The sequence below is a fragment of the Chanodichthys erythropterus genome, chromosome 19 (assembly GCF_024489055.1).
Source record: "Chanodichthys erythropterus isolate Z2021 chromosome 19, ASM2448905v1, whole genome shotgun sequence".
In the NCBI taxonomy this organism is placed as follows: Eukaryota; Metazoa; Chordata; class Actinopteri; order Cypriniformes; family Xenocyprididae; genus Chanodichthys; species Chanodichthys erythropterus.
This window is the reverse complement of record NC_090239.1, coordinates 8,569,338-8,641,426: the sequence shown is the minus strand read 5'-3', so window position 1 is coordinate 8,641,426 and position 72,089 is coordinate 8,569,338. Positions and strand designations below refer to the sequence as shown.

Genomic DNA, 72,089 nt, shown 5'->3' with positions numbered 1-72,089 from the left:
AATGGTCTCTGACCTGGCCTTGTAACACAGCAGATAACTGGCCAAGCAGAAAATGAGCTGAGTAAACTCTCTGTCATTGGTCTTGGTGGTCATTTCTCTAAAGTTGGTTGATCACTACAGATTATCCAAATTGAGCTACCCAGAGAACATATCTGGGGGGAAAAAAGCCCCTTTTTTATATTTCCAGATCACAGAAAACTACCAAAAAATATAGGCTGCATTGTGTGATGCAACTGTTTGGTCACTTTAAGTTGCATTAAAGTAAAATTATGTATTGGATTTTACTAATATATAAACTGCAAAGCAAATCAAAAACAATACAAAGCAAAACAAAAACTTGAAATCATTTTAATATCAACACGATCACATGAGAATGCGTATCAATAGTACGAGTTTGTAATCTTGTAGAATATATACGCCAAAATGAGTTTTGTACGTATACGTAAATTGTACGTATACGTATTTTGTACGTAAAATTTCGTACGTATAATCATAAGTGCGTATCATATGCACGCGAAAAACTGCGTACCATAAGCACGCCAAAATGAGTTATATATTCTACGAGATTACAAACTCGTACTATTGATACGCATTTTCGTGTGATCGGGCTCTTTAATATATATATTAGCCTATATGAAAATGATATAATAATGCAAAATGCGTAGGCCTAATACAGTAGCCTAATGCTTTTTAGCCTAACCTATTTTAACCAAAACTAACCACCAATAATCGCAATAAGCTCTGTGTTTTGTTACTTTCGTTAAGAAACAAAGTGTCATCTTTCAAATTCTGTCCATGTTATCAAGAAATTCAAACAATAAATGTCATTTTGACGCTTTTTGATGTGGCGTGATTCGCGCCTGAGCTCAAACGGCAGCGCGGAGCGGGAGTGAACGAGATCATCCCTTCCTCATCACTACTAGTTCAAATGAACATGAACATGAAGGTATGTTGAAAGATACAGTACAACTTAGCTACTGAAACGTATCTCGTGTAATCGCGGAAAGATGTCAGTAAAACAGTTTGTAAATAATATGTCACGTAGTAGCTATTACATTTAGCCTACCTCAGAAAAGCCATTCAGTGTCAACAGCTTGTTCGTTCGCTAGAGAAATTAACTTTTTCGCTAAATATTTGCACTATATTAGCCTATATATTAATTATATTTTGCTTAACCTTTTAGTTAATGTAAGGCCTAAATAAATCCGTCATGAAAACAAGTTATGACAGCCACTAAATGATTAGCTATTTCAACAACAGAAGTTAATGCAAAAACTGCCTTATGTGTAATTTACATGCTTACAATACATACAGTATTATTATTAGTGTTGATGATTGTATCTAAAAAATAAATAGCAACTGAATTTAATAATTTGGGCTCTGTTGTTAATTGTAACCTTTATAGTAATGTGCAAGTAAGGGCTCTGTAATAGTTTACAGAGATAGATTTTTTTTTTTTTTTTCATCTTTAAGAAAAGACACATGGTTCAGTAAAAAATTGTTTTCACACCCTGCTGTACCAATCCCGTACCGAACCGTCATGTTTGTGTACTGTTACACCCCTAATATATATAATTTAGCAAAATATAAAATAAAAAATACAATAAAATGTATTAATATAATTTTAAAAATGCACTTAAATGACAAAATATTTCACTAAAAATGCCCACAAAATAAAAATGCACTAAACACAAACATATTTTGAAATGTAGTATTTTTCCATTGACACTGACACTAATTCCCCAGTACATGACCATTTTATGTGAACAGAGCTCAACTATTGGCCTAATGTTGTCACATTAGCTGTATATCATAACATTTAATAACATCAATAAAACATTTAACCTTCTCTTAAAAGAAAGTCAAGCAGCTTTGTGTGGTCTGAACTTGGAATTCATGTTTTCATAGTGTTATATTGAGGGCCAAAACCCAGCAGAAGGGAATGTTGATTTAATATGTCCTGTCATCCAGAACAACATTCATTATCTCCTATCCTCTTGCTCTATGACACTTCAGCATGTTAGACCTGAAACCTGGCAGAGTTATATTTTCATAAATATTATTCATATTATCATTGTATTCCATAAAAATGTCAATCAATACCTTCACTCAATATGACCACCAACAAGTTTGTTCTGTTTAATTTGATTAAAAAATGAAGTAAAGTTGATCTGAGTGAAAGTCGGCATGAAATAGAACTTGCGTCTTTTCTTTCCCATTGTGGCATATGTTGAACGTGATTTGACCAAGTGGAACATTCCAATCAACCAATCAGATTTGAAGGACAGGGTTAGGGCTTCTCCACTATTCTTATTCACCTATCATTTCCCATGATTTTAGGGATAAGTTATGGGTAGGGTTAGATTTATGGGGTAGGGATAGCGTTAGAACAGAAATGTTGTTCCAGGATCAACAAAAGAGGCTGATCCAGCCAGGAAAACATCTTGGCAAAATCACAGCGAACTGTGACGTACAGTGTTTGGGTAACGCATTACAAGTAATGCGAGTTACATAATCAGATTACTTTTTTCAAGTAACTAGTAAGGTAACGCATTACTTTTCAAGTTACAATAAAATATATGAGTTACTTTTTCAAATAAGTAACACAATTAGTTACTTTTTTAGGGAGTAATACAACATTGTAACGCATTACTTTTAAAAGTAACTGGTGACGTATATCTGAGTGAAACTGCTTTTCGAACAAGAAAAAATGTAGGACAGGAGCTGATTTTGTCTATTAGGAACTGATTGGATTATTGTTCTTTACTATTGCTCATGAGTGACAGGTTGTGTGAAGAGATATCGCTGCAAGAGGGAGAGGAAGTTATTTTGATTAAAGATTAAAAATGCTTATGAATTTTAAAAAATAATGAAGTGCATCATGGAAAAAACACAATAAATACTATATTCCATTAAAAAAAAGATTTTATGCGATGTGCTGTGTATAATTTCAGAAGATGTGTATATTCCACAATAACCTCTTAAGATTCACAAATACTTAATCATAATTGTTTTTATTGATTGTCCCAAAAGAGAACAAGAGGAAGTGGTCAGTCTTTGCATTTGGCCTACAACAATCTCAGCTTCCATAGCACAATGTGTGGGAGTGTTTGGCATTATCCTACACAGGCCTATAAATCCTGTCATTGAATATTTTTTATCCCTGAGGGGTATTTACAGAAGAGTCATTAAAGGCTGCTGTGATGTAGAAAGAGGTTATGTCCACTTTGTCACTTTGCTTTTATCAACTCTTTTGTAGAGTGAAGAAGAAAAACTGCTCAACTCATAGTTAAAGCACTTAAAGTGAAGGGTTCTTTTGTTCCATCTAAACACATTAATTCATAACAGCACGTAATGTGATTGCTGTAAGCGGGGTTCACGGAGGCTAACATTATTAATGTGAATTTAATTACCTGTAATTTCTGAGGCATGCGGGGGAGATAAAGGGAGAGAAACAAGATAAAAGGAAAAACACATGAATAAATGGAGAGAACTGAAGCAAATTAGTAATGAATGGATGGAGATAAAGCGGGGTAAATACAGAGGGCCTTTTTGTGAGGAATTATGGATTATTAATGCTTTCTTTGTCTCGATAACAACAGAAACAGTTTCACAATGCGAATTTTGGTAACACTTTTGCACAAGGTCCCATTAGTTAATACATGAACTAACAACGAGCTATACATTTGTTAGTATTTATTAATATTTGTTAATGTTAGTTAATTAAGATACAACTGTTCATTGTTAGTTCATGTTAGCTCAGGTCCATTGAATAATATTAATGCAACTTTTGATTTTACTTTGGTCCACTTTAGACATTCTACTACTATAAGTGGCTTTGCAACTACATGCCAACTAACTCTCACTGAAGTAGACTGTTAGGTTAGGGTTAGTAGAAAAAAGTTTGCATGAACTTGCAAAGTTACTTATAGTAGAATGTCTGTGGGGAAGCATCAAAATAAAGTGTTAGCACATATTAAGTAGACAGTCTACTTATACTCTGACTGCTACATGTAGTTACAAAATTACTTACAGTTAGAATGTCAAGGGTAGACTATCAAGGTAGTGCTTTAGAAGTAGTTTTCAATGTTAGTTTGTGTTAACTAATGTTAACAAATAGAATCTTTTACAGTATAATGCATTTCTCTGTATTCATGACAGTATTTCATTTGCAACAATACTGCCCTCTAGTGACAATACCATTCAAGTTTAGTAAAATGCATGATTGATCTTTTTGGAGACATTTAGTATGTGTTGTGTTCATGCGTAACATTGTACTACTTTGAAACAGGAAGTCAGAACTGTTGAAATTATATCTTGAATGATGTAATAATGTAATGTGTGAGAACGTAGGCTAAGTAAATTGAGGAAACAAGATGGATGAAGTTTGTAACTTCTGTCTCGTCTGCTTTGTTGTTTAATAACTCCTGACAGATCCCACAGTATGACAACATCATGTTAAACCAAAATAATTTAAAGGAAATTAAAAATGAAACCAATTTATTCATGATGCAGAAACACAATACAGCTGAAATGCAGTAGAGCAGCAGATACAATGAGGTGCCAAGTGGGTCAGATACGGAGCCCCATTACAAGAGAGAGTGAGAGAAATCGAATTAGGCTTGCTGGGTCTTTTGACATTTTCATCACCAGTGATCAATATACCTGCAGGCTACCCAGACCGGCTTTCTTTTTACTGAGTGGTTTAAATGCTGGAGTATAAATTACTTGTATGGCTCTGTGATCACATTTAAATGATGTTGTCAGTTGTCATTGCTCTAAACACATTAATCTAAAAATGTAAAGATTAAAGGTGTGATTTCTGCTGCATACGTACTACTACAGTGTACACATTTTTCAAAGTCTCTCAGAATTCCTTGTTTATTACAATGTGTTACTTGCCGTTTTTTTGGTCATTATTTGTGAAATGTAGCAATTTCTGAGTTAAAATCAGTGTGGACTTGATAATAATATGACCTATATACTGTCAGTGACTACTTCTTTTGCCTGAGGATGAAAGCTTACTGCTTTATTACACTGTCTGTGAGTCACTGCATCACTCATAGTTACTGTTCTAACACTCTACAATAATATTGACCGTTCCTAGGACAGGTCAACAATGAAACAATACAAACATTAAGTAAGGCATAAGGTATAATCAGCTGGTCATTATCAGATGACTGTACATTATCATGCATTATGTGGCTTTGGTGTACCAAATAAATGGACATGAAATATTAATTAGGGGCCAAGCACCAAAAGGTGCATAGGCACCTATTGTCTCCGCTGGCATTCTTCTTCTTCTTCTTCCACTCTGGAAGCCTATGCCGCCCATAGAACCACTTGCGGGAAAGTTATGAAATTTAGCAGGACAGTCCAAACTGTCACTATAGAAAATTTTGAGTCTCTAACCCAATTGCTCTAGCGCCACCAACTGATCAAATTAGCACTCACATTCATGCTAATAACTTCTGAACTGCAAAGTCTAGAAACAAACTAGTTTTTTTCCAAACTAGATGATTTGATTGCACCTTATGACATCATGTTCCGTCATTAAGATTATCACAAAAATTGAACCAGATCATCTTCAGACCATGCTGACAAAAATTTTCGAAAAATGTGCAAATTAATTTCACATATCTCCGTAAGGCTTTATTGTATTCAGACCAAACTTGGTACATGTCCTCACAAGCATGACCTGAGGCTACATGCTGTGTTTCATCTCGTTAGTTTTGGGGCATCGCGCACATTCGAATGATATCCAATTTTCTCATACCCATATCGGCCATTTTTGGCGGCGGCCATTTTGAATTGTGTAGTAAAATGCAAACGCATTAATGTATCATTACGAAACTCTGTAAGGGTCATCAGCACGATGCACTGAAGGAGCCTGAGAAGTTTCGGACCAGTGCCACCTAGTGGTGAAAAAATTAGTTACATGCTTATAACTTTGGATGTGGTTGACTTATTTTCTCAGGACAATTTCGTCATCTCCTTAGATTCCTGAATCCTTGCCGAGTCCAACGATATCATACATGCTAGGTATTGCAACGTTGTGATTTAGCATTTAAACAACATTCGCAAATATCTTTGAAATTGTAAGTCCGATTGAGACGAAACCACCGTAAAATCAGAAACATTGGTCGTTGACTACATGCTCATGGCCAAATTTTGATAGTAAGTGGCAAAAAATGCAATCAAAATCAGGTGTGTGTAATTTTTTTATGTGTTCATACATATAAATGTCTATAACTCCTAAACAAAATGAGATATTTTCACCAAATTTGACACACTTATATATGGGGGCACTATGAGGACACACACAAAAAAAGCGGTGGGACTATAATTGAACAAAACATGAAATTGGTCTGTTGGTCTGATTGACTTCAAAATTGACATGTGTCTTTGTCTCCAAATGTCTTTATTTACTCATTTTTGCAGTTGGTCTGCTGCTAGCTTCCTTGTTTGCTTCTGTTGTGCTTGGCCCCTTAATTGCTGCTTTCAGCTATATTTTAAAGTGAAATTATTGCAATATGTCAGAAGAAATCCAGAATCCTGGACAGCTTGGTAGGAAATTGGTTGCTAGGTACAATGGTCAATTATATAGTTTAGTCATCATTATAGAAAAATATTTTACTGCAGGATGCCACAATTAGCCAATCAGATTAGAGGTATATAATGTTCTAAATTTATAGTTAAGAAATTAAGTTTTATTTAGCAAAGGTGCATTAAACTGTATGAATATTTTAATATAGAATAAGCCTAGAATATATTAAATATATATTATATATTAAGAGCTGAATAGGTATTTGAAATGAAGCACATGGATATAAATGCTCCCTGTATTGAATTGCAGCCTTTTTTATCAGGTCTGTTAAACTTTGACTGTACATTGTCCTAGTTAAAATCAAATCAATTTTTTTTATTCACCCAACCGAATGCTGTATGATGTAGCCTTAAGAGGAATCCATTCATCACTATCAGTTTAGATCAGGGTCACAATCAGCCTGATAGTAGCTTTAGGGTTTCTCCTAAGTAAATGATTTACTCAAATTTTCCTCGGAAGTTCATCTCACACACGCACAGCACACATCCGTACACTTACACAAACACGCACATATCTGTTCCCTCTGTTGCCTTGTCACACAGCCAAGGTTCAGACGCTCTCAGCACATTTCTCCCGCTCCTTTGACTGGCAGTAAACAAGTGACATAACCTCTAACTAGAGGACTAAGGGGTGGATGTCCTTACATACAGAGAGAGAAATAGACTCCAATCCTTCTTTTGATCCTAAGTGTGGACAGCATGTAATAGGACCAACATGTTCAGTCTGGCTGAGTGACTGAAAAATACAGTGTACAAGGGTGTCACATACTTCTGGGTGCCATGTTTAGACAGTCCTGTTACCTCTTTTCATACAAATCCTTAACCCTAAGAATTAAATTTACACATGTAACTTCTTTTTTGTGCTATGAATAATATCTCAAATTGAGCAGTTTGTTGTGCTATTCAAGTTATGCAATTTTAAAGCGAAAGCTCACCAAAAATTTTAAAAATCTGTCATTTACTCACCCTCAAACCTGTCTCTAACCTGTTTGAGTTCCTTTCATCTGCAGAATACAACATTCATTTTAATGAATATTTCAACAGTTTTCCTCCATACAATATGGAAGCTTGTTTCAGCTGCAGAATAAAAAATAAAAAACGTAAACTGTGATTATTTTTTTTTTATGCAAGTGTGAGTTTTTGGACTTTATAACTTGCTATTCTCAATTTATATCTCACAATTTAGAGAAAAAAAGTCAGAATTGTGTGTTTATATTCCGAGTATGTAACACAATTTACTCAGTTGCAAGCTTATATCTCGCAATTCTGACTTCTTGCGATTCTGGGTGTAACTCGCAATTCTGACCTTTTTTTTTTTTGTAGAATTGCGAAAAAAAAAAAATCAATTGCAAGATCAGTAGTGGCCTTTGCTATGTTTCACTTAAAGGTGCCGTAGAACGCGTTTTCAAAAGATGTAATATAAGTCTAAGGTGTCCCCTGAATGTGTCTGTGAAGTTTCAGCTCAAAATACCCCATAGATTTTTTTTAATTCATTTTTTTAACTGCCTATTTTGGGGCATCATTAAATATGCACCGATTCAGGCTATGGCCCCTTTAAATTCTCGTGCTCCCCGTCCCCGAGCTCGAGACAGCCTTAAACAGCATAAACAAAGTTCACACAGCTAATATAACCCTCAAAATTGATCTTTACAAAGTGTTCATCATGCAGCATGTCTAATCGTGTAAGTATGGTATTTATTTGGATGTTTACATTGATTCTGAATGAGTTTGAGGCTGTGCACCATGGCTAACGGCTAATGCTACACTGTTGGAGAGATTTATAAAGAATGAAGTTGTGTTTATGAATTATACAGACTGCAAGTGTTTTAATAATGAAAATAAGGACGGCTCTTGTCTCCGTGAATACAGTAAGAAACGATGGTAACTTTAACCACATTTAACAGTACATTAGCAACATGCTAACAAAACATTTAGAAAGACAATTTACAATATCATGTAAATCTAAAATTATATCATGGATCATGTCAGTTATTATTGCTCCATCTGCCATTTTTCGCTATTGTCCTTGCTTGCTTATCTAGTCTGTTGATCCAGCTGTGCACATCCAGATGTTAATACTGGCTGCCCTTGTGTAATGCCTCGATCATGGGCTGGCATATGTAAATATTGGGGGCGTACATATTAATGATCCCAACTGTTGCGTAACAGTCGGTGTTATGTTGAGATTCGCCTGTTCTTCAGAGGTCTTTTAACCAAATCAAATTTACATAAGAAGGAGGAAACAATGGAGTTTGAGACTCACTGTATGTCATTTCCATGTACTGAACTCTTGTTATTCAACTATGCCAAGGTAAATTCAAAATTTCCATTCTACGGCACCTTTGAAATGGGCCTTGCATCAGAAGGGGCCTAAGTTTGTAAGTTTTGCCCTGCCATCACATAGCACACAGGGTCAGAAATTAATGGGGACTTGGGGCAAAAATGCCACCAAAATTAATAAAAAAACAAAACAAGATATGATGCAAAATTAAGTCTCCATATAAGTTCTTGTTTTTAATATTTATAAGCAATATCACACCAACCTAAGTGCTGTTTTCCCGAATATCAGCACGTTTGCAAATGTGATATTGATTTTATATAGCAATTCAATAAACACGTTTATAGGATATTAGGTGACATACATTTTAGACACAATATTGTCAATATTGTCTGAAATGCATTCATTTATGCATGCAGATTTGCATAAACAGACTTGCAACTCTCAGTTACAATTACAGTTCAAGATTAGAATTCCACGCTTGCTGTGCCTGAACAGCTGAGGCCTCCTCTGGATGTATGTCATACAACATTAAAAAAGAGAAAAGTCAAAATCAAAGCCGTTGTCATGGCAACTGCCGTTCCTGCCCACCAAAACGAACTCCCCACCCCCCACAGGTTCCACTGATCGATAGGATACTGTGAGGGTGGAACTAACCCAAAACAACCAGTAACCTACATACTAGTTATGCACCATAGTCTATATGCCACATAAAGGGGGCCGACAGACTATCCATCATCTACTGAAGAGGAGGAGGAGGAGGAGGAAACAAAAGAAAGACAATTAAATCAAGGAAGAGTAGAGGGTTGAAAAGAGAAAGAAAACTGACGAAAATATAGAATAGAGACAGAAAAGAGAGTAGGAGATCAAATCCACTATCGGACAAGAAAAGATGGCTTATTTGTTGGGAAAAGGGTTGCTTGCCCATGTTTACCTGCTCTTCTTGCTGTTGGCCATCGGTTTGCATGTGCAACCTGTCCGTGGAGGTAAGGTGACTTGGACTTTCTCCCAGATGATAGATGCAATGTTTGGACATAATGTCAGAAATATTGGATTTGTGGATGGAGATATCCAGAACTCTGGGTTTCATCTGCTGGATGAAAAAAAAAAAAAATCTGCACTTTGCAAAGTTGCATGTTAAGAGACATTCTATATGTTAAAATGCAGTTGTGAAAAAGGTGATCTTCAATTTATCAAGATCATGCTTTTTTTAATATGAGAAGGATGAAAACATGTTCTAGCATGAAAAATAATGTCCAATTATTATCTATCAAATACAATGATGTACCTAATCATGTCTGGCTAGTAAGAGACCATTAAAATGTTTTAATTTGATGAAAAACAATTAACCCATCATCAGCAATTAAGACTTTCCTTTGATTTCTGTTGTATTTCATTACGAACCTGTTATATGATTCATAACGGCTTGTACTTTATGTGGTAACAAGTAATAGGAAACCAGGGCGCTATAAGTGGTTTGTTCACGCACACACAACACCAACACAAACAAATGCATGATGGTATTTCTGAGAACTCTGCAATGACACCCGGACCAGCATTCAAGGAAATGCACAACGGAAGTTGGATGATCATTTTGAGGGTGCAGAGCCATGAAAACACATTCTGTTTAAAAACACTTGTTCCCTTATGGAAAAACAAGACGGTTAAGACAGTTCTACTGTATGTGTAATATGAACAATGGAAAAGAGGAAACACTGCAAATAAACATCGAAACATGCAAGTTCAAATTCTTAGGTGAGAAATAATCTAATTTAAACCTGGAAGAAAGTTCTGAAAATCTAAAACATAAAAATTGTGACATAAAATGAAGAAGAAATTTTTAAGATAATCATATATTTATAAGATTATAAATATAAATATATAATAAATTATATTTAGTATGTGATTTTATCTTGTAAATGCTGTTTTTTTGTGTTCTCTATTCATCATAAAATATAAAAAAAATTGTCATGTTTCCAAAAAAATATATTATGTATATAACGGAAAAACGTTTTTTTTTTTTTTTTTTGCGCACAGACGACAACGTTCCCCATTCACACAGATCCGCGTAAACTATTAAAAATGCTGTATTTTGTTGCCAGGCCAGTAGTTGATGATGTCACTTTGTAAAGAAAAACTACGCACCTATAGACTGAACACGTTATGCACATGCACATTGTTAATTGAGTTACACCTGTTCCCTGTTCTGTTAATGATCTCCCTTCTGTATTTAAGCCCTTAATTTGCCTGTGTTCTTTGTCTTGTGATAATGTTATGTTGTAAGTGTGTGGTGCTTCTGTGTTTTTATTCTACATCTCTCTCCCTTGGATTATCTACAAAAGCACATACTGTGACACCCATCACCAGTCACTGGACATGAATAATTACGCCTCTTTCCCCATCACTCTGCAGGTTTGAGGGCAGAGAGACTGGAAGAAGGCACCACAGAAGTTATCAGTCACTCGCAGGGGCTGGTGGCACGGCTGGAGGGCCTTCTAATGCTGGGGAATAACAGTGACATTTCCCTACGTGTGGAAACAGTGAATGCGGATGAGGTCAAGGTGATCCAAGCCCACACGCTGGTGCTTTCACTGCAGAGCCGAGTGTTTGAAGAGATGCTGAGAAACCGCAATAGTAGCACGCTAGTGCTGCGAGAAATAGCAGAATGCACTGCTGTGTTCGATAAATTCATCAGGTGAGAAGCATTGAGTTGGGAAATGTTGACATCTATCTATCTATCTATCTATCTATCTATCTATCTATCTATCTATCTATCTATCTATCTATCTATCTATCTATCTGTCTGTCTGTCTGTCTGTCTGTCTGTCTATACATATACATACCTATATATATATATATATATATATATGTATTTTTGTGTTCAAATAAAATAACAAAAGAAAACAAAATAAAAGAAAAATAAAGCAACGAGCACATTTTATTATTATTATTATTATTATTATTTAGGTCAAACCAAGACTGTAAAGCATCATAAGTAAGTGAAAAGCATGTGAGTTGGGTAGGACTGATGCACTTTATAAAACTGAGTTTATAGAACTGCAAAATTTACATAAAAGGAAAAGTCTGCAGTGTTGTACCATCCCTGCTGTACCATCCCAAAACATGTCATGACAAGTAATGAGAACATTTCCATCCCACACATGTCCAAGACTCTCTCTAATGGCCAATGGTGGAACTGCAACCTTCCTGCTGTCAGCTGCTTGGACCCAACAAGAGATAATATCAATGAAACACAACAGTAATATTTAAAAATGAACTCTCTGGTCTTTTGTAAAGCACCTTTACAATAAGAATGGCCAAACGGGGCAAAGTTACAATGGTTAAGTGAAGCTAGCGTGAGAAGATGTTTTGGTTACAAGAGCACATGCCGCCTACTCATTTATTTTGAATGAGCTGAAGTTTTTTGTTTGGGGTATTATTTCCTTTATAGTGATCCAAAGGATAAGACAACAAAGATACAATCAGCAGCAAAAGAGGAAAACAAGGCAAATTTATGTTGGAGACGGAGTGACAGCATGAAACTACAATGGTAGAGAACAAAAAGTTTACTCAGTCAAGAGAAATGCATTATTATTAAACAGATTTATATTTTTATTGTAGAAAATGATATTATTTTATCAGTTAACAATCCAGTTTGGCTCACAGAACCAATAGACGCCACAAATGACAAAATGTTGGCTCCCTTTCAGTTCATGACATTAAATATGAATTGAATTGGACACACCCCAAAGGAAGCTGTATTGGAATTCAAATAGGAATGACAGGAAGAGGAATTGCAAGTTCAGAGACAAAACATAAATACTTACATCATTAATTTTGAATAATCATGTAGTACACTTTTTTTTTTTTTTTTTTTTTTACAACCAATTCGAAACATTTCTCAAAACTACTTCCAAAACCATTAATACAACCACAATGTTGTCAGCTAGCTTAATAAAAATAAATCTTTAATAAAGGTAATTTATTAAATATGAATGTATTAAATATTCTGCTATGTATATCTCCTTTTGTTTTCTATGAAGGAAATAAAAGCTTTGTAAATGATGACATATATTCCTTAAACCTACAGCCTAAACAACTAATACAGCCAGAATGTTCACTACAATGTAAACAGCTATTATAAAAATAAATCGTTAATAAAGTTAATTTATTAAACATTAATTTACTAAATATTCTGCTATGTATCTCCTCCTGTGTTCTGTGAATAAAAGGATGCTACAGCCAAAACAACTAATACAGCCAAAATGTTCACCACAGCTAAGTTTATAAAATAAATTAGTTATTAAATATGAAATAAAATTAAGGTATAAAAAGTTAGTAATATATATACAAATAGCAAATACTACTACTACTACTAATAATAATAATTATAATCAGTGTTGGGAAAAGTTACTTTTAAAAGTAATGTGTTGCAATATTGTTATTTCCTAAAAAAGTAACTAAATGCATTACTTTAAAAAAAAACGTAACGTGTTGTTACTTTTGCGTTAGTTTTTCTCACATAGGCTAAGCTTGCTTGCTTGTTTTTTAATAACAAAAAATGTTTTATTTTTGGCAAAAATAATATGAAAAGTGAATAATCCTGAGGCTAAAAGAAATGCAAAATCACACCTGCACAGCAGAGGGCGCAGCTCAAAAAAAACCTTTCAGCTGTGCTGCCATTCTGGATCGCAGGAGAAGAAAGTTCAACGCCCATCAGCAATACAAAAAAAAAAAAAAAAAAAATGAAACACAAATGTGATGTTTAACTAAAGTAATTTTTGCTTATTGGTATGGTCACATTTGATCATCGAAGGTCAGCAGCAAAGACACTGTTAATATTGTATTATTTAACATATATAATTATTGCAGGAGAGGCATCAGTCAATAAATGGGAAAACAATGTAACCTGCGTTACTTATATGAAAAAGTAACAAGATATTTTGTAGTAAGTTTAAAAGTAATGTGTTACTTTACTTGTTGCTTTAAAAAAGTAATCTGATTACATAACTCATGTAACTTGTAATGCGTTACCCCAAACACTGATTGTAATATAATAAAATGATAAATTACAATTATTACAAAATGTTTCTTGTTCAGTTCAAGTTCAGACATATGAAGATTATATTTTCAGATGTATCACGATTCTCTCTTGAATCGTTTCTAGTTTTTAAGGCAGGAACACACCAAGCTGATGAACGGCTGTCGGGCAGTTTTTGTTCATCGTCCGACTAAGTTTTCTCAGTGTGTTCCACACCGTCGGCTGAAGTTGGTCCTCATCTGCTTTCTTTTGGGCCGATTCGACATGTTGAATCGGCGTCGGAGCTCATCGGTCCCTCTGGCCATCTGATCATTCTAATTGGCTGTTCAGATACTGCCACCTGCTGGTACGGAAAGGCATTTCATCTTGCACAGGCACAGAACGGACGTGCTACTTGGCCGTCGGCTTTCGAGCGTCAGTTTGGTGTGTCAAGCCAACTTTGGACCCAGACGCTGCCGACGTGAGCCAACCCTGCAGTCTGCTTACATCACCACTAGTTAGTTGGCGTCGGCTTGGTGTGTTCCTGCCTTTAAACAGCAGATGGCACTACTAAACGTTCCTTATTAACACTCGTATGCTGTCTGCTTCCAGTTCTTTTACACACACCACTTAAACCTAAAATAATCATTCATAAAGTTTGAAAAGGTTGAAGCGAATTACAAATCTCGCATCATAAAAGCATTCTGAGCAAGTTTATTTTACCACTTAAATGACTCAACTCTTCGTGAGCGTTTGAGTGTGCGGTTAAAAACTAGCCTAGAGCTCCATCTGCTGTTAAAACTAAGCTCACAATCGATTAGAGAGAGAAAGTATCAGGAGGATTGATCCAGATTCATTGTATCGATCGAGAATCGATGTATCGTCCTAGCCCTAAAAATTCATTTAAGATACACTATTTGATGATCTAATTTTCTTCTGTATTGCAGATATCTGTATTGTGGTGAACTCTCATTGCAGTTGGACCAGGCCACACCACTGCACAGACTGGCAACCAAGTACGGCATCTCCAGCCTCCAGCAAGGACTAACCCAGTACATGAGCCAGAACCTGGCCAGCGATTCTCTAGGCGGTCATGTGGTGAGTTGGTACCAGTACGCCGTGACGGTTGGCGACACGGCACTGAGAGACAGCTGCCTTCAGTTTTTATCGTGGAATCTGTCATCGGTGCTTCAGAGCGCAGAATGGCCGTCGGTTAGTGCTGAATTGCTAATGACCCTCCTGCAGCGCTCTGATTTAGTATTGAAGAGCGAGCTGGAACTGTTTGAGGCGCTTGAAATCTGGATCACCCAGAATGACCCGGACAGCCTGACAGCAGAGAATGCCCTTCGACTGGTGCGCTACGCCATGATCCCTCCACGTGAACTGTTTCGCTTGCAGCGACAGTCGCCGATCATGACGCGCTACCACGAGTCGGTGCGCAATCTTCTCTACCTATCGTATCAGTTCCATTCAGCTTCACCCCTTCAGCTGGCCAAGTTCTTCGACGTGAACTGCAGCCTCTTCGTGCCCCGCAACTATCTCTCATCCATGTGGGGGTCTCAGTGGATCATAAGCAACCCGGCACGGGATGACCGTAGCACCAGTTTCCAGACCCAGTTGGGTCCGAGCGGATTTGACTCCAGTAAGCGGGTGACGTGGAACGCCCTGTTCTCGCCCCGCTGGCTCCCTCTCAGCATGCGGCCCATGTACACCGAGCAGGGCGCCATGCAGCCACCACGGCCCGATGGTGGAAGTGGAATCGCCCGGCCTCGTATCATCATCACACCTGCTACTTCCAGTGCAGATTTTGCAGGTGTAAGCTTCCAAAAGACTTTGCTCATCTTGACAAAGCAGAAGGGCAAGCTTGTGGTGCGGCATATCTTCGGTTTCCACCAAAGCACAGAGGAGGTGGGGGACTTCCTGGCTGAAGTGGACCTGCAGTATCGCACATCCGAGTACCTGGTGGATGGATCGCTGTACTTGCACATCATCGTGAAGCCTATTTACCAGACTCTCATAGCAACCAAGAAATAATGTAACAGGCACATTGAAGTAGGATACACATGCATGATTTAGAAGGTCTATACATTTTTTGATACAGGGAAGAAAACTTTTAGTGCATCCAGTGTGATTAAGACTAATGAAGTGCATCTCCACTGTCCTTATAATGTATTGTAAGTTAGAGGTTTACTCCGGGGAAAAAAAATGTCAAAAAAATGAAACGTCTTACTGTGCGTTCACACCGCCGTCGGCGAGAGTGTCAAAATTCGCCTTGGCTGCCCTGCCAACAATGCTGTACTGTGCGTTCAAACCGCCACCGGCAGGAGGGTCAAAGTAAATGACAAGTTGTGGCAACCAATCAGAATCCTCTCAAGCGAGGACGTCTACATTCCGATTGGACCGCGTCATAGCTCATTACCATAAAGTTGACCTGACTTAAACTTTCCTCGACGCTCTCACCATCCAAGACACGCCTCGCCGCCGGCTCACATTGGAAATGAATGACTTCCTGTCACTTTGACGCTCTCGCTGGCGCATGGTTAGTCCACATGTATGAAATTAAAGGGTTAGTTCACACAAAAAAGAAAATTCTGTCATTATTTACTCACCCTCTTGTCATTCCAAATTTGTATGTCTCTTTCTCCCATGGAATACAAAAGGAAAATTTTTGAAGAATGTTAACACTGCTCTCTTACAATGAAAGTGGAATGGTACCAGGAGCTGTCAAGCTCTAAAAAGGACAAAAACATCATAAAAAGTTGAAAATTGTTAGCTGTGGTCTCCATTCACTGGCATTGTAGAGAGAAGAGCAGCTTGTACATTCTTATAAATATCTTCTTTTGCGTTCCACGTAAGAAAGGAAAGTTTAGTCAATTATGACAGTATTTTGATTTTTGACCAAATTTTTACTTTAATAGGGTGTGACATACACTTTGTGTGCCAAATATTACTCATATCACAGGTATTTTTCAACTCAATTAGGCAGAAGCCCTAAATCATGCATGTATAATCATGTATGTATAATCAACACAACATCATGTCCAAACTGGAGAAAGAGAAAAGACTGTTTTATTCAGCATAACATACTGAAAATCAAAAAATAGAATTTTGCCATAATAACAACATAGTTCTTAACATTTAAAGTTCCATGGTGCTACTGTAAATATGATGAAAATATCACATCTCTTTCAAACCTGTAATGTCTTGAAATGTCACACAGTTGTGCAAGTTATTTAATATATACATTTTTTTTCTTATCTTTATGCCCACACTAATAGTTTTTTCTAGACAAGTTTCCTTGCATGTCGAGAGCACGAGTAGCCTATATTTATTCACTCTCCTTTGAAGACCACACAATAAAATAATGATGCTTACACAAAGTTTGAGTCCATCATTGATTATGAGGGTAAAAGAAAGAAGACGAAGACTTAAGACACTTCAGTTCTTAAGAGGTCACACTTTATATTGAAGTGCCCTTAGCAGAGATGTAGGGAAATTGTCAAGTACCAGCGACCAGTGTTGTTCTATTCAGAATGAAACGGTTCTTTTTACTGAATCAACAATTAAAGCGATAGTTCACCCAAAAATTTTGTTATAATTTGTTCACCCTCAAGTTGTTTCAAACCTGTATAAATGTCTTTGTTCTACTGTACATAGAATGTTTGTAACCAAGAAGATCTCGCCCCCCATTGACTACCATAGTATTTTTTTCCCTTACTATGGTAGTCAATGGTGGGGGAGATCTGTTTGGTTACAAACATTCTTCCAAATACCTTCTTTTGTGTTCAGCAAAACAAAGAAATGTATACAGGGTTCGAACTACTTGAGGGTGAGTAAATGATGACAAAAATTTCATTTTTTGGTGAACTATCCCTTTAATGTAGTTCGATTCACAAAAGAATGACTCTTAATGAGTCGGTTCATTTAAGTGAATCAAAAACACTTACGAATCAAGAAGAGTTATAAATTAATCTGTCAAAAGAACATCATGTCCAACTTGAAATTAACCAATATTTTTCGTTAAATCGCTCAAATCTTATATAGCCAACTTATAAATAAGTTAATACTGACTGGTTGTTCATAGTTTTTGTTTAGTTGTAGCTAATCAGTGATATTTTAATTTATATAAATATGGGATGAATTAATAATTAAAATGTGTAACCTCAATTAATGACAAAAGAAATTGATTTCTAATTGTAACATCCAAGTTTCCCCCAAAAAAAGTGTTTCTTGTAGCGATTCTTCTAGTACAAAAAGTACTAAAATAGTTCAAAACAATGAGAATTGGAACAATAACTTATGATAAGATTCTGAACTAGAACAAATTAGCATAACAAAGTAATTCATCATTCCTCAAGCACTTCACACCCTGTTTATCTGTCTGAAATACCGTATCTGCCTGTTAGCCTGAAAAGAATCACATTAGCATTAGGCCTACTCCTCCTTTTTCCCCGGCGCACAGCAATTACGTGTAAACTACCAGTCCCATGATCCCCGGCGTCGTCAGGCAGGAAGAACGTGTGTTAGCAGGGGCTCACACTGATCCAAGTTAGGAGCTTTCAGCTGCTGGCCTTGGCCCATCATGTAAGTGCCTGCCGAGGTTTCTTTGCAGAGCGGTTGCAGAAATCTCCCCGTTTTCGTTGCGTGCAATTGAAAGGCCAGCCTTTGCACGGAGAACAAGTTACCCGACGCCCAAAGGCTCCGAGTGCATGAAGATCGGGGCTTGTATTTTGCACCTTTGTTGCAAGCAAGCCCGCTTGAAGCCTCACTGCGAGGGATAGATGGAAGGAGGGAGCGACAAGGAAGGCAAAGTCTTTTGTGCTTCCCCTTCCCCCAACCCAAAAGGGGAGATGTCCGTGCCAAATAGAGGTAGGTACTTTTTTTACTCAACCGATCCGTGCAAAACCTCGGAAATGCAGCCAGCGTTGCATGGCTTGCAAAGTGCACGGCTGCAGCTTCATCGTGGCCAATGCATTAAAAGTTTGATCAGTTGCAATGCATGTTTTAATGATCTGCCCTTTTGCAGATTTTCTGGTAAGGCGATGCTCTCTTAGGCACTCGCACAGGCGCTATTTGCATTCTTGTTCTACCACGATTATTAAAAGAAACGCCTTCTTTCCGCGTTGAGGAACTGCCTAGCCAGCAATGCAAAAGTGATTGTGCAATGGCAACACTGTCCGCACCCGATTTATTCACGCGCACGAGGCGATTTTCTCTCGAACAATGTTCGATTGTGACGTCATGACGGCCTCGGCTTCGGTCTGCAGATTAGATTCGTTCGTACAACTTCTGTCGTTGATGCATGCGAGGTGCATTAGGTAACACGAAACTTTGGCCGACGGTTGTTGAGTGTGCAAGTGCAATGGGGAAACAGGGACCTGACAGCCTGCTTGCATGCCATGTTGAGCATGCAACAATTTTTATTAGTTGCGCGCAATGGAAAATTATTCGGACGCTCTGTCATGCAAGCTTTGTTCCAGCAGTAATGCATAGGTAGAGGCTGCAAAAATAAGGAGCTAAATATAGTTTTGTTGCTGCAATCAGTTTAAGGAACAGGGTTCAGATGTGCCACACAAGTCTCCATGCAAAAATAATCACAAACCCTCGAGCAAAAAGCTGCTTCCTTTCTCATATATGCAAGATTACTGTTCATTTGCTTATTACTGATATTCAGTGTTGCAAATAAGTTCACAAAATTGTTTGTATTCTAAAACCACTGTTGTCTTTTTTTTATTGCCATTTGTTAGCACCAGTTCATGCACAACCATTATATTCATTGTATGCATATTTGTTGCCTGCATTTTCATGTTTTCCACTTATAGTGCCATACTTTGCATGTTGCATCAGACTAAGCTCTTAAAATGACCCACCAAGTTTTGTGGCAGTCAGCTGTTGTTAAAGGGGTTAGTTCACCCAAAAATGACATTTCTGTCATTAACTACTCACCCTCATGTCGTTCCAAAACTGTAAGACCTTCGCTTGTCTTCGGAACACCAATTAAGAAGTTTTTTTTTTTTTTAATCCCTCATAGAAAGCAACATAATTACTAGGGGTGGTTAATCTGTCTGATTTCCCGATTCGATTCGATTACGATTATTGAAGTCCCGATTCGTTTACAGTCGATTTTCGATTATTAACGATTCTCGATTAGCGATTATTGATTTTCCATTTCACAACAGTAAACGAAAATACACTACAAAGTGATTGCAGTATTAAAAAAAAAGTCAGCTACTGAATTACTTAACTCTTTCATTGAGTAACAACAACTCAAAGCACTTTCTGTGTCTTGTAGTTATAACTTCAGAATTATTTGTATGTAGCTTATGTTCTGTAGAACACAGAAATGAATACATCACATTGTGTTGTGACTCATCAAGTTGAACTAAACAATAACAAATAAATGAAAGGCTTATTTCCTTTAGGATGTAGATCAGAACCAACATACTGTAGAAATTGGACAATTTTCTTCTAGAAAGACAATGTGTTCAGGTGGAGGAAGACTGCAGGTTGCAGTCGAAACATGTCAAGGTAAAGAAAAAGTTTCGGTGGTTTAAATCGGCGCTTGTGACTTAAAGTCGAGTGCTTTTACTGTAATTTAGGCAAGCGCGCTCATAATAGAAGCGATTGAGAGCGCGGCTCATGGTTGCATAGCAACGACAGACGCCACTGGAGCGAAAGCGCATTGGAAAGGAGAATGCGGCGCGGAAGCGATATGTGAATGCCCCTTAGAACGGCGACTTTTTCTTTGCATATCAGACCGGTAGCAACTAGAGAATAAGAATAATTTAGCGGGCCGGATTATGTTTTATTTTTGAGATCAGTTGCGGGCCGGCAGTTTGAGACCACTGATCTAACGTCTTTGCTGCTTACTTGGCGGCCACGGCCAGTGCAGGCGGCATCCAACTTAAAGGTGCATTGCTGCCCCCTACAGTACTGGAGTGTGAAACAGATTAGTGGGGGAAAAAAACAGATGATGACTGCGTGCGTGGCGGTGGGTGGTGGGCCAGATCTCCAGATCACACAGATGGCCAGTCCGCCCCTGGCTGGGTGGATCGGTTGGTTGCTCATTCCTGGTTCTTCCATTTTACACACCTGCTCTGGCTGCCGTTACATGCGCTTGCTAACTGGAACTGGGTGCGTTCGTGACGTTCAACTCCCGGTATAACATTTTTTACAAAATAAAATAATGCAAAAAAATAAATAAATAAAAAATCGATTTTTGAAAATTTAATAATCGATTCATACTCGTCCATAACATACTCGCGATTAATCAATAATCGATTTTTTTCACCACCCCTAATAATTACCATAATTTAAGGTCCAGAAAGGTAGTAAAGACATCGTTAAATAGTCAACGTGACTACAGTGGTTCAACCTTGATGTTATGAATCGACGAGAATACTTTTTGTGCGCAAAAAACAAACTTTATTCAACAATTTCTTCTCTTCCATGTCAGACTCGTACGCAGTGAATGGAGTGCAGCGCTTCCATGTTCACGTCCAAATGCCAGCTCAGTATAGGTTGTTGCACATGACCTCATTGTAGCGCGAAATGCGGATGGAGGGCAGGGAGTGCCCTCTTTTCTATAGAGGAATCCTATTACAAATTCAAAATTAGTTTTGCGACGTTTATGGTTGCTCAAATCGAGAAACCACATGGAGCTTTTAACGTTTATGTAACTTTTATTGTTTTTGTTTTTTTTACTTTAAAAGTTGAAAGAGTCTGCTGATACTGAAATGAATATGGATACCTGCTTACCCTTTTTTGTTTTTGACCTGGTTAAATATTCACATTCTTCATGGTATCGTTTGCAGGGAAGAGAAGATATTTTATCATGATCATTTGGTGTTTTCACTTGTAGAATTGCGTTCACAATGTTGAACTTGTTACCATGAAAACAGTGTCACGTGCTGCTGCTTCAGCCATCACATGGTATAAAAATAAATAAAAATAAATGTGTTCAACAAGCTGACAGAAGTCGATCAATTTCTTTGTTGGAAGGGTGTAAATGTAGTTTTAATCTTTGCAAATAATAGTCACTTTCCCATATGACCACGGAGGAGAATCAGAGGGTCACATTCAGCGGACAGACACCCTTTTTTACAGTCTATGACAGACACCGACACACTGTATTTTTTTGTATTTCAACAAATGATAACCAAAATCAAACCCATAGAAGCTTGTGAACAGTTTTGAGGTGGCTTTGTACAAGTTATACTCATTTACAAGCCGAGTTAGTGTCATACTCGCAAATAATGTTATTTATTAAACCATGACATTATTAGTTTTGCTATACAGCGTCTTCCCGTCACCTCCTCAACCTGCTTCCCTTAGTGTTTTTACACGTAGAAAAGGCGAACATTGAATTACACAGTCCAGTTTTTTCCCTTAACGATGATGTGAACTCGACATTTTTCACAATCACCACAGAAAATCAAAAATACTGCCCTAAACTCACTTACTTTAGCAGACAGATTCACATTCTTCACATTCTTTAAATCTAGTGCCTCGATGGCAGTCAAGTCTTTCAATTCAGTAGAAAATTCGCTCCTCTTCATAACATAAGGATCACATCCAACATATGTGGTGATTTTCTGTTTATACCTTTCTAAATCAGCACAGTACGGACTTTACTAAATCTCTTCCATTCTAATTTTCACTGCTTGCCCTCCACCTGAATTTCACGTGTCACCAGAACCACGGCTCCTGTGTCGGCATCACACACATGCGTCGTGCTGATACTGAGTCGGCATTCCGATGTGGAACCTGGAAGCTCTTCGATGAAAATAGCATAGGGGAATGACGGGAGACACGAATAAGTTGAATAAAGAAGTTATTTTTGTTTGGTTTTTGTGCACAAAAAATATTCTCGTCGCTTCATAACATTAAGGTTGGACCACTGTAGTCAGTAGTCACGTGGACTATTTTAACAATGTCTATACTACTTTTCTGGACCTTGAATGTGGTAATTTCTACATTTTTCCAAAATATTGTATTCGAATATTTGGGCTCGTAAAAAACGAATATTCGAATATTTGTTTATTTAAATGAGGTTAAACGAGAAAGACGTTATTGTTTTATATTCATCAATATTTTGTAACCATTTCTGAACAAGCTTACGATTATGCAATATACACAACAAGCGTACATTATATCTTAAGGTTTTCTTTTAGTTCAAAGCATAAAACAATATGTGTAAACAGAAAATATTAAGAACAAAAGCATTTAACGTTAATCTCAAGCAGCGCGAGCGGGAAAAATACTAAAAGCAGACAGTGCCAGTTCTTGTACAAAATGTACATAATGCAATCGAGTCAGTATATTGTTATCGTGTTTATATGTTTCACATGTTCATGTTGAGAAAAACAATAATATTATCCACATGCTCGGGTGAGAAAACGAGCCGTGTGACAGAAGTTGCAGAAACAAAGATAATAATAGCCTAACGTTACATCAACTGTGTGCTAAGCTAAGTTTCTAACAGTAACACTTTGTTTTCTCTTCGTAAATATATCTCCCTCGACGAAAATTAAAGGAAACATATGTCTCAAAATCATTTTGCTATCAGATAAGTTATCATCTTGGCCCACTTGGGGATAACTTAGTTGTTGTGAATGCAGTGATGGACAGCTGTCTTTCCTCACTCGACGGGTATTTAGATTTTATGTGCTTTCTCATTATGGTGTTGATATTATGATAACTCAATTTCATTAATTAATTTGATCAAAAGTAATTCCATTTTGTAAGATCAAGTAATTCCAAACTTTGTGATGCAGATGACAACATTATGTGATGATCAAATAAAATAAACTTGTTAAACACGCTCCACAGCGCCAACCGGTGCATTTAATTATAACTGCGGGTTTTAGTGCTTAGGATTTATCGTGGATTCACTGCATTTACGGCCAGCAAAGCAACATAGTAAAATTCGAATAGTATTTTTATTTTTCGAATATTAATTACAGAACGAATATTCGACTATTTGTGCACATCCCTAGTAATTTCATTGTGGATTTATCTTTGCAGATAAAAAAAACCTTGGATTTCATCAAAAATATCTTAATTTGTGTTCTGAAAATGAATGAAGGTCTTATGGGTTTGGAACAACATGATTAATTAATCACAGAAATGGATTGTATAACAAAAACCTATAGTATATTGAGCTCTGTAATACTGGTGCATGTTTCAGACTCTTCTATCTTTTACATTTTGGAATGTACTCTCTGTTTTGTTTTTTGTTTTTAGGCAGAAAAAAGTATAATAATAATAATTCAGTCAAAAACACAGGGTTCTCAGCACTGCATGCTTAGACCCCTTAATTACACTCCATGGAGCCTTTGCAACATATCTAATGTCCTTGCTCTTTCACAGAAGAACCGTATAGAGCCCGTGTGTGAGGTTTCTCGCACCTTGGGCTGAATTGACACACATGCACAAGCTCAAATTAAAGCTACGGTCAGCAGCTGTTATACTGGGTCCATTCCGATCCATGCAGTGACCGCAGCGCAGGAGCATTTAAACTCTGAGAACAGAACACTCATGGATCATATATTAGTAGGCGTGGTTCAAGAATGTGTGATTCTGACGCCCTAATGAGGTGATTTTGCAGAGTTGAAAGAGCAGTAATTGTGTTGTTGTGTAACAGTGACACACCTGAGGAACATTTGAGGAACTAAATCCTTATGAACCAACCCTTGCGTCATGCAAACAAACACAGCTTTACCTGTGCACGAGTAGCAGGAAGGGTTCAGGTAGTGGATTGTGAAGGGTAATGTTTAAGGAATGCTTGTTATAGTCCAACTATAGTTTAAACTTAAATATAAATATATTGTATAGGGACTCTTTAAAGGGATATTTCAGTTACATTTTATTTTAATGTGTCCCTGTTACAGTGTAATTATACATTTAAGTACTGAGTAATGATAAATAACTACATGTACTTAATATAGGGTTAGGATAGGATTTAGGGGTTGGTTTAGGGTCAGTTGCATGTAATTATGCCTAATTTATAGTTAATAATATAGTAAATACACGTAACAGGGACACATTAAAATAAAGTGTTACCGATATTTCACCCCAAAATGATTTGCCCTTCCAAACCTGTATGCGTTTCTTTCTTTTGTGTTCGAGAATATACTTCAAAATGTATGGACAAATTATTTTTTTGTCCTTTTTGTGTTCCAAGAATTCTCAGCATTTTGGTGAACTATTCAAGTACAATTTTCTTTTTCTTAAAATGTGCGTTTTATAAAGAATTTATGCTCTTCAGTTTCCTTCCATGCATATGCATGCTTTAAAATGTTGTTGTTATGAAGCATATGTGACACTGTAGATTGCATTTTTGTGTGTGTGCAAATACCTTTAAAGGTGCATAGCTCAGAAGGAAAACTGAAAGTCTGATTGCAAAGCTGATTTGAAGCAAACAGTACTTTTGAGGAGATGCACATAGACCGTTTTAAAAGTTGGCCTCTGTTTTTTGGGTGGAATTGATTGTCAGTGGGGGTCTATCTTGTGCTTGTTGGACCCTGGTTCATTGAGTTTGCGCTGGCACCAGTGGCGCACACAGCGAATCGATGTCCGCGCCATGCAACCCGGCCTGCTGCTATGCAGCATGTTGCCGCCATGCGCAATTGTCACGTTTGTCATGCTAATAGACCACAGAGATACTAAATCCCCTATTTGTGACAGCTCAATTGTTGGTGACCGTCCAGCCTTGCTGTGTTGTTTTGATGCAATACTATGAGGATTGTTTCAAGCATTGTGTAGCTGATCCCCCCTAGACCTTTCACCTTTCTGCTGTGTGCGTGGAGAATACGGCCATGCCGCCCTGTCTCTCTCCAGAATGCTTTTGCGTGAATGCATGCATGCTTGCTGCAATTGAGGGCATGGAATCCACACTAGATGGATACTTGCATGCAAATCACAGTCTGCAAGTTGGCAGGTTTCCATCCCAGTCTCCAATACATTGCATGCATTTTATAAGCAGTGTGTTTTAAAGGGGTAATGTCAAGCTTGGGAGTGTCCTCCTGCTGAATCGCTTGGGAGTGACCAGTATGATGACTCTGTTGGCTCTCTGGGAGGCCCTGTCTAGAGGCCCCTCTCTGTCTGTCTTTTTGTTTTTTTTTCACCCCCTCTCTCTCTTTCTCTCTCTCTCTCTCTTTTCTGTGGGATGTGAGCTATGCTGGGTCGCAAGAACTGCATTCTGACATTGATCCATCTTATTGCAGACTTCTGAATAATTGACCATGTTTAGGGTTTTCTCTTGAAGGCAGCCAGGGTGTCTCTTACCATAGCATTACCAACAGTGTTGCTTTCCAAGAAAGGACTGCATTTAGCTTATTGTGTTCAGGGTGTGAAATACATTTCTAAAAAAGACGTCTATCACCTTGAACGACTCATATGGGGGGAATAGTGTACTTGCATTTTAAAGCAATCCAAAATTGATTTAATTCTTATTAAGATGGATGTCTTTTTCCCAGCAGATGTTTATAAATTCTTATTTATTTCCATAATAGATATATAAGAATATGCTGCTGTTGAAAAGTTTGGGGTCAGTAAGTTTTTTTTTTTTTAAGAAATTAATACTTCAAAATTTATGCAAGATTTAAAATAATTTTAAATAAATTTTTTAAAATAATTAAAATTTCTATTTCAAATAAATGCTGTTTTTTTTTAAACTTTCTGTACATCAAAGAATCCTGAAAGACATGTATCACAGTTTCCACAAAAATATTAATCAGCGCAACTGTTTTTAACATTGATAATAATAAGAAATGTTTCTTGAGCACCAAATCAGCATATTAGAATGATTTCTGAAGGATCATGTGACACTGAAGACTGCAGTAATGATGCTGAAAATTCAGCTTTACATTTAAATTGTAATGATATTTTACAATATTAGTTTTTTACTGTGTTTTTAATCATCTATCTATCTATAATTATATATATATATATATATATATATATATATATATATATATATATATATATATATATATATATATATATATATATATATATATAATAAATAAATTAAAATAGGTTTTTATATATTCATTAATTTTCGCTATGAATATAGCTGATGTAGCTGGCATGGCATTAAATCATAAACAAAAAAAAATTATCAAAATAAATAATATATATTATTACACTTATTCCTGCTATTTGTCATTTGTATGATTTAGAGTTTTGTAAACTTATTTAAATTTGTTTGGAATTTGAGTTCTTGACTATATTTTTTTTTTTATAGAGAATGTGCAGAAATTTCTTGCACTTTGAATTAATAAATCGTGTACAATACCCACTGAAATAAAGGTCCTGGTGATTTATGCTGTTGTAGAGAGTGATTACATCATGTATCCTTATTTAAAAAAAGATTTAGTATTTACAGCACCCAAGGGAGGACCCTTCTCTGCAGGGGGCAGTAAATTGCTTTCTCTTGTCATCCAATGAAGCCAAAATGTGTTCGATATTAAGGCAGCCCTTACTTGACCCTACAAACTCTCTCACATGCAAAAAATAATAATCTGTCAGCAAATGAAATTCTGTGGTGCAAAAAAAATCTGCCTTATGCAGATCTCTGGACTCTTATGAAAATTATGCTTTTATTAAAGCCTTTCAGATTTCATAACAAAGCTTGTAACACTCAATATGCTTTTCTTTATTTTGTGAAGTGACTTGCCGTAAGCTACAGCCTGCTTGCTGAATTTAAAATGGTGGCATCTTTAAAAAAAAATAGTGAGATGAACACCTATAATTTTGTGCTTGTTTCTTATGCCCACATTTGTTGTGGTTTTCTGTTTGGTTTTCAAAATGATGTCATAATCAATTATGCTAAGTGCTGAATAAAAGACTTTACATTACATAGAGAGCACTGCGTGTGACTGCAGCAGTGTTTCGTGGAAGATGTCAGGGTAGATATTGAGTAACAGGTTGAGGACTCCACCCTCTGGTAGTCCTTTGCCTTGCTCTAATTCTGCCAACCAGATCATGCATTATGGAATTGAGATGCCTCTTCCTATGCTTGGAGAAGAATATCATCAAAAAACATTATCAACTTCATTCTAGAGTTTAAAGAGGACCTGTTATGCACTTTTACAAAGTCTTGATTTTGTTTTTGGGGTCTACTAGAAAAGGTTTTCATGCTTGAATGTTCAAAAAAAACCAAAATTTTTCACATATTTACATTGTTGCAGCACCTCTCTTCTTCGTCTGTCAGTAACACTCTGTTTAGTTCCTGCCTCTCCGAAACCCATCCTTCCGAAAAATACAGTGTGCTCTGATTGGTCATGAAGTTTTCAACCTCTTTGAGCGTGTTTGCGAAATGTCATGCCCCTTACTATTAATGAATGTTTTAACACTTTTATAATGCAACTCAACCAGGCCACACCCCCTCTTTTTGTGTATACCTTGGATGGGAATTTTTTAAATGAGGAATATTGTGACGTGCATGTTCCCTGAACTAAACTCAAGACTGTAAATCAAGGCGTTTCATGAAGTTTAGAAACTGTGCTGCTTATTGATATAGAGAATAATAAAGAGGATCTTTATGCTTTTTTACATTTTTAACTTTCATTTGCTTTTCATACATCTGTACACTCAGAATATGTATGCAAAAAAAAAAATGTATAAATATATATATATATATATAAATAAAAAATGTAATTACATTGCAGTTAAAGGTAAATTTATGCTGCACTGACATCAACAAATGGACCCGTTTTCAAACAGGTTGGTTTATTAAGCCAATTTTGATCTGATGAACTGGTCTTCTATCACAAGCTGCATCCATCGCATATGCACACTTTTATTCAGACAAACTGTTTTGTTAAATGGAATTATCTGCTTGACTTTGAATTTATTTGAATTTGCAGTTACAGTAATATATTAGTAAAAAGTTATGTACTGTGGAGAACATTTTTCAACAAGCAGACTTGAGCTCACACAGCAACCACACAAAGCTGTATGATCTACGTTAAAGTGTTTAGTAGTGCTCCCAATTTAGCTTGTGCACGTTCCGCTCTCGCAGCTCACACTGGGTCCCTGCATTCAGTTGCATGCTTTACAAAGAAATGTTTTTATTAATGTGTGTTTCTGTACTGTGAAGTCACTCTTTGTGGTTTTTAGTGCTGCAGCACACATCCAAAAAATCTATGAAATTGATTGAATGAAATTCTTTGATTTTATTTTCTTAACAGCTTTTTTTCTTTCCATTTAGTTGTTTCAGCACTAATGTTGTCATTAAATGCCTGTATATACACACAAGTGCTCAAAAGAATTTTTAAAATGTTTTTGAAAAGTCTCTTATGCTTACTAATGCTGTTTATTTGATTAAAAATACAATATACAAAAACTTAATTTAGAATTTAAAATATCTATTTTAATATATTTTATTTAATTTGTTTTTACAATTTAATAGAAACTTAAAAAGAAAACAATTATTTTAAATAATTTAACATTATAAATATTCACTTTTGTCACTTTTGATCAATTTAATGCACCTTAGCTGAATAAAATTTCTTTTAAAAATTCTTACTGACCCATAACTTTTGAATGGCAGTTTACATATAATTTTTTTATACATTTAAAGGGTTATCAAAAGTACTACAGTACCAGGTTTGTACTGGAATATTTTAAAAATGTGATGATACCAGCATTTTTACAGTCCAGTAGTACAGAGTACCGGGTATATTCTGCTCTAAAGTGTTCTCGTGTGTATCTGTGTAAGCACTTTGAATAGCATCAAAGGTTTCTATTTACAATGTGTTTTGAAGCGTTGATAATTGTAGCCAATCACAGACATTTCTGTTGAGGCCTTGAACGCAATGGCCAATCAGAGGTTTATAAGTTAGTCAGAGTCTACTCAACATCACTCAAAGCACTGTAGTTTTTTCATTATTACCAACAAAGTGAAAATATGATTTAAATAAGAGATTCATTGATCAGTGTGACAGCTTTTTTTTTCATAGTTTTCAGAGGAGTGTAGTAGATCTCCGTGAGCAGGCGCTGAACATGATTGACAGTTTCAGTAATTTATAAAGGGAGTGCTCTTTGCTCACTTTGTTTATAACTCATATACAATTTGAATAAATTTTGTTTTTCATGCTACTTGTTAAACTTTCTGTATTTACAATTAACTTCCAGTTAATTGATTTCCCTCATCTATTCGGCCACACAGCATCAAAGACTTTGTGTGTTTTTCCGTACTGCCAGAGTTTAAATACATGATTGAATCAGAAACTGCAATGATTGACAGTTATATAACCATGGCAACAGACAGGACAAAACAATCTGATACTGTATGTCAAAATATATGTGCATTAAGTCTAAGAGTGTAAATGCAAACTAATAGACCTGCCACTTGTTCTGTGTAATAATGTGTATGTGTTTTTGTTCTTTCTTTTATTACTAGTTTTTCAGTTGATCTTTTTATAAGAATTTGAAGGCTATATGCTGTTTAAATGTGTCATTTACTTATTATTATCATCATCATATAAACTAATTGAATTAAAGCTGCAGTCATTTTTTGTTAAAAATTTACAAACGAGAATATACAACTTGAATCTATTTTCCAAACCGTGTTTTTGTCTTATCCTGAATCATTATGGTACACTTATAATAAGTGTTTATATTCAGACTATTTCAGACTGGACTGGTAGGACTCGCCGCAGAGTATCACAGTAACTGCGTGACTCGCCATAGACATACACAGAGAAAAGTAGCTCTGGCTAGAATGTTCCTCCGCAAGATGCATGCAGTTCTGTTTATTAACCGCTAGGGGGCCAACCAACAGTTTTTGCTATGGTACCAAAATTGGTACAGATGATCATTTTTACTGGTATTGGTACCAGCTACTGGAATTTTGTTACTGTGACAACCCCATTACATTTTATTTTACCTTTTATGCAGCCTTAAGGCCTGTACACACGAACGAATATCGCACGTGTTTATTGCCAGTGTTTTTCAAGATGTTTTTTGTAGGGGTGTAACGATACGCTCAGGTCACGATACGATACGTATCACGATATTTTGAACAAAATGAAACTGAAATTCAAACAAGATTTATTAAAAAAAAACATTAACAAATTTCAATAATTGTCCTTGTTGTACACACAAGATCACATTTCAATTAAATAAATAAATATAAAATTTTAATAAAAACCTTCTGTATTCAAATTAACAGTTGAATAGGGCTGTCTGTCACTAAAATTTTTTTTTAAAATTTAACATGAACTTAGAATTATGAATAGGGGCCGTTCACACATCGCGTCTAAAAACGTGTGGAAGGCGCAGCCGCACCGCTTCTCCTTCTTTCCAAAGCGCTTGCGCTCCCGTGGCGTCGGTCGTTGCTATGCAACCTTGAACTGGGCTCTCCAAGAGGATCAGAGGAACAAGAGGATGTTTCTGCAAAGGATAAATGATTTCTAGCCCTTGCATTAGTTTTACTACGAGATATATTGATGGAGATAAGATATAAAAACCACCATGTACAGCTATGATCAGCTGTTCGGCTGAGCTTTTGATGTTTTGTTACGGAAAGGCCATAGCTGATCGGTTGATTCTTGTCACACGACCTGCGGTGCGTTTGCGGCATTCTGAGAAGTTGAGAATTGCATGCGCGTCGCGACCGCGTTGATCCCATTATGAGCGCGCCTGCCGCGCGGCTACATTTGAAAATAATAACTGACTTGCACGCGGAAAAGACGCAATATGTGAACGGCGCCACAGAACTTAAAGCAAGGCATCACAAGCGTCTTTTGCTTTTCTGTGAGCACAGCTGTTGCTGTGCACTGCGGTGAAAGAAAGCCACGACTTTTCTCACGCGACCATGCAAGAGACTGACATGAGAAACGTTAAAACCTGCTTGCAAGATTCAATGTGTGCCCGAAACACTTACTGAACTAGAGAGCTGATTGAGACACACCATCTACGATAAATCGTTACACCCCTAATACTTATAGTAATTTAAAAATGTGGTAGCATTGGATCTGGACAGGAAGGATAACTCTGGGAGTTGGAAGGGGTGTGTCGCGATTCTGCCTTCTCAAATCGCGATACAGGTTCGTGGACCTGCGTATCGCGATTTCGATTTCATATCGCATATCGTTACAGCCCTAGTTTTTTGTGTTCATACCCAAGCGATTTTCACTGGCGAGAGTAGTGCAAATAAACATGTTTATGATATTAATAAAGTTAAAGAAGATAAAAATGCAGATATAAAATGGCATATATATAATATAATATGATATATGAGAGATGGTAGTCAGAAACGGTAATGCAAATAAGTCACAGTATATATAGTGCAAGTGAACGGTAGTGCAAATAAACATATTTATGAAATAGACATTCTCAACTATATTTCTTGAATGTAAAAGAAACAAACAAACAGTAAAAATACAGAAATAATACACATCTATTGGTGTGGCCAAGAACTGGCAGAGCACCCTTAGCGTGCATCTCAATCAGCTCCCTAGTTCACTAGTCAGGGCACTGATCAGGGAGTCTTTCACATTCATTTACATGGTATACTAATACATTACCTAGGAAGCTGTTTGAGACGCAGGAATATTTTGTAGGGGTCTTCCTCATCTACTTACTTTCTCTTTGTCGTCTTGGTATCAATGTGTGCTCAGCAAGACCGTTTTGCAGCAGCAGCTCCAGGCACGTGAACAAAAGCGCCACTCTCATTGGTCGGCCAGTTTTTAACGTGGCGCGTCAAACCAAAAAAACGAATCCGAGGCGTTTTTTAAAAAATTACGCTTTTACGCCTCACGTTTTTCATGTCGGTGTGCACACGCACATTGGCGCCCTTTGTTTAGTCATGAGGTGTTAAACGTTGGCTATAATCACGCGCGATATTCGTCCCGGTGTGTACAGGGATTTATTGGTAGAATTCAGAAACCTTTGTTATTAGCGACACCGGTGGCTGTTAAGTGAACTGCAGCCAGCAACTCACTGCTCGCACTCATGTACATGTAACCAAAGACTATAGAATAACACAAGACGTGTCACTCGTATTGTTATGAATGGGAGAAAGTGTAACGCGCAATATGGCGGAATAAGTCCCGCCTTCTAAATAAGTGCCAATCGCCGACTGGTAAAGTCATCGCGTCACTTCAGCGGCCGTTAGAATCACCAGTTTTCATAGAAACAGTCAGACGTGCCTCCGAAGAGACGCACATTTAGGTCTGCGCATGCGCATTAGCTTGATCCAGCCTGAAAAATAGTTTTTTTTTGTCATGATTCAAGCGTTTAGAAACTAAATTTATGAGCCGGTTGTTGTTAGATTTCATTGGTGATTTCAAATATGAAATTTAATCGTAAGGTTGGCGAAACGTTTTGGAGAATTTGATGTTTCCCCATTCAAAGAGATTGCATGATGCCCAGGATGCCTGAGAGGCGTTTCAAAGATGACCGCCGAGTGAAATGACTTGTCTTAAAGGGACTTTGACGTAACATACAAGAGACTGAACGTGATTTAAGAGCGACGTTTAGATGAATATCATAGACAACCTAGGAAGTCAGGGAAAGTTGCAAGTTATTGTCAATAAAAAAGCAAATACATAAATTCTTACAAATAGCCCCTTTAACAAGCATATCCCTTTTAAGCCACTGGCCGTTATCTATCTCTGAAGATGACATGTCATACCTGGACTGTCTCTGTCAGTGGACAGCAGTAGAGGATGCAGTGACGACATTGGTTCTAAAGCAGTGTCCCCAGCTGCCTTGACCCAAAGGGTCTGCCATCTTTGGAAGTATAGAGTGTCTTACAAACTGCCAGTGCGGTCAGAGGGTCCAAACAGCCGGCAGCCCAAGAGAAGTTATTTTCATCTCTCTTTCTAATTCACCGGCCCTCCTCCGGGTCCCTGAAATTCCAGTAAACCCTTGGGATTGTTGGAATTCTGTGTGTGAGTGGGACAGTGAAGGACTAGAATTGGTTTACTTGGGTTTTGTGGACCGCAGACACAGTCCCAGGCAGATGATAACCAGTCAAGCGAGCTACATCAAGGGGGTCTCAGGGGCCAGTCAAGTTCATGTTACACCATAGTAGGGAAACATGGCGGCAATTGTCCCCCATTCTCATTACTAACAGTCAACTGAGGCCAAACCCTAAAGGACTTGTCAGACATTGGCAATGAATGTTCTGTGCCAAACCCTCTGTGTTGCAAATGAAGCAATGTATTAGGCATTTGATTTATTCAAACGTGTTTTGAAGGTTTCTATGCAGGCATATCTGACATACCTGGACACCGTGTGCTTTTCATTACATTAGAAGGCTAAGTTCAGCAGAAAAGGGAATTGGTGTGCTTCTACATAACGTTAAGTCAACATTAGTTGTTATTCAAACAGTATAAAAATGTAACTGTTGCAAAACTAGGTGTGCAAAAATTGCCTTATGAACTTAATTTACTTTCTGTACTCTTTGAACAATACCTTTGTTTCCTGCCAATACAGCATGATTATATAATCTATTGATCTTTTGTTTTTTTTTGTTTTTTTGCCTCTTCTCACTATCTTGTTTTCCCAGTGCAAGCACTTGTACATGTACTGATATTGTGTGCTGTCAGTCCTGTGTGTGTGTCGTTTTAGTCTTGTTTACTGCTATGGGTACAGTGGTTTTTAGGTCAACCTTGGGATTGGACTAGGGCTGGTCGTAGCTAAAAAATGAATTAAAACAATGTTAGCCTTTTTATATCAATGTTGTTACTGTAAAATAAGCTTTAAGTGAAGTGCTAAAATAAAAATCAATGCTAAATAGAAGTATTTAAAAGGAAATAAAAATGACGAGCACATAACAAAATTAATACAATTTAAACTAAAATGAAAATCAAATTAATAAATACTAGAATAATATATAAATAATACTAGATTATATTCGATACATCTATATACGTTTACTTGTAAGTGTTTAATGCAGTTGAGTGCAAGTCTTGTTTTAAATCAGGAATTTCCATACTGTTTTTTTTTTTTTTTTTCTTTTTATTAAAAGGTCTGCAATAAAAATATAATTTTGATTTTATATGCAGCAGGTATATAGGAGGGTCAGTGACGTGACGGGTAATTTTTTTTTGTCCAAAAGCAATAATAATAATAATAATAATAATAATAATAATAATAATAATAATAATAATAATAATAATAATAATAATAATAATAATAATAATAATAACAAAGATATGACATCCAAAGTATGTAAGGTAGTACAACTAGATCTCTTTTCTTGAATCCAAAAGGTTTTAATTACATTTTGCTACATATAAATGTATTTTAAAGATTTTGACGTGTCAAAAGTTAATTTGGTTTAACCGTCCAAAGATCAATACAGCCATTTCATTTGTGATTAAAAGATCTTAAAATTAAATAAATGTATATATTTTTTTTATTCTGGGATGATATTATAACATCATATATCAACATAGTGCAAAATAGTATTATAATTCTGTATAGAAGTCATTGCTTTGTTATGAGAAAGAATGTCTGGAAAAATGAATGTCTTTGTCATTCGGAGTAACCAGTCAGTGTGGTCAATATCATGTGACAGGATGTGACATCATTCAGACCCCTGCAAAGGACTACATCTTGTGTAGCAAATTAACTAACTCTCTTTTAACTATTTGAAAAATTCATGTTTTCACTTGCTCATACATATGTCTCAAAACATCAGGTCATTCGGTACAACTGCTATAAAACATGGAAAATGTTTAAATTAATATTTAATATTTTAAAAAGTAATATTTAAAAAACTTGTACTAAATATAAAATGTTTGATTGTCCGTTTGCAAGCTAGCTAGATATCAGCCTGTTAGCATTGTTTGAAAATATCGTCATTCGGTATAACCGAAAGTGTCATTTGGTAAAACTGAAATTTTGTTTAAACCGAATGACTTTCTTGTAAAAATGACAAATGCAGTGTTAATTGATTATAAAAACACACAATCTCATTGTTAACACTTAATAAAACTTCAAGATTAATTATATCTCCATTATGTTTTTGTTTTTTTACACTTTTAAAAACCTTATTCGTCAATGACACAAGAACAAACGGCAATGTTCATTTTATATATATTTTTAATAATATCTGAAAAAAATGTAAGTATTGTTCAGAATTTTAATTAAATTCAATGAATCCAGCTTTTGTTTTGCATTTTGCTGCACAATAAGCAATAAATACTTTATGCACAATAACATAATTGCAATTTGCTTGCATAATTTAATATTGCTAGCAAAATCATTGCAAATATGTAGTGAATAGTCAATGTGTTGCCCAGCCCTAGTTTGTACTTCATGGTCTTTTAGTTGTGCAATTTGTACAATGGTTCTGTTAAATAAGAAACAGTATTTCTCTGTTATGCAAGCAATAATAGCCACTTCAAGAGCAGAATTTATTTACAAACCAAGATTGTTTATGCGACCAAAAATAAATGCAATATGTGTTTATCTGCATGCATGTGTTTAGTTCTTCTTCTGGTAATTTTCATGGTGGCTTCAGCATGGATAAAAGAGCTTCTGCAGTCTGCTGAACACGTAGGTACATGTTCCAGCAGATAGAGACGCCTCTGCATCTCCCTTTAGGTTCTCTCTGTGCATTGACACATTGAATTGCTGTAGCTTGTCGAATCGCTATAGTGCTAGACTGCTTGCCATTTTGCTCTCCTCAAATTTGTCACGTCGCCAACGTTTGCTTATGCTGCCTCCCTCATTAATTGCCAACTCTTGATAAAAACTAATGACTTCCGGTTGCTTTATGGCCTTAATTTCAGTAGTTGATACCAGAACTGGAAACATTTTACTGAGAGCATTGTGACATGGAAGGGCACTTGTTATATTTGAAGTGCTTGAAGTGGCTGTTTTTAATGCTTATGCAACAGTTTTCACAAAGTTACCAAGTCACACGGAGGTCCAGTAACTAGGAGCAGCCTTTTCCCTACATCACTGATGTGATCAGTCTGAAGAAAGCTATCGGGTGTCGGCCTGTGATGTGTCAGCATGTGTGATTTTAAGGATTAGGGCTTTCAACATGGAGCGTTGCTTGAGTTGGTTGCTAGGGAGTGATTTCCAGTTAGTTATTTTGGCAGTCGTGATCAGTGATGTACTTTCTGCAGGAGGTACATGATCATTTTGTGGTTTTGTACCCTCACTTTAAAAGGGATCGGAGTCCTTGGTGAGTTTTTTTTTTTTTTTTTTTTTTGAGTGTCAGCTTTCTGTTGCTATTGTTGTGCATGTAAAAGCAGATGGGAGAGGTTCAGAACAACTTTTCTGTCGTTAACAATGGTGTAACAGGCATACAAGAGGACTATGGGTGAATGTTGACAATGCACAACCCCCTTCTCACGCTGCATTGGCAAATAGCTGCTCATTTTTGTGTATAATTGTGACAATATGGGAAGTGTCTCTGCATTTGTTTCCTGTCTGTGGGCTTATGGTGTGGTCGGGACTATTCTGAAGCCACACCTTTCTCGCGTAATGACCTATGATTTCGATTTATTTTTTTTATTTTATTTTTTTGGTGGTGGTAAAATAGTGGCAGAGAAATGGCACATTTCTGGATTAAAACTTAGCATGACAAAGCCACATTGTGACTAAAACTATCAATACATTACTGTTTGTTTGAGCAGCCTTACACAGCAACATTGACTCAAACATATTATGTTATATTATATTATGTTATAGTATAGTATAGTATAGTATAGTATAGTATATTATAGTATATTATACTATGCTATTTTTAGCAATATTAGTAGTGGCACAGTAATTATATATTTTTGCTTTACTTCAATGTCTGTAGTACTATTGTTACAAAACCAAAATTTCAGTCAATACCAGTATCAGTATTAGTGTCAAATTTCTCAATACCAAGTTTGATACAAAAGCAGAATGCTATTAAACTAATATGCTATTGAACTTTATTAATATTTAGCTTTGTAAATATAAATATTCCATAAATAAAACCGGGTGTGTCTCATACTTCCTGAAAAGTGAAGCTCTTTGATCGCCCACTGGTGGCTGGATGCAGTACAGGTTATAAACCCCGCCCTCTCAATGCAGTCGAATGAGACTTCAGTTAAAACTTAAAAATAAATTCTGCTTGAAATAAAACTTTCTGAAAGATAGTTCTGGTCATTTAAGGTAGTTGTTATCATGCTGATATATATTCAATTGTTCGTTTTTGTGATCATTTAGATTTTAGCTAGCAATTTGATGCTATAAAAACGGGGCGTGTCGTCATGATTCGCAGTTGATTGACAGCTTGTCTGAGGACTGTCGGAGCTTCGAGGGGAGATTGAAGATGTATAACTAACTATTAATTTTCGATTTCTTTATTATTTAACACCAACAAAATGAGTTGTTCAGCAGTAAACTGTACTAACCGACCTACAGGATCTGACGGATCACTGAACTTTTTTCTGTAACATTAAATGTGGCGCTATAAGCTAATTAATAAATGTTATTAGTTAAGATAACACACCTAATGTTAACCATGTCGGAAAAAAGCAGGTGATCGTTATCTGGCATTTACTTATTATTTTTATGGGTATAAAATAATAATTAGCAGGACAAAACTAATGATAGCCTACTCTAATTACAGCAATTGATCTCCTGTAACGTTAGTTTAACTTAATTTAAAATGGCAGGACCGTTTCTGACGATTTAGAGTTGTTTCTAGTGGCATATTATATTGAGTTTATCTACTGATTTTGCTGTTTCAAAAATATTATTGCTCTAGAATCAGAACAGCCTATTATTTTATAGGTAGAATTTTAAACTGTGTATAATTTTTATAGTCTATTTAAAATACATCAATGATGACGCTGTCGTCTGGGCGCGAGTTTGATACCGCGACTCCGCCTCCGGATTCCTTCTGCGCATGCCCAGGCTCCAAGCTTTTTTTTTTTTGACGTATTTTGTAACATGTCAGCGCCCATTCGTCGGCCCATTTTGGCTTCAGTTCATTACTATAGAAGGAAGTGGCATTGCGTTGTCCATCTTTTTTTACAGTCTATGAATAAAACCAATGGAATGTATCCTTCATTTATTGATTCATTTTAAATAGGCATGCACCGATAAGAAACTTTTGGCCGATACCAAGAACCGTTTATTCTTTATATTTGAAAGCCGATAACAATATTTTGGCCAATAAATCGAAGTCAAACTCTAGATAATATTTGAGAGCCTGATTACAAAAACAAAAGTCTCACCATTAAAAACCGTTTTCTCATTATAATATTATGTAGCTTATAATGGCAGACTTGCACTACACGTTACACTTAACTGTATCTTCCTTTTTGAAGTGATTTCAATCACATTTCAAGCAATTCAAAACCATAATGGCGGACCGTGTCTCAGATGAAGGAAATAATCCATTATTTATCAGCTTTAAAGGGATAGTTCACCCCAAATTTAAATTCTGTCATCATTTACTCACCCTTAGGTTGTTCCAAACCTGTATGAATTTCTTTAACACAAAGGAAGATATTTTGAAGAATGTGGGAAATTGAACAGTTCTGGGGCACTATTGACTTCCATCATGCATCCCTAATTTTAATGTGTAATTTTTTTGTTTTTTGTTCATAATTTACAACATTTATATAATGAGCGAGTACATCATGAATCCATATTCCGTTTTTTTTTTTGTTTTATCCTGAATCACTAAGCTCCGCCTATAATAAATTATATTCTGACTATTTTAGACGGAGCGGGACAACATCCGCTCATTCCGCTGCGAAATAGCACAGTACCTGCGTGACTCGTCATATACATAAACAGAGAAAAGTAGCTCCGGATACAATGTTCTTTCGCAAGACGCATGCAGTTCTGTTTATTAACCACTAGAGCACCAAAAGTTACATAGTGAACCTTTAATTGACCCTTCGCCGGGAGTTTGATTGACAGGCGATCTAGCCAGTCAAATTGCCGAATCCGACATTTTGTCTGACAAAGCAGTCAGGAGTTAGAAGATTAACCTCGGTGGACTTAAACTTGAAAAATGGTGTGTATTGACGTCTTTCCGTGTTTGAAAAACAATTCCTTCTCATGTTCATTCATGTTTATCTGATGTTATAAATGGACTAGTAGGAAGAGATGATCTGTTTACGAGCCTCTTGAGCTGAGAAATCTGTCACGACACATTAAAGAGCCACAAAACGGTTTTTATTGTTTGAATTTCTTAAAAAACTACACAGTTTGAAAGCTGGGACTTTGTTTAATATAATAAGTAACCTGCTATGTCTTGTCTGTCGACGTGTTGTCAGTGTCCCCTTCGCTCCATGATGTATTTTTCACTGTGTGTGGCGTGACAGCGCCACGGTTTGTCGGACAAAGCAACCGTAACTAAGGGGGACGGGTCTTTTGCGAAGGGTCAATTAAAATGAAAATTAAATTAAACGAAGCTTTAAGTTTTCAAATTGCTAATCAGAAGTTGTTTTGAAATGGTGCATTTTTAACTTTCACGGTGTGCGCAGAGTACTAGACTGATATTCTTATACTGTTGATATGTATTGTAGTAACTTCAGTGCAAGTTATACCTATTATTTGCATTTAGCAGACTGGAATCAAGTCAGTCAGGTGGGTGTGGACAGTTCACGTGCCATCAAGTATGTGGATTGCCCCACTCTTGTGTCACTCACGATGGGTTACACCCGTGGCGGTAGCGCCTCTGATCCGCTCCTCTGAGAATGCACCTGACCCTGCCATCTCACCTCCCTCTTTCACACTTGCACTCTCTCTCCTCGCACTCTCTCGCTCTTTCGCATTTACTCAGCCAGGATCTGGAGCCGCTTGCGCTGTCTGACCGTAAGTGCTCATCCGATAGGGAATCTCGGAATTCCATGGGGAGCAGAAATAAAGGAAAGGGCTCTATATCCCTCAGGACAGTTTCAGAATGCCTCTTTTGTTTAGACAGGCCTTTTGAGTTTTTTTTTTTCTTTTTTTTTCTCACATAAAGCTTTTTTTCCTCTCTTCTTTTTCCTGACAAATGCAATTCAGAAGATCTTTACTGACTTGGGCATAATAATGATGATTTTTTTTTTTTTTTCTTCCCTCAGCAGGTAAAAAGAAGCCACCACTCAAGCTTCCAAAAGAGGTGTTTGAGAAAACCCCACCTGCTCCTACGTAAGATTTTATGCAGATTTCAGTGCACTGATTAAATTTAAAGAGAATTACACTTGATGTCACATTTATATGCATTAACTGTGCAGTGTTTTTGGTAGAATAGATTTTCTAATTAAGGCTGGCTTTAGTTAGTGAGTCATTTACCGTGTCAGACAAGGACACTCAATGGGATTTCTTTGTTGCACAGACCCCCGAGAGACCTGGACTCAAAAGCCTGTGTTACTATTGGAGATAAGGTGCGTTTCATCATCCTTTCTTTAATTAAGAAAGATAATCATATGTATTTAACTGTATCTTCATCTTTTATATATTTCTTTTTAATTTAATTAACCCTGTTTGTCTACTGTCTTTTATTTCTGATGTTTTTCCTTTTTCATTTTGGTAAAATTTTTTCAGAAAAAGCAAAAACACTCAATATGTGCATTGCACAAACTAACCTCTATGGGAAATTATATGTAATGCTGCAAGGTTTCACTTCACCCATTAATTTCTTCCTCATCTTTAATATAAAGCACTATGAGAGGAACTGTCCTTTGGTCACCTGTATGCAAAGCACTGCGACTTGTAATTTGCATTCCTGTGCTAAGGTGATAGACTTATCTTTTCAAATGTCATATTTTTCATTGCTTTTATGGTGATGTAACTCCATGTCCCGGGCTCGATACGAAAGCTTGGCTTGGTGAAAGACCGGCGGGTTGTAAAGAATGGCCCAGTGCACATTACAGCCCTTTTGAATACATCTGATTGTAGGCAGCCTGGAATGCACTTTACTGCCTCTCAGGCTGTAAAAATATTTATTTTAAACTCATCAAATAAGTGGAATTTTCCATTGGCAAAGATTGAGGCTTTTTGTCTTATAACCGAAGAGTAAGTAACATCAGTTTTTTGATAAAGTCGGATTGGCACGTATGAGCTTTTGTGAAGAATTTCTGAGAAGCCAAGTTTGTTGCCTCCAGGTTTAAGGCGTTTGTTGTGATTGCTAGTGATAGAGAGCCGAAACGGGGATAGAAAAATGTTATCTCCAGGAATAGCATGCTTCCATTCTTCATACCTCATAGGAAACAATCAGCTTATGCTCATTAGTGCCATTTTTCTGATTTCAAACTGTCTGTTTAGAATATAGGCTTCAGTCTGTTAGTGTTATTATCTGTCTCCTTGTTTGTCCCTCTTTTTTCTTTGTTTCCTTATATCTGCTATTCTGTGTGCATCAATTTCAGCATTCACTAAAAATACGGTTTCTTTAATACCTTTAACACACGTTTGTGTTCTGAGCAGAACTTTGTGGTGAAGGCAGATGATTTGGAGCAGATCGGAGAGTTGGGGCGAGGGGCGTATGGAGTGGTGGACAAGATGAGACACGTCCCCAGTGGCGTAATAATGGCAGTAAAGGTGAGTTCATACCGGCCTATGCTAGCTAAACCCATGTGAGGAATATTTTTGTCAGTAAATGTCCAGTTTAAGTTTTTAAACGATTAAACTGCTCTATGTGTAGCATTTTTCTAGCGTTGCCTAAAGTTATTAAAATATTTAATACTTAAAGTAATTTTCTGGTTCTAGTGCTAAGCAACCTGGCATCTTGCCCCATTTATTTATTAGCCTTTTACAACACTTTACCTTGGAACCAGCTTTGAATGCCTCACCCATTCCATCATAACTATTAGTTTTATATATTTTTTAATATTTTATATAAAATACAAGTTAAACACTATATTAAGGCCCTGTTTCACCTGGTATGCATTTTGGTCAATCGGATCAAGTGGAAAACGCTAAATACAGGTGTAAATAAGGTCTAAAATGTTTTGAGTTTTTCCAATTTCGACCACTTCCAGAGGTAGTCAAAAACACATTCGATCGGATTGCTTTCGTAGTGGAAATGCTCATGAGGTCGAATGCATTTGAACCGCCTCAAAAGACCACCTACACTCCACCTACTGACCTGATGCGTAAACATTACGGGATGTGCGCAAAACAGACGGGATTTAAACTTTGTCGGCTGAAGACTCAGAATTGGTTTGAAGATGATAAATGTACCAAGCACAATGTTCTCTCGCCATTCCTGTTTTCTAACACAAACTCACTGCGTTTGGCGTGGTCTTGCAGCTGTCAGAGCAGAAACGAAAGCTGATGCTCTCCGTTTGTTTTTCCGTCTTCTCCTGCCATGTTCATATGTAGATTACTTGAACTTATTTCATCCATTAGATAGAAAGATCTGTAAAAGCCCATACATTTACCTCCCATAGACCACCATCTCAAAGAAACCAGGAAAGAAGTGGTCGTAAGACAGAAGTGGGAATGTCTCCCTCGTCTACTTGTGATCCGATCGACCAAAACGCTTTTTAATACCAGGTGTAAACAGGGCCCAAGTTAAATTGTTTTTTTTTTTTTTTTTTAAGTGTTCCTTAATATTTTGTACTTCCATTAAAAACTCCTTAAGTGCACTTCTGCTAGAAAAGTGATTTTTGTGTGAGGTCTAATATGCTCATCAAGGCAGCATTTATTTGATAAAAAATAGCAAAAACATTAGTATTGTGAAATATTATTACAATTTCAATTAATTTATTATAGTAATATATAATATATTTATAGTTTTCAGCAGCCATTACTCTAGTCTTCAATGTCATGATCCTTCAGAAATTACTCTAATATGCTTTTTTGAAGATTAAAAAATATTTTTTATTATTTATGTTAAAAGGTTTTTTTTTCTTGATAAATAGAAATTTAAAAAAAACGGCATTAATTTGAAATAGAAACCTTTTTTAACTTAAGAAATGTTAACATTACCCACTTGTTTCCTGCAGCGGATTCGAGCCACAGTAAACACGCAGGAGCAGAAAAGGCTGCTAATGGATCTGGATATCTCAATGAGAACAGTCGACTGCTTTTACACTGTTACCTTCTATGGAGCCCTGTTCAGAGAGGTACAATAAACCTTGAACATACCAAATGCACTGAGCAGTCATCTCATTTACCATTTGTAGCTGTTTTAATACTACAGGACAAAGTGGTAATTGTATAGAATGTTGTATAAACCTTGACCCCCCCCCCCCAAAAAAATTCCCACAGGAAGTCCTACAATGGGAATGCGTTTAGTCATTTCCTGCTGTCTCATTTTTATGTAAGGTTTTTGTTATGTCTCAAACCTCAGCTCTAACCTTATTTGCTTGTTGTGTTGTCAGGGTGATGTGTGGATCTGCATGGAGCTGATGGACACCTCTCTGGATAAGTTTTATAAGCAGGTGCATGAGAAGGGCATGACCATCCCAGAGGACATCCTGGGCAAGATCACCGTCTCTGTAAGTACCACCTGATTTTCTGCATATCTCAATTGCTCTTTGGTCTACAGATTTGAATTTGTCTACTGTATTTTCTGGCTTTTTTTTTTTTTAATCATCTGAAATGTATTTCGGCTTATGTTCCAAAGTGACCCATAATGCTATTATCGTCAAGCATGCAAAATGGAGTACACGTAAATGCACACAAATCCATTCTAGCATAGGTTCCACTAGTGTCACAGGACCTGCATACTTCATCTTTAATGAAATGAAGGCTAAAGGAGCTAATCGTAGACACAAGGCCTGTTGGCCTGAGCTAGAGAAGAAATTTTACAGAGCCGCACACTTCAACTGTACGGTTGCGTCTACACTAGGGCATCAATCGATTTAAAATTTTAATCTAATTAATTAAATGATGTGCTGAAAAATTATGATGTGCTGAGAAATGACCTCCAAATGATAAAGTCATTATTGTGTTAAATGAGATCAGATAGACATTACAAAAAGTAGTTTTAGAAAGATTTTTTTTTTTTTTTCTTCGATTCAATAAATAATTTATTACACATAAATTACACTTTTAGGCTACAAAAGCCATGATATATTTTTTTGCAATCAAAAACAAAGCTTTTGAATTGGTACAGTTTGGTTACCAACATTCTTCAAAATATCCTCTTATGTTCTGCAAAAGAAAGAAAGTCAGACAGGTTCGAAATGACACGAGGATGAGTAAAAGTAAATAAACATAATTTTAATTTCTGGGCAAATTATCCCCAAAATTGTATTATTATTATTATTATTATTATTTTTATTTTTTTGGATGAAATTATACTCTAAATAAGAAACTAATAACTGCCAGTAGGTGGTGGTAAATGTCTAAATGATTCATTCATTCATTCATTCATTCACTTGTTTAAGCGGCTGATTCATTCAGGAATGCAGTAAACATCTCTCTTTGGGTGCTTCTCAATTCTTATTTGTCCATCCTCGTTTCCTTTCCTTGCTTCCTTTCCTCGCGTCTTAGCTCCACCCCTCCAGGATGCGAGGGAATGACGCAAGGAAAAGACGAGAGGATGGAGGAATTTAATCAAGTGAAATGATAAATCCTCGCTCCCTTTAGCATCACTTCAAAGCGTCGTCAGCTACACTCTAGGGATCTACCCACATGCTGTTAAAGTTTGGTTATTTAAAAAAATATAATAAATATGAATAAAGCAAGATGCCTAGTTGAAATATATGAGATATAAAGTTTATTTAATCTGTAAAAGTAAAGCATACATTTAAATTATTGAGACAGATAAGAAGGGGGAGGAGAATTTATGCGTGCGTCAGGTTACTCGATGAGAAAGACTTCCGCAAAGAATGCACCTGTGTATCCTCGCTTATGACTCCTTAGGAAGCCTCCTCACTCCTCGCGGTGCAATTAGAGAATTGAGATGTCCTTCAAGATGGCTGAGCTCGATCGTTTTTCGGGTCAGAGGATGGAGGACGGAGGATATTGAGAAGCACCCAATATGAATGGGTCATTGAATCATTGGTTCACCCGATTGATTCGTTCAAAATGCTGATTCATTTAGAAATGAAACGCCACTGTTTAATATTTTTATTTGCAAAACTGAACAAAAACAGACTATATTGTGTTATTTATTGAACTGTTGTATAAAATCGATATCACAATTGCACTCATACTATTTGGGATAAAAACAGCACTCATGTGATATTTTGCTCGTTACTCGTGTGATATTGAATTCTCATATATAAATATGAGAGAATTCATAGTGGGCATTTTTGCCCTGATATATTGAAATTTAGGTGCACATAACTGCATTTTATAGGCTCCATCACATAGTGAGCTGTTGCCCTGCATCATGTTCGTCACCTTCAACTGTATGAAATGTAAGATGACCTATGTAGGTCTGGGGCGGGTGCATTAAATGTGTTAAATAATTGTATTATTATTATTATTTATTTTATTTTTTTAAAACTGAATAATTAAATTAACACATTAAATCGACAGACCTGGTCTCCACGCACACTTTCACTTTTGTTTCGTAAATTCGTATAGGCTTAGCATTTATAATAAATATTGTTGATATGAACATCACCATAAATTATGCACTGCTCTTTTTAGGGATGTCCAGATCCGATCACGTGATCGGAAATCGGGCCCGATCATGTGGTTTCAGACTCGATCGGAATCGGACATTACCTCCCGATCAGGACTCGGATATATATGTATTAGGGGTGCAACGGTTCTCGGTGAAAAATCGAACCATACGGTTCTTCACTGACCGACCGCACTTGAACTGCGGTCCATTTTGAATGACGACGCATCTATTGGTTAATATGGTGTGTTTAAAATAGCAACGTGGAATACAGACAGAGTTCAGATAATGTATGTTTCAGTCGATAGATGCACAAAACGTTACAACAACGATAATCAGAAAGCGTGGACAAAACAGTCACTCTTTGTAAACTGTTAACTGCGAGTGCCGTCTGCTCTAATGTCCACGGGCGGACTGGCCATCTGGCATACCGGGCACTTTCCCGGTGGGCCGACGTGCTTTTTGGGGCCGACGGTCGCCGACCGCCAAAAAAAAAAAAAAAAAAAAAATTCTCTCGGCCCATGAAAGTGGTAGGCCTAGATCGGCGGCCCAATGCTTTTTCATTTGACACTGGGCTGCTGGCCCAAAACACTTTAGTCAAAAATATCACATAGGCTATTTTTTTCCTTCTGACAGACGCGGCTCATGAAACATGTAGCTTAGCGGCCCATTGGTTGTTTTCTTGATTGACACTGGACTGGCTCAATCATATCTTTGAACAGCACCATCTATAAGATTTCTGCCTGCACGCAATATAAAAAATATAATTAATAACCACGCTAAGTATTGTGCATAAATTATATAAACCTAAAATAATTATGTAAGTAGTAAAGCAATACAAACGCAAACGGGCGTTTTAAGTTTATTAAACATTTTGAGTCACCCCTCCCTTGCCTCACAGTGGTTTGGTCCACCGCGCACGTCACACTCGCTTGTGCTTAGCAGTGCCCAAGGAAGTTGACCGGAAGTTGAAGTCGGCCGGGTGCCGCCATCTTGTAGCAGAACTTCACTTGCGTTAGCATCCCCATTGACTCCCATTCATTTTGGCGTCACTTTGACAGTGAATAACTTTACATCTGAGGCGTTTAAAGACTCCATTTGTCCATTATTTATTTCCAAAGATACACGACAATGTATAAAGGGCTCCATTACCTTCTATGTTACATTATGGCCCCGTAGAAACAGTTTTTGTAAAAATAAGCTAACGATTGCGTCATAAACACTCGACTCTCTGTCGCACAGTAGCGAAATTACCGTACAGACAGGAGGAGAAGCTCGCAGGCAATCGGGGAGATTATCTTAATATGGCGTACTGGCGTTACATTTTAAAATACTATACAAAATAATTAATCAGAATACTTACTCCGGCTCACTCACGCCAAAGAACTCCCCGCTCAAGCTCGCCGTCTCTGCAAGATTAACGATGGCAGTTTTCACGCACAGCTACTAGAAGATTTACATCTGTCAGACAGGCTGCTGACGTCATCAAGCTTAGTGTGAGTCTGCGCGTCAGAAAAGGAAGTGCTAAAAATCGCTAAAAATGGGCTTCACTTGACTCAATTGAGTTCCAACGGGGTCGCTGTGTCCATTTCTTTTACTGTCTATGGTGCTTAGATTCTGTAGAAGTCCGGCGGCGCCGGCGGGAGAGAACAGTTCTACAGACAGATGAGTTCCAGTAAGTCGGCTGTCAAGGCTATTTTATTCAAAAACATCGGGTGAAGTGATTATTTTCTCTTTAACTCTGATGGTGCTGAGTAATTAGTCATAACAACAACAACAACAACAAAAAAGATGATAACTGATGAATTTGACTTAATTTTTTCCGCTATTTCCGATTACTCCGCTATTTTAGAGATTAATGTTACCTAGCTTGTTTACCATAGCTTGTTGGATATAAGTAACCCACACCAACAACAATTAACATTGTGATAAGAATAAGTAAACTGTAATAAGGCTAATAGATTTACTGTTGTGTGTTGGGTTATGCTCAATGTGTATTCATCGTATTTTGGTGACTTGGTTGTAAACAACTAAAAATAAATAAATAAGTAGAATAAATTTTATATATATAAGCGGAAGGACGGGTGGTATTTGTGATCTTATGTGGTGGTGGGCCGGTCTGGGCCAAAAAGCCAGGGCCGATTTTTGGTCCCAGTCCATCCCTGCTAATGTCCAGTCATTTACGCCGTCATCACCCGGGTGTTGATAGCGCGCGAGCGCAGGTGAGACCTGAACAGCACACGTTGCTGTCTGTATTTAAACTAACTCGTTTAAGCCTTGCTGATTTAAACCTTAAAGAACAAGACGCGAAAGAGAACTCGCACGCGCTGTGAGAAGATTTCTGTGCGCTCATCCGAAGCGCGCACACGCTTATTCCAGTCAGCGCGCAAATACTGAGTTCTCTTTCAAGTCTTGCGCTTCGGCGGCCACATTCATACAAAAATTATGTCAACATGCCCGTCCTAGTGAGTATCCTAGCAACCATAGTCGGTTATGTCTTAATTGAACGTATATTAGTCGAGAAAGACAGCGCATGTGGAACAGTATGTACTGGATCGTGCATGTCTTAAAGGGAAAACAACTATTCCTGCTGCCTGTATTTAATGTTAAATCAAACAACAAATAACAAAGAAATCACTCACTGCTCTTGACTGAATACTTTTTGTAACTTCAATAATGATTAATCTTTATTTATTTTATACAGTAAAGATAATATGCAGTGATATTTTATATTTGATTACTATTTGAAAACTGTTAAGATACCTGAAAAACCTGAAAAGCACTGTTCCTGGATCTGTTTTTTCGCTCTTCTTTATTCTTTTTTATGTAGGCTATTAAGTATCGGATCGGGACTCTGTATCGGCAGATACTCAAAATCAAATGACTCGGACTCGAGGGCAAAAAAACGTGATCGGGACATCCCTAGCTCTTTTACATTTATTAATATAATAATAAAATGCGACACCGATGCGACTTGTCTGTGTTTTTTTTTTTCTCAACAACGCAGTTTTGCCCTGGTGCGGCTAATTTTCTGGAAAATACAGTATATTGGGTGAAAGCATGCCATGTGATGTCTTTTATGTTGATGTAATGGTTAATGTTTTTTTTTTTTTGTTTTTTTTTTGTATGCCCACTTTTTACATTTAAGTTCATTTTAACACCATGTAATTCCTGAGCCTCTGCAGTTGTGTAATGAGCCTGTTGTTTCATATTCCCATTGCAGATCGTAAAAGCATTGGAGCATCTCCACAGCAACCTGTCAGTGATACACAGAGGTGAGCTGGGACTAAAAGTACAATATCATATATTTGCTTTTTAATGATGCCAGCAACTGATTTTCCTGTTTTCTGTCTTTCTGCAGATGTGAAACCCTCTAACGTCCTGATAAACATGCAGGGTCAGGTGAAAATGTGTGATTTTGGCATCAGTGGGTACCTTGTGGATTCAGTGGCGAAGACAATGGATGCCGGCTGCAAGCCATACATGGCGGTAAGCAAAACAAAAGAAGAGATACATATTTTATTTTATGTTGTAACTTTTTTTTTTTTTTTTTAATGCTGATCTTTGTAGTCAATTAACAACAGTATACAAAAAATTTGAATCTGATATTCAAGGTTAAAATATATATATATTTTTTATTATTATTTTGTCTGTGTGAAAAAATAAATAGAAAATATATATTTAAATGTACATTTGTTAGTATATTCATTATATATTTATAAATATTTGTTAAATAATTTTAAGAAAGTTAAATGCTCAATTGAAGTCTTTTTAAATATGAATATGTATGGAAAATGTTTTTTTGTTTTTTTTTATTGATATGTAAAGCGATTTGACTGTTTGCCATAAATATTGAAACAGTCTACTTTCACCTCAAAATAAAAAATAAAAAAAGGTAACTGACTTTTTGTCTCAGAATTCTGAATTTGTAGTTTGCATTTGCAAGTTTATACCTCACAATTCTGAGAAAAAAGTCAGAATTGTAAGTTATAAAGTCCAACTTGTGACATACAAACTTGTAATTGCAATTATATGTCAGAATTGTGAGATAAAAAGCTGCAATTATCTTTTATTAATTGTGAGTTTATCTGCCAATTCTGGCAGTTTTTCTTAGAATTGTGAAGTATAAACTCAGAATTGTAAGAAAATTCAGAATTGAGGAAAAAGTTGCAATTACTTTTTTTAATTGTGAGTTTCTCACAATTGTGATCGCAAAAAAAAAATTGTGAGATCACTTCACAATTACCCATTACTGTATGGCGGAAACAAGCTTCCATACAGTAATGAGTTAAAGATGAGCAGTTCAATAACTCAGCCATTCAAAAAAAGGAAAAAAAAAAGCGCACATTGAGACTGTACTCAGAGCATGAGAGAGACTGCAGATCTAGAGAGTTCTTCACACACTTCAGACTTAAGCTCGCAGTCTCTGTTCATTAAAGATGTGATGTTGTGTATCTAAAAAAAAAAAGAGAGACGTGTCATAAAGAGGAGAATATAGTGCAAGCAAAATTGATAAGTATATTTTATAACTCTTTTTCTCAGGCTTGCTTATCTCTCCACCTCTTCTTATCAAACCATACTTCCTCTTTTTCCCACAATCAGCATCATCAGTCATTATTGTTTTTCATTCACAGCCTGAGAGAATCAACCCAGAGACCAATCAGAAAGGCTACAATGTCAAGTCTGATATCTGGAGTTTAGGAATCACAATGGTAGGTCTGAGTGACCTTGTATACTTTTAACACTTGTTACTTACTTAGCAACACTTTTTAACTTTTTTTTTATTATTGATATTATGCAATGTTATAATGTTTATTAATGCTTACAGATCAAATGTTATGTATGAATATTAGGGCTGTCAGAATAATTGCATAATTTTTTTGTACTTCATGTTAACTTACTAAATTTTAGGCCCATGTGTAATGATTGGGTAATAAAACAACTTTCCTCAGACTTTATGGACATAATCATAAACTACATGTAAAATATATTAATATTTATATGAATGACAATGTTTCGCTTGAGCTTTAAAGTCACCATGAAATCGGAGGAATATTGCAGTATTTATTATGAATGATTTATCTGATTTATCACCTTTTTTTATTATTATTATTCATGTGCCCTCAGAATCTTTAATCTAAATAACTTCCCTTCCTCTTGCAACATCTCTTTTCTTCTCTGATGTTGTTTTTCGGTGAGAAGTCGGGACAACCTGTCACTCACATGAGCAAACAACAACCATCCAATCAATTCCTGTAGGACAAAATCAAGTCCCGCCCTACATTTTTTTCTCGATATTCGTCACAAGGAAAAATTGACCATCGCAACTTCTGTTTCATGCTGACTTTGATTAAATTTCACCTTACAAAAAAAGACCCATAAAAAGGGTCTTTCTCTATTATTTACTTATTGTTTCATTAAAAAAAAAAAAACAGTGTCACTGTCTCTGTGAAGCATGGCTTGTTGTGGTTGTGATGTCTGTGTTTTTCATCCTGTCAGATCGAGCTGGCCATTCTGCGGTTTCCCTATGACTCATGGGGAACGCCGTTTCAGCAGCTCAAGCAGGTGGTGGAAGAGCCGTCACCCCAGCTGCCTGCTGACCGCTTCTCAGCCGAGTTTGTGGACTTTACGTCACAATGGTGGGCGAGCTGTTACACACATTTGCACACTTGCACATCAGAACCCTACAATAAGTTATGCTAACTTTCACTGGCCCAACCACAAATACGAAAGTAGCTAAAAAAAAAAAAATGTTTGTTTCTGAATGTTACTATTAAATGGCTCCAGGCCATCCTTATTGTTGAGAAACATGCGTTTCAAAAAGAATCATTTCAACTAAAAACGGAAAATCTATGCGTTTTTGCCATTCATTTACACGACAAAGACGTTTTAGGAGCCTGAAAATACAAACTTTTGACAAGTTTTAAAGTGCATGTTTTTGAAAACAATATATTTATCATCTCTGTGTAAACTACAAAAATGCGAATTTGTGAAAACGGTGACATAGTGCACATGCGCATTACGTGTTCGGTCTATAGGCGTGTATTGTTTCTTTACAAAATGACATCGCCATCTACTGGCCTGGTATGCATAATACACTATTTTGTAGTTTCTGCAAATCTGTGTGAATGGGGATCGTTTTGACACTGTTGTCGCCTGTACATGAAACAAAAAATGCAAAGTTAAAGACTTTGTGTTAAGACTTTGCATAGTTTGGATAACATTTTCCTTTTTTTTAAAGACATTATAAGCAAAGCAGACTTATTAAAGTGCCATAAAGATATTTATAAATGTTACAAAAGATCTCTATTTAAAAGAAATGCTGTTCTTTTGAGCTTTGTTAAAAATTGATTCTCTCCACAAAAATATTAAGCAGCACAATAATGTGGATAAAAATAATTTAAAAAAAAGGATTTCTGAAGGATCATGTGACATTTAAAGACTGGAGTAATGGCTGCAGAAAATTGAGCTTTGCCATCACAGGACTAAATTTCACAGAACTAAATTACATTTTAAAATATATTAAATAGAAAGGAGGCAGGAATATTCAAAGTATTACTGTTTTAATGCCTTTTTTTAAGCGCAAAAAAAAAAATCTTAGCAGCCCCAAACCTTTTGTACCGTAGTTATATCATCACCCTGACATTTTCAAAGCATTAAACCATGTCCAAACTTGTGTGTTTATAATAAATGCCATATATAGTTTCATTAAGTGATTGAATCACTGAACTGATATACATATAACTCATATATCACTGACATATAACTCATCTGTATACAATTCTGGTTATATCATCTGAGATGGATATTGATACTATATGTATGTGGTGTGTATAAATTCACACAGGATGTTTTCTTTGACTCGTGTTTGTGGGATGATCATGACTCGAGATTCTGTAGAATTGCATTTCTCCGGAACAATGCTGACACCACATAGTTTCGTGAAAGTGAAAACCGTAAACCTGTAGCGTAGATAGACAGTCAGACACACACACACTCTCTCTATACATACCTTGACTTTGCATTGTGAAGTAGGAAAGCGAACAGGATGTAGAAAACTTGATTGCATCCTCTCTTTCACATTGTGAGGGGAAGCACTGGAGGCCACAGCACACTGCATTGAGGTTTTGTGTTCTCCTGCTGCAGTTGTGATAATTCGTTGCGCATTTCTAACGTTCACGTGCTTTGCTTTTCTCTGGTTGTGTTTCAGCTTAAGGAAGAATTCCAAAGAGCGGCCAACTTACACAGAACTAATGGTGAGTGTGATGCTGACAGTTTTTCTTTAAGCACTTCCATGGATTGTCCTTTAGATGTCAGACTTGTGCTTTCAAAGCAAAGTTGTACCTTCTTCTCCCTATTAGCTTGTAGAGATTTATATCATGGAGTAGTTATATGCTGCTGTTTGGCAGTTGACAGCAGTTTAACTTGCTGTAATTGATCTAAAATCCCAGTAATCATTTTCTAAAAGCTTTATAAATATTTATATATTAAACATTTGTATTCAAATTCAGGCCTTTTGAAAACCTCAAAAATGGTTGAAATGGTGATAAAACAATAGCTGTACATTAAGTATAATGTATATTTATTTTCCTTTTAACATATAGTGGGGTCCAAAGGTTTGGAGGATATATATGTGTGTATATGTGTATGTGTATATGTGTATATGTATATATGTATATGTATATATGTATATATGTGTATATATGTATATGTATATATGTATATATGTATACATATACATATATACATATATACATATACATATATATACATACATATATATACATACATATATACATACATACATATATACATACATACATATATACATACATACATACATATATATATATATATATATATAATGTATGTGTGTATGTATATGTATGTATATGTATATGTATGTATATGTATATGTATGTATGTATATGTATGTATGTATGTATGTATGTATGTATATATGTATGTATGTATATATGTATGTATGTATATATGTATATGTATATGTATGTATGCACACTTTTTATTACTGTTTTTATGATGTCAGACATTTATGTTTTAATTGTCCTTGTTATTTGTATAAACTCGTGTATTTAACCATTTTGCATTGAAATATTCAATGTGATTTTCTTTGTTCGTGAGTACAACATTTGGCTCAATATTAACATTTAAAATCTTTTCCACACCCAGCAACATCCCTTTTTCACCCTCCATGACTCCAAAGACACCGACGTCGCTAGCTTTGTGAAGAGCATCCTTGGGGACTGAGACTGTCCCTCTCGGCAAAACTGACGTGTTGCCGCAGGGGGGGAGACGGGACTATTTCAGAAAAAGCACCAATAGCAAGACTAACACCTGTAAGACACGCCCACCTCAGCAGCCAGCAGTGCACAGGCACTCAGGAGGATCTGGGGGGGAGGGGGGGAACAACACCAAAACTGAGGGTGGGCGGGGCGTTTCCTAGCAACACACGGAGTAGGGCATGGGACGGGAATCTCAGCGCGTGTGTGTGTGTGTGTGCATGCATGTGTGGGTGGGTGTGTGTGTGTGTGTGTGTGAGAGAGAACGAGAGCGTGTGTGTGTGTGTGTGTGTGTGTGTGTGTGTGTGTGTGTGTGTGTGTGTGTGTGTGTGTGTGTGTGTGTGTGTGTGTGTGTGTGTGTGTGTGTGTGTGTGTGTGTGTGTGTGTGTGTGTGTGTGTGTGTGTGTGTGTGTGAATTCTTTGCCTGCATGTATGTGCATACATGTGCATTAAAAGGTTTTACAGTCCCAAGTCAAACTTCATCTATTGTTCAATCCCAGTCCTCCTCCAGCTTTACCTCTCAATCCAAAAAGAAAAAGCAGTTTTAGCATCAGGTGAGTCTGTTATAGATGTATGTTGAGTTTCCCCAGTGGCACTTCAATGTAATTCTCAAAGTATTCAGCAATGTTATCCACCCCCACGACATCCGGTTCTTCAAAAAAAAATATAAAAAAAAAATTAAAAGAAAAAAAGAGAGAGTGGTATAGATATATTTATCTATTATCTAGATATGTATATATACTCAAAAATATTTCTTGAATTTGTTAAATGAGTACATGAGGATAATATTGTGTTGGCTGTAAGGAGTGATGGTTATTAAAGTGTATGAATGGAGCATCTTTCTTTTTTCCCTGGATTTGCACAGACTTGTTGGTGCATCTGTCACTGAAGGCTAATCTCGTATCAGTTTATGAATGCTGTCGCAGACGTTAATGGCCAGAAGTGAAAAGCCTGCAGTGGTTGGTAGCAAACACTGCTTTTCACATACCCTCCATGAACTGTGTGTGTGTGTGACTAAATGGGTGTATGCTTGTGTGTGCTTTATATGCTATTCGTCTATACCAAGGTAATTTTGGGCAAAAGGTATCTAAGTCTGTTGGCTACATCTAGACCTCTCTGTTCTGAGCCAATCAAATAATTCTCACTCGTTTCAATTGCAATCCAACTGGAAATTATATTATTATTTTTATTATTATTATTATTATTATACACAATGCATATGTATTAACAGTAATGAGGTGTTCTGCAGTTTCTCTATGTGTTGTAACTGCTGTTTTTCTCATTGGAAACTTGACAATTTCTTTTTAATTTTAAGGTGGTGTGCAGCGTGTGGTCATTAAAGTGAGAGAGAGTGTGTGTGTGTGTGTGTGTGTACATGTTAGCGTTATATAAAAGTCTGAACACACGTAGCTGACACTTCTTTCAAAGCCTCACTGTGACTCGGAAGCCTGATTTTGTGCCTCTCTATAGATAAAAAGCAAAAACAAACAAAAACACACCTACATTAAGACAAACTACAAAACCCACGCTGCTTTGTCACTAAGACGTGCTTTGCTTTCCACATGCTTCAGATAGTGGAGGGAGTCTGTTGCTTTGCTTTCTGGGCTTCTGGTTTTATTCTCATATAATTTCTGTAAGGTGGAGATGATGATGATGAATGTGTGCGAGTTTGTGTGTGTGTGTGTTTTTTTTTTTTTTTTTTTTTTTTGGGTTTGTTTTATGTCTTGTGACCACTGTATACAGAATGGATAACACTGCTGATTTGCCTGTAATCGTTATATTGTTTGATTCAAACATAAAAGTTCTCTTATATCATCGCTGCTTCTTTTTAATATACTACATTAAAATGGTCAGGATTTAATTTCTGAAGAAAATAACAATTTCCTTTGACCTTGGTTTATAATTTGATTAATCTGTATGCATAATTTTTGTGTACTATAGAATTATGTCGTAAACGTGGATGTGGTCTTAACAGGTTACACACACGTATATAAATACATTTTGTGTTTGTATAATAAATATATATATAAATATATGTCACACATACACACACATATATATACTGTATGTGTATGTATATACATGTATGTGTGTGTATGTACTATAGAATTATATTGTCATAATTTAGTTTTGATATAATTCTCTAGTACATAATATATGTACATACATGCATACATACACACATGCATGCATGCATACATATACATACACACGCATACATAAATATAGAACCATACATATACACTTTGTACCATACATACACAAATACACATACATACATGCATACATATTAATGCATGCATAAACATACATAAACACACACATACATACAGTACATACATACATACATGTGTGTGGTTGTTAAGCCCCCCCCCCCTAACCCTAACCCAAAAAAGGCAATACTTTTTTTTGGGGGGGTTGGTTTTTTTGCATTGTGACATTTTTATTTTCCACGTTTATCATGCGAACAAAATAAATGCTCATTTAAATAATTACAGCATTTTTACTGTAATACAAGAAAATACAGATTGCAGTGATGAAATTCACCGCGCTGACAATGTGAATGATCAAATAAATAAACAGCCAAGACTCATTCCTCTGGTATTGATAATGTGGAGTTAATTGTCATGAAAATATCACAGTGCAAAAAATATCCTAAAATTAATTAAATATTTTTGTGAAATATAATTTTACTGTTTTGTACTAAAATGTGACCTGGACATGTTTCTTTTAAATTCACCCACCAAAAATTCACCCACCATGTTAATGAACTCCTGAAACGTGAGAACTGACTTTACAGTTTATAGACTTTGCTAGTTTCTGGAAGATTCTGTCCTCAAGTGTTCTTCCTCAAAAAGATGACTGCTGGATACCACCCAGATTTCTCCACTCCGTCTGCCTCATTCATCCAAATGAATGTTCCCAGCCATCATTATGTTATAACATTCGACATTAGAGAGTGGACATGACCGTGAGATGACAGTACAAGTGATGACATTCAGCACAAGCCCTTTGAAGAAGATATTTTTCATAGCTGGTGGAATAAGAGATGTCTTTCTTCTACACTGTTCTATTCATTTCTCATTTTATCCTAATTTCTTTTACCTTCGAGTGCTATTTTATCAGTTTCTTTATCTTTTGTTCAGTTTATGATGGTCTGTCTATTAAACAGGTGCCATTTGTGTCCTTTATATACATGTGTTCAAAAAGGAAGTACTTTAAAAGTAATGCCAACTATTTGTGTTAATATACACTTTTTAATGCAACAAATATAATCTAACTTAAAAAGTTTCTTATGCTTTCAAATGCTGCATTCATTAAGTAATTTCAGGAAATATTAAAACATTTTTGTTTTACTTTTTCTAATTTAATACGTTTAAAAATAATTTATTTCTGTGATGGCAAAGTCAAATTTTCAGCATCATTACTTCAGTGTCACATGATCCTTCAGAAATCATTCTAATATGCTGATTTGGTGCTCAAGAAACATTTCTTATATATATATATATATATATATATATATATATATATATATATATATATATATATATATATATATATATATATATATATATATATGAAACAGTTTTGCTCTCTCTCACCATCTCTATCCCAGACAGAAAAAAATTGAGATTTTTTGGTCTTATGACTTGCCAGCCCAGAATGCCCTGTGTTGTCACACCAATATCTTTTCCATTCGTTTAGTTGATGTGACAAGAAGTTGGACTGAGAACCCATCTCATGATGTCCTGCAAAGAACACCTCACTCTCTTCTTTCGGGCAATTCCCATCTTCACAGGTTGTCCAAATCCATTCAAGTATTTTTCATGGGTGGGAAATGCAAAATATATGGCTTTTGAGATTTGCTTAAAGGTGCTGTAAGCGTTTTCAGCTGTTTCAACCGCACACACCATCCTGAACATGCAGAATGACTGTCAGATTATCTTTTCTGATTGGCTGGGTATCTGTAATATAGGGACGTTATATAATAATAATAAAAAAAATTGCATGCAGCACTTTTAATGCAAACCGTTGTTTAATACGACGGTGTTACACGGAAGATTTAAGGCCCATGAAAAGTATCTGAGTGTACACTGAATTTACCGACTAAAACTATACTGTAAAATATAGTTTCACAAATTAATGATATTATCAACTTGAAAGTAAATATGTAATGTAGCCATTTTAATAAATTTTGAATTGTTATTTTGTAAATAAATTAATAGAGCCAATCAAATTTACCAACGTCTTCGCGTTAGAAGTTGTCCCGTGATGAATCTCATTTTGGCCGATAACATCCCAACAGATTTGAACTGTTTTAAAGCAGAGGGTGAGTACTTTTTCACTCATTTTTTGCTACTTTCCTACTTTAAAATATCGTGTTTATTATTGCTAAGTTTAGCGCGGCATAACCTTGCAAGTAGTCATAGTAGCCTAGCTCTAGTCATAGTAAAATCTCTTCAATATCATTATATGTGGAGTTACACGGAGTTTGAATATGTAGGCTTACTATAGAAAAGCTAAAATGTGACTGACCAAAGCGACTGTCTCGGTCTGGACACCCCAGGCTCAGGTGTTTCAAAACTAGGTTTTCACAGTGATGCCAAAGAACCATTTTTTGCTTCCTCAAGGAACCTTTCAGTGATTTAAAAAATATAAAGAACCTTTTGCACTATAAAGAAGCTTTAGTTTTGTAGAACATCCATAGATGTTAAAGTTCTTCATGAAACCTAGAAGCCAATAGCAATACCTTTCTTTTTAAGAGTGTATATGCTCTCATTGCATTATAGCTATTGCTTCTGTTGTCAAGGGCCGGTTGTTTATCCTTTATTAATCAGTGCATCATCAAAAGAGATGCAGAAAATAGTTATTTCATGAGATATCAACAGTAGGAGGTCATATAAGTTAATTATTATGCTTTGTGTTTGACCCTTTATTCTGTGGTTTGTCTATTCTTTCTCGTCTGGTCTATGGCAGGAAAATGGCGAGCCACAGATCACACCGTAGGTGTCGAAAAATTGCGTCTCAAGGAGGTGTGTATTCGTCTGACTGTTAATTAAATGGTTACAGCTTTCCATGTGAGTATTCTCTGCCATGATACCCACATGCTGACTGAACTCAAGTTTTATGAATATGTCACCTGTACAAGACAATGAAAAACGTGCCCTGGGAGCCATTGCTGACGTTTCGCTCTGTTGGGTTTTGCTTTAACCAAGTGCTCTCAGAAAGAATTAATCAGATGATTCAATCTCCTCTTACTAGAATATGGCCTTAATTTACCACAAAACTTCATATGCACGTTGATGTGACTGTTCCAATGAATCTCCACAGATAAAGAATTCAAGGAAATGTGAGGACATGTCTGTTCCTGTTCCGATGCCGTAAATACCTGATGGGGAAAATCCACTCATCTATATAAATGGCATGTCATGAAACATCATATATATAGCCTAGGTCAGTGGGAAAATCTTAACTTGTGGGGTGGTGGGAGGTGCGTCTTGTAGGTTTCTGTTTTATCCAAATCTGAAAAGGCTTCAGGTCTTTAAAGTTCAAATATGTAGTCAAATCTGTCTTAACTGTCATAGAGTGATGGGGAGCCACTTTGACATTCCCAATGTACAAGCTGCTCCTAATTTAAAGTAAAATTAAAAAAGTTAAATTACAGTCAAGCAGTAGCTACAGTTACTACACTGAAGTTTAAGGATGTAATATAATTTTTAATATTTTTATCTGTTGATATAATTTATTTACTTTTTAATTAGAGCAGTATTCATGTTGTATAAAAACAATGGGCATCTCAAATATAGTAACTTTTTTTGGTTAAAAATGATCCAAAATAATTTTTTTTGAGCAAGTACATAACCAGCAAGTGTTCAAAACTATCTCCTTACCTTAGCCCGATTCACAACGGTAAGCTTGTAATGTTTTCTAATTCGAGTGGTGCTGGTAGGTTTCTGCGGGAATTTCAAGCATGCCGCTGTTCGTCTTTGCATCATTACGTCATGTCTGTTTACATAAAGAACAAGTCCAAGCTAGTAGGCTATATTTCATATGAGGATGCTGCAGGTGGCGGATCATTTATATCCTTTTTTCACAGCAGCTGGAATAATTAAATTTATCGTTTTGATGGCGGATTGTATGGTATGACAAATGGACAATTAGAGATTAGACTGTACAGAAATTTAAATCTACAGGTAACGCTAATACACACTAAATACACAGTCACGCAATGCTGATGTTGTTAACATTAACAATTTGAGAACAAAGTATAACAATAATAATAATTTGCACGGTTTGATGTGATGCGAGCTAAGCGATCGTTAGATTTAATCACCATTGGCAGCAGGATTTATTGTAATGTTGTTGTTTTTTTTTCTCAGTTGGTCAGAACAAAAGTGTTACTCACTTGTTCAGATGAGATTTTCCGGTGAAAATTCTTATTTTGATCATACTTCCAAGACTACAATCTGTTTTTCCGAAGTACAGTATCCACCGGTGCGGTCTACGGTGACTGATAGCCACACATTCTCCTCAAAGCATTAGATTCATCTGTGCTGAGGAGCCGTGCCGATGCACAACCCATGTAAAGATGATAATAATTTGCAAATAACTACAGTTGCAGGTTTCGAACAGAGATAGCGACGAAGAGTCAAAACCTACGGGCTGTGGCTTTAAAATACCAAAAATAATGTTTATATTTTTTAAGGAAGCATTCAATTCTTTAATGAATTGCAAACAGTGATAAGCAACGTAAAACGCTGGGACTGTTATTTTAGTATTATTTATAGAATTATTGATTGATATTTTGAATACTTTTATTTATATATATATATATATATATATATATACATACAGTGGGTATGGAAAGTATTCTGACCCCTTTACATTTTTCACTCTGTTATATTGCAGCCATTTGCTAAAATCATTTAAGTTAATTTTTTCCCTCATTAATGTACACATAGCACCCCATATTGACAGAAAAACAGAATTGTTGACATTTTTGCAGATTTATTAAAAAAAGAAAAACTGAAATATCACATGGTCCTAAGTATTCAGACCCTTTTCTCAGTATTTAGGGGATCCTCTGCCATTTCTCCTTGCAGATCCTCTCCAGTTCTGTCAGGATGGATGGTAAACGTTGGTGGCTGGACAGCCATTTTTAGGTCTCTCCAGAGATGCTCAATTGGGTTTAAGTCAGGGCTCTGGTTGGGCCATTCAAGAACAGTCACGGAGTTGTTGTGAAGCCACTCCTTTGTTATTTTAGCTGTGTGCTTAGGGTCATTGTCTTGTTGGAAGGTAAACCTTTGGCCCAGTCTGAGGTCCTGAGCACTCTGGAGAAGGTTTTTGTCCAGGATATCCCTGTACTTGGCTGCATTCATCTTTCCCTCGATTGCAACCAGTCGTCCTGTCCCTGCAGCTGAAAAACACCCCCACAGCATGATGCTGCCACCACCATGCTTCACTTTTGGGACTGTATTGGACAGGTGATGAGCAGTGCCTGGTTTTTTCCACACATACTGCTTCGAATTAAGGACAAAAAGTTCTATCTTGGTCTCATCAGACCAGAGAATCTTATTTCTCACCATCTTGGAGTCCTTCAGGTGTTTTTTTAGCAAAATGCATGTGGGCTTTTATGTGTCTTGCACTGAGGAGAGGCTTCCGTCGGGCCACTTTACCATAAAGCCCCGACTGGTGGAGGGCTGCAGTGATGGTTGACTTTCTACAACTTTCTCCCATCTCCCGACTGCATCTCTGGAGCTCAGCCACAGTGATCTTTGGGTTCTTCTTTACCACTCTCACCAAGACTCTTCTCCCCTGATAGCTCAGTTTGGCCGGACGGCCAGCTCTAGGAAGGGTTCTGGTCATCCCAAACGTCTTCCATTTAAGGATTATGGAGGCCACTGTGCTCTTAGGAACCTTAAGTGCAGCATTTTTTAACCTTGGCCAGATCTGTGCCTTGCCACAATTCTGTCTCTGAGCTCTTCAGGCAGTTCCTTTGACCTCATGATTCTCATTTGCTCTGACATGCACTGTGAGCTGTAAGGTCTTATATAGACAGGTATGTGGCTTTCCTAATCACGTCCAATCAGTATAATCAAACACAGCTGGACTCAAATGAAGGTGTAGGACCATCTCAAGGATGATCAGAAGAAATGGACAGCACCTGAGTTAAATATATGAGTGTCACAGCAAAGGGTCTGAATACTTAGGACCATGTGATATTTCAAATTTTTAATAAATCTGCAAAAATGTCAACAATTCTGTGTTATTCTTTATTCTTTTATATATATATATATTTTTTAAGCCTACATTATCATCTAGTATTTATATTTTATTTTTTTCACCTTTACTTTAATTAACATATAGATATATTTTTATAACACTGTTTTACGTAGGGCCTGAATCATTCTCATGATTTACATGAACCGAAAAAAAACGATTCGCTAAAATGATCTGGACTTGATCAAACAAAAAAATGAAAATTCTGTGACCATTTACTCACCCTCGTGTCGTTCATGAACCTGGATGGCTTTCTTACTTCAACGGAATGCAAAAAAAAATATTTTGAAAAAGTTTTTTTTTTTTTTTTTTTCTTAATCCATACAGTGGAAGTCAGTGGAGTCCAATGTTGTTTAGGCAACTTTCTTTAAAGTGTCTTCCTCTGTGTTCTCCAGAACAAGGGAAGTCTTACAATTTTGGAATGACATGAGGGTGAATATTTTGTGTAAATATAAGTGATATTTTGGGTGAACTATCCCTTTAACTTGAATTTATTAGCTTTGCTGGTTTTGGTTAGTTACTGTTCAGTGCTCTTCTACTTTTGTTTAGAAAATGTTTGTTTACGGTGTGTTGAACTCGGCAGTAAATGCACAGTGAGTTTGTTTTTTAACAGCTTTTTCTTTGTAAAAAGAGAATAAAAAGAGAAGTGAGTTTTTTGCTTGAGGCCTTTGGGGCCTTTTTGTCAGCCTTTTTATCCTCATTTTACCCATGTTTATTTATTTATCTATTTTTGCAATGCTCCTCTGCAGCTGAGGACAGTTGCCATTAATTCAGCAGGTTCTGGGAATTAAATGGAAGCTTTGACTTAATTTTACTCATGAATAAGAGTGCACAGTGCAGCAATGAGAAATAAGGCAGGCAGCATAACATTTGAAGTGTTTTACATCTCTAAAGAACTGGTGTTGACATAACGATTTTACGGATGTGTGTTTTTGCTTGTCTGCACTGATTAATGGATTTGTGTGAATATTTTAGATAGCCGTGACTGATTTTGTGAACTTAATGAATGGGCTCAATAAAGAAGGATTTTACACTTTGTAAATGCTTTTTTGTTCTCATCCTATAAAGAAAAACACTTTGAGAGATGTGGGCTTCAATAGGGGACATTTGACACATGGCTGGGCTCCAGTGTTTAATCAAAAGCTTGGGCTTTGACAGACTTTATTTTAGCAGAATGGGGTTTAGGCTGTAGTCACGTAGCATTGTGCACTAGTGTATACGGTAAGGCAGCCACATGAACTCATTGAACTTGAGCATATTACACATAATATAGACAGCCAAAAACAGCAGAGACGACAGACAAAACATGCCAAAATTAAAGCCTGTCTGTCCAGAAACCCAGAAGGGAAGCGAGGGGAGTGAGAAAAGATGAATTCCTGTGGCCTTTGTGTGTGTGACATGACATAACAGGACTCCATTTACAGACACCTGCTTTGATGAACTGTGTTTGTTTTGACACAGATCCCCATAATCCCCTTGTCTATGATCTCAAGCTAAATAATGCCCCGTTTGGATAAAAGAGGTATTTGTAGCATAGAACCCGAATTCCGGAAAAGTTGGGCCATTTTTTAAATTTGAATAAAATGAAAACTAAAATACTTTCATATCACATGAACCAATATTTTATTCACAATAGAACATAGATAACATCACAAATGTTTAAACTCTGAAATTTTACAATTTTATGCACAAAATGAGCTCATTTCAAATTTGATGACTACTACAAGTCTCAAAATAGTTGGGACGGGGGCATGTTACCATGGTGTAGCATCTCCTCTTCTTTTTCAAAGCAGTTTGAAGACATCTGGGCATCGAGGTCATGAGTTTCTGGAGTTTTGGTGTTGGAATTTGGTCCCATTCTTGCCTGATATAGGCTTCCAGCTGCTGAAGAGTTTGTGGTCGTCTTTGACATTTTTTTTTTTTTTTTTTTATGATGCGCCAAATGTTTTCTATTGGTGAAAGATCTGGACTGCAGAAGGCCAATTCAGCATCTGGACTCTTCTACGACGAAGCCATGCTGTTGTAATAGCTGCAGTATGTGGTTTTGTATTGTCCTGCTGAAATACATAAGGCCTTCCCTGAAATCTGAAATAGACGTCGTCTGGAAACTTATATATACCTTTCAGCATTCATAGTGCCTTCCAAAACATGCAAGCTGCCCATACCGTATGCACTTATGCACCCCCATACCATCAGAGATGCTGGCTTTTGAACTAAATTCTGATAACATGCTGGAAGGTCTCCGTCCCCTTTAGCCCCCTTTAGCTTTAGCTGATTTCCAACAATAATGTCAAACTTAGACTTGTCTGACCATAGAACAATTTTCCACTTTGAAACAGACCATGTTCACATATGGCTTCCTTTTTGCATGATAGAGCTTTAGTTGGCATCTGCAGATGGCACGGTGGATTGTGTTTACTGACAGTGGTTACTGGAAGTATTCCTGGGCCTATTTAGTAATGTCATTGACACAATTGTGCCAATGAGTGATGCAGTGTCGTCTTAGGGCCCGAAGACCATGGACATCCAATAAAGGTCTTCGGCCTTGTCCCTTACGCACAGAGATTTCTCCAGTTTCTCTGAATCTTTTGATGATGTTATGCACTGGAGATGATGAGATTTGCAATTTGACATTGAGGAACATTGTTTTTAAAGTATTCCACAATCTTTTACACACTCTTTCAGAGATTGGAGAGCCTCTGCCCATCTTTACTTCTGAGAGACTCTGCCTCTCTAAGACATCCTTTTTATAGGCAATCATGTTACAGACCTGAAATCAATTAACTTGCTAGATGTTCTCCTGGCTAAATCTTTTTAAAATGTCTTGCTTTTTTAGTCATTTGTTGCCCCTGCGCCAACTTTTTTTGAGACCTGTAGCAGGCATCAAATTTGAAATGAGCTCATTTAGTGGATAAAAGTGTAAAATTTCTCAGTTTAAACATTTGTTATGTTATCTATGTTCTATTGTGAATAAAATATTGGCTCATGTGATTTGAAAGTCTTTAGTTTTCATTTTATTCAAATAAATAAAAAAAAATATTTTTTCCGGAATTCGAGTTGTACTTCAATGGCCCTTCAAGATCTCATCAGATGTTTCTTCACACACTTTCTTAATTAAATCCAGCTAAAGGTCAAAGAAGAACCATTCAGTGATGGAGACCTTCATCTCTGTTTAAGTGCAAACAAAATTAGAGTATGTCCTTTAAAGAACTGTTCACTGAAAGCTTCTTTTGGGAACCCAAAATGGTTATTTTATGGCATCGCTGATGGCACCCCCCCTTTTGGAACCTTTATTTTTAAGAGTTTTTAATGGAGTTAAAGAGGAAAAGATGAGTGTTTGTATGAATGATTGTAATTATCATGTTGTCGGTTCAGATTTCCATGTTGCTCATGTCTGTTCTATTGAATTCTGATCATTAGACTTTTGTTTATAAAAGTAAGAAATTAACAAAGCTGAGCGGGTCTCACAAACATTGAGAAACCAATTAAAGGCATTGAAGCTTGAAGATAATGAGAAGCAAATTCAGCCAAGTGTGTTTAAAAAAGTTTGTTTGTTCTGTTTACCCACTTGGCACAGAAACATCAACTTGTTTCCTCTTACTTATGAGAATTCACGGATTTGAGGGGTCATAAACACAAGACGTCCAGAGGAAGTGTTAAAATATGCTCTGGACACCAGTTCTGTGGATGAAAGGTGAAATTTGCGAATATGCATGTAGAAATTTTCAGTTTTGCAAGCAGTTTTCAATTTTACAGCACAATTATAACTCAGAACTCTTTGATGAAGACATAGGAAAAATTAATAGGGAAAAAAGAGAACCAAGGCTGCTGAAAAATAGTCAGTGTGATGATATACTATAGATTCTGCTTATATTGTGGTATATATTTGACAGAATTTTTACTGTGTCTGCAATAGTTCCCCTTTTCAACAATGCTTTAGTTCTGACACAACACACCATGCTATGTGCATTAAACTAATCTTAATTTACAGTGTTTATCCAATTGATTTGTTCGATGTATTTGAATTGACAAAATAAAAAAAAAGTTGTCTCAACTTTTGAGATTATGTGCAACTCAAAAAAATAAAAATAAATAAATAAATAAAAAATAAAAACATGCAAAAAAAACCTAAATATATTGAGTTAAGATTTTTTTTTACAGTACAGTGGGCACAATACAGTATGTTATGTACAGTTACCAAGAAACATTGCTGTTTGGCGTATTAATATACCACAAATAATGTGTATATAGGCTACATGCTATTTTATGGCTTATCTGGCTATAGGAAGCTGTTTTACACTAATATGAGACTTTATTTGTCATGATTAATCTTACGTTTTGGTTTGTGTCTGTTCCAGTTTTTCTCCAAATTTTAGAAAAAGTCCCATTTTTAAATTATTTAAGTCACCGAAGTATGGAAATGTAGACATTACTACATAGTTATGTAATATATAAAACATTTCCTGTAAAAAGAACTATATTGTGTGATATATTTTTATCGTGTCAGGAAATTTTGGTTATGCCGTCTCCCCAGACGGTTGTTGCAATGTATGTGGTGACCTGTGATTGGCCATGTTTGAATTTTCATAATTATTAATGCTATTCCACGGCTTTGCGCATACACTCACACCTTTACACACATGTGTAACATTCATCATTGTGAGTGTTTTTTTCAGTGGGACTTCTCGTTGCGTGAGGGGGCTGGTTTCCTCTCTGTGCCCTGGTTTGGGTTTCACAATATAAAGGACTGGCTTCCCATACTGACAGCTGATGATGTCATGGAAACTGTTATGATTGCACTTAAAAACGGGAGAATGATTTGTAATGAAGTGCAGCCTCACTCGCTTTTTTCCTCCCCTCGTTTTCATGAAGAAATGGGGGGAGGTGGTCTTCTTTAAACTTTTTGTTTATTAAAGTCATCTACCTGAGCTGAACTTGTACTTTTTTCAGATATTTATGTCTTTACGCTTTACGTAATCCAGAGCAGGGTGCTTTGTGTGACCGGTTTTAATGCACATTTTACATCCATTGCTGCTTTTCAGGCAAGACACTATAAATTGATTGCAGTATAAAAGACCCGTCGACCCGAGACACAAGGTCTCTGCAGACCTTTATATCAAACTGTCCGGTTCTCATGCCAGACCGCTCAAACAGAAAAGCATGTTGAGAGAGGCCAGGGGGCTTATGGGACTTATGCTTTTGGGACATTGTTAAAGAAAAACTCAGCGGCTATTCTTAATATTTTTACAAAAGATATATGACATAAGGACTTTACATAAGGTAACAGCCAGTCACGGAAAAACTTGCATGACTAATATACATGTTAGACATACGTAAAAGCATGCACAACGTAATAAAGTGCAACAGTCAGACTCTGAATGTAAATATCCCATTTATTTTTCTCCATCTAACAATATTGTATAAACCTTTTATAATAGACCTTCCATGAGCTTTGAGATTAAGTGATGATATGCTTTTTTGTTGTTGTTTTTAATAGCAAATAATTGTAAAGTACTAAACCAAAGCTCAGCAGAAACCACTCACTCTTAAGAAGCATTGACATGTTGTTCCCCTTACACTCTCAAACTACTTCCCCCATTTTCGCACACAAGGCTTAAACCTAGTCCCACACTAAATTGCATGTTTGAGCTGTCTTAAAGGTGCCCTAGATTCAAAAATTGAATTTACCTCGGCATAGTTAAATAACAAGAGTTCAGTTCATGGAAATGACATACAGTGAGTCTAAAACTCCATTGTTTCCTCCTTCTTATATAAATCTCATTTGTTTAAAAGACCTCCGAAGAACAGGCGAATCTCAACATAACACCGACTGTTACGTAACAGTCGGGGTGTACGCCCCAATATTTGCATATGCCAGCCCATGATCGAGGCATTACACAAGGGCAGCCAGTATTAACGTCTGGATGTGCACAGCTGAATCATCAGACTAGGTAAGCAAGCAAGGACAATAGCAAAAAATGGCAGCGATATTAACCGACATGATTCATGATATCATGATATTTTTAGTGATATTTGTAAATTGTCTTTCTAAATGTTCGTTAGCATGTTGCTAATGTACTGTTAAATGTGGTTAAAGTTACCATCGTTTCTTACTGTATTCACGGAGACAAGAGCCGTCGTTATTTTCATTATTAAACACTTGCAGTCTGTATAATTCATAAACACAACTTCATTCTTTATAAATCTCTCCAACAGTGTAGCATTAGCCGTTAGCCACGGAGCATAACCTCAAATTCATTCAGAATCAAATGTAAACATCAAAATAAACACTGTACTTAGACATGCTGCATGACGAACACTTTGTAAAGATCCATTTTGAGGCTTATATTAGCTGTTTGAACTTTTTTTATGTTGTTCAAGGCAAGCGCGAGCTCTTGGGTTGAGGAGCAAGGGCCACACACCCTGAATCGGCTCATTTCTAATGATGCCCCAAAATAGGCAGTTATAAAAATGAATTTAAAAAAAATCTATGGGGTATTTTGAGCTGAAACTTCACAGACACATTGAGGGGGCACCTTAGACTTATATTACATTTTTTTTAAAAGTTCTAGGGCACCTTTAACTGAAAGCGACATGCACTAACATATCTTAAAATATGTCTGTGCCATTGTTTTGTCTTAAGATGCAATGTTTTTTATAAGGTATGTTTATAAAAGCTACTTAAATGGCAAAATCGGTCTGCTTCTGAAGCAAAATCGGCCACATGGAAGAGAAATGTCACAAGAACAATCTTAAGATCTTTTATATTATAAAAGATGTTCCTGTCGAGATGTTAACTTCTGTGGATGACCTGGACATCTCTGTGAGATGGTTGCAGTTCCATCTTTTTAAAATTTTTGTACCACTTTTGCTACAGTATTCTGACTGATAAGTAAAGCTTTGCTGATCTTCTTGTAGCCTTCATCTTTCTGGTGTAAAGAAATTATTTTCTTGTGACATTTCTCTTCCATGTGGTGCCATTGCTGACAGCATGAAATGGGAAGGGGTTTTAACACCCTTTTATAGTCAACAATGTTTATTGAGCAGCAAATCAGCATATTAGAATGATTTCTGAAGGATCATGTGACACTGAAGACTGGAGTAACGATGCTGAAAATTCAGCTTTGCATCACAGGAATAAATTACTTTGTCAAATATATTCAAATAGAAAACAGTTATTTTAAATTGTAATAATATTTCACAATATTACAGTTTTTACTGTATTTTTAATTAAATAAATGTAGCCTTGGTGAGCAGACGAAACTTCTTTTAAAAACATTAACAATCTTAGTGGTTCCAAACTTTTGGACTGTACTGTATATATATAATATATATATATATATATATATATATATATATATATATATATATATATATATATAATCAAAGTTTGTAATGTTTTGATTCATTTCACGGCTATTTGATAGCACTGTTCTTTGAAGATATTTTTTAAAAATCTGTATGGAGTTATTGTTATTTTGTAATTCTAGTTGCATTCTAGTTGCAAAAGTAAAAAAAAAATGTATAAAAAATGATATACAACGTATGAAAAACTAAAATTATTTATTCATTTCAGTTAAATAAATTAAATAATTACATTTTTAGTTTTAGTTTTTGTTAACAATAACAACGCTGCCATTGACAAAATGAGTGGGAAAAATACTTCTGGAACAAAGGCTACTTATGGGTAGTCACTGTCAAATTCATATAAAGACCTTGTGTACAGATTCGGTGTGATTTTGTGCTAGAAATAGCAGAAGATTTATGTGTTTTGTTGATAAAGAGCGTTCACATGGTGGAGGGAGATGAGTTCGGAAGAGGGAAAAAAGGAGGGGGCTAAAGCAGTGGGGTGATCACCATGCTGCACCTGCAGTGTCGTTGCTCGTTGGGAAAAGGGAAAAAACAGGATATGGCGCTCAAACAACATCCTGTTACAACACCCCCCTCCCTTCGGGGTGTTTTTGTGTATATGTGTGTGTGTGGATCTGTGTGTTTGATAATTCATGCCTCCTGAGCAAAAAGTGCGAATGACCTGAATTAGGATACGGTGGGGACGATGGTGAAAGGAGAGTGGGTGGTCTTGTCTCCTCAGATTGAGTTTCATCAATTCTCTTCCATTCACCTCGTATTTCATTCATTCTACCTTAGGGGAAAGACAATGAATAGAGTGTGTGTTTGTGTGTGTGAGAGAGAGGGAAAGAGAAAAAAGCCATTAGATAAATAGTGAGTGAGTGTGTGTATGCATATCCTTTGCTCTTAATGATAGTCTGAGTAAGTGGCCTTTTTACTGGAATCAAAGCCCTTCCTTTTGTGGAAAAAACACTTCATGCTGTAAAACTACTGTCTGAAATTGGCAAAAAAGGTGAAAGAATAGCACCATCATTTCCTTGTGGTGATAAAGTGAGGCATTACTGCACGTTTACACAGACTTCCTACTAGGTTCTTACTGCAAGAGACTTCCTTCTGTCTGTGTTCAAAGAGAAAGCGGGATGTAGCATCAGTCATCATAACAGTACGCGGTAATGATATAGTCTACAGCTGACTTGCACGTCGTTACGCGTTCTATTTTTACCAAATCCAGTGATTCAGGACCTGAACCAATAGAGTTTGGGTTAATTGTGTCTAAACACATGGGGGCTTTTCCTATACCTTTGCCTTTTTTTCTGCATAGGAAAGGCCCGTGTGAAGGGAAGTGTGCGTGGTGGCTGTGTTTGGCTACGGGAAGGCAAAGTGTTAAAGTTATTTGCTGAGAGGGAGCGTGGTGTTTAGGGGGCATCCTGTTCACAAAAACTGTTTCCTGTCTCAGCTTAGGATGCCATAAACAACAACGAGAGGGAGAGAGGCATAAAACAATCTGTTTGAAAGATATAACAGGTTCACAAATGACAACTGAGAATAACTCGAGAGATACTATCAGCTCCATAGGGTTTTTTGAGCCAATCACATGAGCACTGTCTCTTTTTTAATGACCCATGCAGATGATTTTTTTTTAATGGAAAAACTTATATTTTTAAGATATTTTATTACATCTTTTTGAAACACTAATAGCTGTGGTAAATAATTATTAGACTATATATGCATTATGAATGTTTTATTAATAATATTTTACTAATAATTACAATT

At 36.4% G+C, this 72,089-nt stretch overlaps 2 protein-coding genes across 3 annotated transcripts; both read left to right on the top strand.

Annotated features, from left to right (window-relative positions):
- Positions 1 to 9,776: 9,776 nt before the first annotated feature.
- Positions 9,777 to 16,445, top strand: btbd17a (BTB (POZ) domain containing 17a). The gene is made up of 3 exons (XM_067370288.1): positions 9,777 to 9,870; positions 11,297 to 11,579; positions 14,852 to 16,445. Exons 1-3 carry the CDS (start codon positions 9,777 to 9,779, stop codon positions 15,936 to 15,938), a joined length of 1,464 nt encoding a protein of 487 aa, XP_067226389.1. The 3' UTR covers positions 15,939 to 16,445.
- A 1,328-nt stretch (positions 16,446 to 17,773) lies between these two features.
- On the top strand, positions 17,774 to 54,787 carry map2k6 (mitogen-activated protein kinase kinase 6). Of its 2 annotated transcripts, none has more exons than XM_067369005.1 (12): positions 17,774 to 18,773; positions 40,946 to 41,012; positions 41,200 to 41,248; positions 42,288 to 42,401; positions 43,811 to 43,930; positions 44,189 to 44,305; positions 49,610 to 49,661; positions 49,748 to 49,875; positions 51,021 to 51,098; positions 51,886 to 52,025; positions 53,597 to 53,642; positions 54,577 to 54,787. In XM_067369005.1, exons 1-12 carry the CDS (start codon positions 18,686 to 18,688, stop codon positions 54,652 to 54,654), a joined length of 1,077 nt encoding a protein of 358 aa, XP_067225106.1. In that variant the 5' UTR covers positions 17,774 to 18,685; the 3' UTR covers positions 54,655 to 54,787. The 2 variants fall into 2 exon arrangements, with proteins under 2 accessions (XP_067225106.1, XP_067225107.1); XM_067369006.1 differs by lacking the exon at positions 17,774 to 18,773 and adding an exon at positions 36,789 to 37,065.
- The last annotated feature ends 17,302 nt before the right edge of the window (positions 54,788 to 72,089 follow it).

What these genes read in the sequence shown, in the direction of transcription:
- map2k6 (XM_067369005.1), top strand. Translation starts at nt 18,686, where the DNA reads ATGGAAGGAGGGAGCGACAAGGAAGGCAAAGTCTTTTGTGCTTCCCCT. An exon ending in CCTGTCAGTGATACACAGAG is followed by an intron (nt 49,662 to 49,747) that starts GTGAGCTGGGAC and finishes GTCTTTCTGCAG; the next exon opens with ATGTGAAACCCTCTAACGTC. An exon ending in GTGGACTTTACGTCACAATG is followed by an intron (nt 52,026 to 53,596) that starts GTGGGCGAGCTG and finishes GTTGTGTTTCAG; the next exon opens with CTTAAGGAAGAATTCCAAAG.
- btbd17a (XM_067370288.1), top strand. Translation starts at nt 9,777, where the DNA reads ATGGCTTATTTGTTGGGAAAAGGGTTGCTTGCCCATGTTTACCTGCTC. An exon ending in TGTGCAACCTGTCCGTGGAG is followed by an intron (nt 9,871 to 11,296) that starts GTAAGGTGACTT and finishes ATCACTCTGCAG; the next exon opens with GTTTGAGGGCAGAGAGACTG. An exon ending in GTGTTCGATAAATTCATCAG is followed by an intron (nt 11,580 to 14,851) that starts GTGAGAAGCATT and finishes TCTGTATTGCAG; the next exon opens with ATATCTGTATTGTGGTGAAC.